This window comes from Tachypleus tridentatus, chromosome 11 (assembly GCF_004210375.1).
Source record: "Tachypleus tridentatus isolate NWPU-2018 chromosome 11, ASM421037v1, whole genome shotgun sequence".
Classification (NCBI taxonomy): Eukaryota; Metazoa; Arthropoda; class Merostomata; order Xiphosura; family Limulidae; genus Tachypleus; species Tachypleus tridentatus.
Window position 1 is genome coordinate 783,222 of NC_134835.1, and position 72,089 is coordinate 855,310.

General features: G+C 39.0%; 1 long non-coding RNA gene across 1 annotated transcript; it reads left to right on the top strand.

Moving 5' to 3' along the window:
• The first annotated feature begins 5,037 nt into the window (after positions 1–5,037).
• On the top strand, positions 5,038–43,684 carry LOC143231571 (uncharacterized). The gene is made up of 4 exons (XR_013016985.1): positions 5,038–5,503; positions 7,204–7,327; positions 27,052–27,252; positions 43,437–43,684. It is a non-coding gene; the product is annotated as an uncharacterized LOC143231571 (long non-coding RNA).
• The last annotated feature ends 28,405 nt before the right edge of the window (positions 43,685–72,089 follow it).

A 72,089-nucleotide genomic window follows, 5' to 3' on the forward strand; every position in this document is an offset into this window, starting at 1 on the left:
CATATAAAGATCCGGCTACATTCTGGAAAAAGTTCAAAAGCATATGTAATGATAACTCAACCAACAGAATTCCCAATTTAAAACACAATGATAGCTTAGCAACTAATGACCTCGAGAAAGCCAACTTATTAGCCGATTACTATAAACAGGTTTTCACCACTCCCAACTCGCAGCACTTTAATGACAATCATCTGTGCACAGTTCAAAATTTTGTTAAAGATAATATAACATTATTCAGTTTGCATTTCCCGTGCTATCTACCCCACAATAGTAATGTCTACACTACCGACCTCCAAAAACTAAGTAGACCAATAACTCCGGTTGAAATAAAACTAATAACCAAAACACTAAAAAACAGTGCCCCAGGTGAGGATAGTATACGTAATATTATTCTCAGAAAAGCATCTACCTCATTCTTAAGACATCTGACAGCCTTATTCAACCTCTCTTTTTATTCAGGCTACTACCCGCCTCCGTGCAAGTCAGCCATAATCAAAGTAATACCTAAAACGAACCCTGCATCCAACAATCCCAAAAACTATAGACCCATCAGCCTAATTAATAATATTGGTAAATTACTGGAAAAAATACTAGCCACTCGCATTACATGGTATTTGTAAAGTAATATGCTACTTTGTGAAATACAAAATTCCTCCCGAAGAAACAGACAGATGGCTGATCATTTAGTCCGATTAATCTATCATACCACTGTTGGATTATTTTTAGACGTTAAACAAGCCTTTGATTCTGTCTGGATGGATAGATCGATAGATAGCTTTCTTGATAATAGAACAGCTGAAGTAAGAATCAACAACGCTACATCCCACACTGTTCGCCTCTCAGCAGGAGTTCCCCAAAGTTCAGTACTTAGTCCTCTATTGTACATACTGTATGTTAACGATATCCCCCTTTCCTAAGTTCAAATATACTTATGCGTCGCAATATGCCGACGACATCGTTGTATGGAGTATGTCACGTGAATCCCTCCTCGCCGCCGCTAAAGTCCAATCCACACTAAATAGCATTACCACCTCGTGTAATACCTGGCGGGTAGCGCTTAATGCCACTAAAACACAGTCCATAATATTCAAACGTAGAATTACGAGGAAAAACAAATCTATCTCCAAAGTTAAACTTAAAATGATGGACACTGAACTCAAATTTTCGTCGACTGTTAAATTCCTTGGTATTACGTTTAACAGGCAGCTAACCTGGACAAATCACTTTCAAACCATTCTCTCTAAAGTCTATAAACGAATCTACTACCTCAGAAGAATTAGTAATATAGTCCGAGAATGTAGATCTAAAACGATTCTTGCCATTCACAGAACTTACATTAAACCGATCATTGAATACGGCAATATGATCACGGCAAACGCACTCCCCTCCCATCTTAAGAAATTACATCAGGCCCAGAATCTTGCCATTCGCCTTGCACTTCGACTCCCAAGGCACACCCCGATAGAATACATCGATAAAGCAAGCTCCATCCCGTCTCTCAAGAAGAGACTCGTCTATCTTGCAAACAACCGTACACAATTAACAAGGCAAATTCCACAAATAGCAGCTACCCCACGATTTTGGCAGCGATACCTCTCGCCATATAATTACATTCAAGCCCTGAATGTAAACTCAAGTGACTAACCATCCATGTTCTTTTTTATTTCCAGCATTGGGCACTGGTGGGGTTGGTTTCTTACGGCGCCTCACCAGTGAAAGTGGGTTTTTCGGGGTACTCCCGTTTCCACCCACATCAAAATTCTTTTACTTAGGATTTATAGATCCCAGCCTTGAAAAAGGCCAGTCAGAACACATCTTAGTCATTTCAAAATTTTAATATGTTAATATAAAAATCATAAGTTGTAACCAAGCTGACGCACTGCTTGCATCTCTCTGCTCACTCCAAGTCAACGTCGACCACATCTTCTTTCCCGACACGATTCTTCGAACACTTGTGAGTTGGTGCTGAACCTTCCTCGTCTTTCTTCGTGGTCTCTCCGACCAGCTGAACCGCTTATCAGCTTTTCCCAACGCTCCTCAATTAAATTCAACACACTATCAACTTCCAAGTCATTCGTGACCATCGCGTTGGATGAATAACTTACATGCCACTCCTGTCCACTTAACTTACTCCGTAATCAGTTAACTAATTTATTCTTGCCTTGTGTGGGGTGAAGAGAAACAATAGTTTCTGACCACCCCTGGTTATTTTTCGTTCGACTTTTGGAGAACGAACGAATAATTTAACCTAAATACCTACCAAGTTTGTCTGCTCAGCCTCATGAGACACATGGGTCACGGGACCGCTACTAGCTAACGTCTAGAGCAGTTAATTTTGTGAACGTTTTCTACATTCCTAATTACAGTATTCCCTCGCTATTCGCGGGGGTTACGTTCTTTACCCCTCGCGAATAGCGAAAAACCGCGAATATTGGATGCAGTTTTAAAACTTCTATGTATGAGATTATATACGGTACTAAATGCTTCCCAGACACTTTCTAAAGACACTCTTACTCATTAATACAGTAATAATGTAGTAATATTGCATGCAGTCATGTATTTCACTAATGTAGTAATGATAATGTAAACACATTTTAATTTTGTACTGCAACAATATTTTAATCAAAAAGAAACGTACATAGTATAGTTACCCATACTGTATTACTGTACCGTAAAGTCATTTTCTATGCGTACAACACATGTATTAGAATTGATAGAAAGTGGAACAAATTTAAAGGCAAACTTAGACAGATAAATACAGTTCAGGTAATAATAATACAGTACAGTACAATTCAGTAATAATGGTTCGATAAAGACGTCAATCGATAAAACTGCTTGAGAGAGTAAATACAGACATACCCCCGAAAAGCGCTTTTAGTCTCTATGACCTACAAAAACCCGGTTTACCGAGCATTCGTTTTTATGACGTTATGACGCTAGCCCGGTATACCGGCATACGATGCGATAGGGTTAAGAGCCTAACCCGCGAATATGCGGGGCCGCGAATGGGGAACCGCGAATAGGTGAGGGTATACTGTACTTCAGTCCTTTTCAGAGCTACAAACTGCCTTTTGGTTCATATTAGACTCTTAAGTAAAGCTATACCGCAGGTGTTATTTCCCCTACTGAGCCTTGCACTAAGCCAAACTCCCACCCTGGGAGTCTCACTGAAAAACCGAACGGTCATGAAGAAGAAGAAACCAAGGCCGACCACACGCTCGCAGGGCCCGTCCCTAACCACCACCAAGCGCCTGAAACTGCTAGCCGCCGCTAGTGTGTCACTCTCAACCGACGAGGACCTGAATACATCAAGCGATTCTCTGTCTACCCTCACTGCGACTTCAACTTGCTCGGTCAAGATCAACAAGTGCCCCGAAACACGTCCCACGGAAAACTCTAAAGCTACCAATTCTTCCACTAACTCCGCTTCCACTAAGATGCCACCTGCAATTATTGTAGAGGGTATCCCCGCGACCGTCAGACAACCCCAAATTGCTTCTGAACTTCGACAACTATTCCCAAGCGTCAGGTTCAACAACGTTCGCCAATTACCCCGTGGTGGAATTCTAATCAAGAGTGAATGTCCCAACGATTACGCCACTCTTCTTAAAACATGGCCCACGGATGCCTTCGGTGGTATCCCCTTAACTCATGGGGTACCTTCAGACACCCCTAGGAAAACCATCGTCATCCGAGGTATACTTCTTGATACCTCGGACCAAGAAATCGACGAGGAACAAAGGCTACGAGAAGTTAAATTTTCTAACTTCTCCAGAATAAGATCAGCTAAAACTCAGCAAGTCACGCCTCTAATTAAAATCAATATCTCTGACATCACCCAAGCCACTTCCTTCCTAAAGAACGGAATCATTCTCTGGTTCCGTCGTTTTCGAGTCGAAGAACCCAACTTTCCAGAAAATAACATACTGCAGTGTTTTAACTGTCAGCGTTTTGGACATACGATAAACGCTTCCACCGCTAAAACACGCTGCGTTCAATGTTCAGGCGATCACACCGTCAATAACTGCCCGAAAGATGGAAACGACACCACGTACAGTAACTGTGGAGGTCAGCGCGCGGCATGTTTCCGAGGCTGCCCCAAATTTCAATTTGTTGCTGCTATCAGGGCGAAGCTCTCCAAGACTCCACGTGTACAAACCACACCAGTACCCAACAGCCAGTTTCCTACTCTAACTCTACCTCAACAAACCCCAATTGATAATCAACTGTTAATCCGCAGCATAGAAGTCGAAGAGTACAGTAAGATTGTAGTTCTACATACGCGTGTAGTATTGTACGGAAAAACGAACTTATCGAAGGAGAGCTGTAACAAAGGAAGAAAAGTAATTTATTTTTTATAAGACAGAACTTTATCCAGTAAGACGTAGGAGTTCAACTTAAGTGCCATTTCAGCATAGGAGATTAATATTAACAGGAGGAATTCGGTTTATACTGATATTCCTGAAGGAGCTCTGCCGCACGATGTCATCAACGCGGTAGAGGAAAAGTTAGGCCTCTAAGCGGTTGAGTGCCTCCAGCCGTTAGGAGGGAAAAAGATATGTTGCACGTTTTTATCGTATAACATCACAGTTAAGGGACTAAGTATCGGGTTTTTTACCTTTTTAAAGGTAAAGATTACAAGTATGTACCGGCTAGTACTAATGTGACCGTAGTTAGAATTAGGAACCTATCACACGAAGTTCCTAATGAGTATTTAGCAAGTTCCCTAATGAGTTATGGAAAAGTGTTGAATGTGATAAGAGAAATTCACGTTAACACAAGTTTTCAACGGTGCCAGAATGATACAGATCGACATGTCGACCCCGATACCCAACTTTTTGTACATCGGCCAGTTCAGGGTAATGGCAAACTACCCAGGAATGAAAAGGCTGTGTGCAAAATGTAAAGAAAACCACTTAGCGGCCAAGTGTAAAGAAATTGTGTGTCCTAAGTGCGACGGAGTCATCCACCCAGTGAATGTGAAAAAGGGTGTAAAAATGTGGAGGAGATCACCACCACAAAGTGTGTAAAAATAAATCTTTCGCTGCAGCCCTTAAATCGGGTGAGGAAAAAGATGAAGTAGAAAAAGTAGTTGAAGAAGTCGTGAAAGATGTGGTTGAGAAAGTTCTAGAAAACGAAGGTGGCAACATGGAGGTTGAAACAAGTGAATGAGGTGAAGAAATCGGGAAAAACAGACATGGAACAAAAACAAGTAACTACCAATGGGGAAAAGGATGGGAAAGTGAAACCAGCATCATAAGTTTATTCAGGAAAAGAATGGCTGATTCTAAAGAAGAAAAAAAGAAAAACAACAGCCAAACAAGTCAACAGATAAATATAAGCAAAGTAAACCGAGTATTGGGTATAGAGCTTCTTGCCAAAGACCTTCTACTGTCGGAGTCATCTTCGGACAGCGAGGAAGGTATGGAAGAAAAAACCAGAACGGTAAAGTTCACGGTCAGCAACATCGTCCGAAAAGAATACCAAGAAGTACAGAAGAAATGTAAGTAGGTAATTCCTTATGTAGTTGTAGGAGCCTCATTGTTTAATTGTAATTAGCCCTAATTTCCTTTTCTTTTTAATCCATTTCTCACTCCAGGTTTTATTATAAAATATATTTTTGATTGACTTTCAATGCAACTAAAAATAATAACTTTTAAATACTCAAGGTTTCCTAAAAATCTTAAAACAACAGATGGTAATTGATATGATGAAGAGAGATGGGGCTGACATTCTGGTGGTACAAGAATGTCATCTCAATAACGTTCATCAGATCAGACAATTTAATAAGAATCATAATGTTCTATCGTACTGGCCATTGGGAAAACCTAATGAAGCAGGCGCAGGCATTATAATAAGTAAAAATTACACAGGTAAAATTAAAGCTGTAAGACACGATTATTATGGTAGATTAACATATATAGATATAGAACATAATAGCTAGAAAATAAGATTAATTAATGTATATGCCCCAGCAGACCATACAATTACGGCAGTTTTCTATATAAAACAAACAACAACAAAACAACCCTATATACAATAACTATGTACAACGAATGGAATTATTCTAGTAGGGGATTTTAACTGTGTTAGGTTCTCGAATAGATAAAATAGGTGGTGATAGAGAAAAAATAGACCCCGGTACAAAATCGTTAAAATATATTGATGCTTTTCAACTCGGAGACATTTAGAAAAAAGATAACCCAGGTTTAACTTTATGGAGCCGTTATGGAGTGGGAAGTAGATTGGATAGATTTTGTCCAACGTTTTTTTACTCCTGAAGACAGACGGAATAACAGTCCGATAGGTAGCCCGAACAATTATGTTAGCGACAACAATTTTGTGACATTTAAAATGTAAAATAGGAGAAACTCAACAAAGAGGCAGTGGATGTTGAAAGCTTAACGTATCTCTGTTAAGGAAAGATCACGTCATAGAGAAAGTTAGCACTTTGCTGATGGAGCTCTGTGACACCACAGAATACGATGCTGACTGGTGGGAAGATTTAAAAACCAGAATAGCATCTCTGTAAAACGATAGCAAAAGACAATAGGAAAAAAATACATATAAAATAGAAAGACAGCTTACTAGTTTAGCAAGATTTTCAAATGGCGACCCAAATTTCTTAAAATCTATAGAAATCCTAAGACATGAATTAGACGACTTATATAGCGAAAGAATAGAAGGACTTAAAATAAGAACAGGTATAAGGGGTTTAAACAGTTAAGAAACTTTTAATAGTGAATTTTATAGACAGTTTAAGAACAGACTGAACAAATCCAACATAGCAGTACTAAAAATTTCAGAAGAACAGACTACCACCGACCAAAAAGAAATAGAGGAAATAATATTGAAATTTTATAAGGATCTATAAAACCTAAAATAGATGAAAGTAAGTGGGCGGAGGTTACAAAATTCCTCCCCTCCCTTCCACCATAAATAATCTTGTTAAACCGTTTGAGAAAGTATAGCGTCGGAGATTAATGCGAGGTTCAGGATGTCGTACGTGCAAATATAAAACGTGGAGAAGCATTAGCTTTACGAGTACTGAAACAACTTTGGTCAAGTAAAAGGTAAAATGTTTGTTACCGGCAATTTATGTAAGTAACAACAGCATATAGACACTTCAACCAGAAGTTATAGAAAAGTATGATACACTAATCGAGTGTCTTGTTGTTTTAGTTACCGATGCTTTGTTTTCAGGTTCTGTGCAAGTTGTTCTGTAATTATAGATGGAAATCTGTTCGGTTGCTGCTTTCTGTTTAGTCCTGAAGAATCCTGACCCTACTTCCTTATCCGACAAGAGACATTCAAGAACAACTTTCCAGTAAGTGAAAATGGTTTTATTTTTTCAGAAAGACTTATTCCATACGAAGTTTTGAATAGATAAAATGCAGATATAATGTCATTCAACGAAACTTTACTGAAACAAAATCATTCTTTTATCTTTCCAGGATATAATATTAAATCAATGCATCGAGTAAAAGATATTGCTTTACTTAATGAACACAATCTCAATATTAAATTTAAAATTTCGTGACATGCCTCCAGTACTCAATAATAAAATATTGTATCTGATATCATTTACAATAATTTCCCAACCTTTGCATTAATCCTACTTTACGTCAAACCTAACCATTCACCGGACACCAACCTATTACAGAATTTAATTACAAATCATCATCGTATAATCACATAAGATAATTTAAATTCAAAACTCCAGGATTTCTTCTGTAAAACGAATAATAGAAATGGTCGCATTCTGAAAGGTTTTGTACACGGAATGGGAACAATTTGATTTATATTAATAATGATCAATCTACAGACACGCATACCGACGACTCGCAGGATATTCTAGATTTAGCCTTAGTTACTCCAAACATCTCTTCATATTTCAAAATTTCAAGTTAATGAACATAGTGATGGTGATCACCTCTCTATTTCATTCAACTTGTATTAGAAAAATTTTACCAATATTTATTATAGATTACCGATTTATGATTTTACCAATTCCAGACAGGAAACATCTAAGTTATTTAAACAATATTTTTGAGATTTTCCATCTCATATCAATAACCCTGATACATTAGATGAAATAAACATATCCCTAAGCAAAGTAATCACAAATGCTAACGATGCTATTGTCTCTAATAGAAATCGATTTGCAGATACAAAATGTTTGCAACTAACACCTGAATTACATAAACGCATCACTAAAGACCTCCGTTTACGTAGACTATTTGTAACTCTCCCTTTGTCGCACCACTCGAGAATGATATTTAGAGATTTCTGTACTCTTTCTGCAGCGATTAGAGGATTTTTCAAGGTGCTCCAAACGGCAATGTCGCCTGCATACTGAGAGAAATAAGTGTTGGCTAGGGAAGGGGATATTGCTACCAAATATGATGTATAGTAGGGGAAAGAGTGAGCAGATCCCTGAGTTACACCTCCTGTAATATTTAATGTGTTAGAGAAGGTATTGATAACTTTAACCATGGCAGTTTTGTCTGTGAGAAAATAAGAGATCCATCTTAGGGTGGAGCTAATTCCCATAGTTTACAAACGATATCTGAGTGCATTATGTCCCACAGAATCAAATGCTTTTTGTATATCAAGGAAAACTGCAATATTTACTTGAATGTTGTTAAATGTTCTATGTATGAAGTCCATAAATCTTTTTAGATGGTGTATGGTTTACCTTCCCTTGTGGGAGGAGTTTTGTATCTTTTGGTAGGAGGTTGTGATTTTCGCAATATAATATTAGTTTGTTAGAAATGACTCTATGTAACACAAACTTTGTTCCTGGATAGTATGTGTTATTTCTTAATTGCTTATGTTGTAAAAGTACAGAAAATGGCCATTATTCCTTTCAAACTTTGTTTTATTCAGGCCTTATGTAATTAAAAATTTGCAAATTTGGCTGTTTTTACACAGAAAAAATAGGTTAATTTCCAACTCACAAAAGCAATGTGAAAACCTCAATATCAGGATAACTCAGCTTCTGTGGAACATGTAACTATCAATGTGAAAATAAAGATTTACATGTATTTATACTAAAGTTCATACAAAAATGAAGAATGTTTAGAAGTGAGTAGTTTTCCGAGATTTGCGACTGTAATGTAAATCACTTTTACGTATCAGCTCCCAAATAATCTCCCATCATGTTTTTTGTTATACTCTCTCAGTTCACAAAAGGAAAGTTTGAAGAGAAAAGTAGGTCTCTTTTCTTCCCTTTAGGCATAAGCAATAGGGAAATAACTTTCTGCTCAGGAACGAGTAAAAATTTTGTTACATCGTATAATTATTTCAATATCCTAAGAGACAGATAGCGACATGTTCTTAAGGATCACATTCCGTATTTTATCACGATCTGGAGCAGTTATTTTTGAGGGCTTTATCGTTTATTTTTATTCCATCTATTGGAATGTTCCTGTCGAATGGATTAATTTCGGTTAGGGTTATTTGTGCGTTTATGTTAATTGGGAAATGAGGATGGAAAAGATCTGGATTAGAGACAATATAATTATCGACTTCATGTTTAATTTGAGTATTAGTGTAAAAAGTCTGTATTAAAGAAAGAAGCTGTGAAATATTTCGCTAGGCCAGTTTTATCGATACCAGTTTTAGCTGATATGTTATTGTACTTGATATGATGGAGTAGTTTTTTTTTTTTGGACAGTTAAGAATTTACGTTTTTTCCAGAAATCTTTGGGCCTTTTCCTACTTTTATCAAAATGTGCAAAAAGATGACCATTTTTCTTTCAATATATTTTTCTTTTGATTAGTGCGTTTCTGTTATTGTGTCTTTTTGTTGTCGAACAAAAAAACACGAACGTCCCGTAACAGTTATTTACGGGGGTAAACTTCCCAGTTGGAGTTCATGGATATTAATATCATCTTTACCCGGCTTATAATAGAATTTTGATGTGATCATAGAGAAATTGGATTTAGTTTTCAGTCTGACATGTCTTTGTATTACTCGATTAAAATTGAAGTAGTTTCAGAGAAGAGCAAATGGAAGTGTGCAGTCATATTAAGGTAGCAGAGAGAAAGCAATCAAGGCCAGTGGCGTAAGGTTATCTGTCCTTGCATTACCAATGACGCGACTTAAAGGACGAACTTTACGGAAGAACAGAAAGAAGCAAGTCGACAAACTATTTATCAAACGTCCTGTGACCAGGGCAATGGAGTGGCCGGGATCTATAAATCCAAGTACCTTAGAGTTTGCTGTGGGGAGGAGAAGTAGAGTACTCTGCGAACTCAGTTTCATAAGACAGTGTTCTACCTATCCTGTGCCCAAAGCTGAAATGAGTAAAAATATTAACAGTGATTAATACAGCAACATAGCATGTTTATTGTTAATTTATTATGTCTTGGAGGCCACGTACATGTTGAATGAGGATATTGTCATCGTGTGTAATTTAGCAGTTAGGGAGTTACGTTTCAATGCCTTCTCATAATAATTGTAAGTTAACGTTGCTAAGGGTACAGGTAAGTTGCAAACTTCGTTCACGTAATTAATTGCAGTGAATTTGGGTAGTGTAAAAGTCATTCTTCAGACTGTTCTGTTGGAGTTGTTCTAGTAATGCTTTTTTGCATATCATGTGATTTGAGCACCATATTCAATGAGAAAGCTTTGTGAATTTTTATGGTAGCGTGAGGTGTGCATCCTTTCATTTCCTCTGATAAGTTTTAAGTGGTAAATGCTCTTGCTAACAAATTTATTTTTGACTTTGAAATGTTGTGCAGGAGAGTCATTTATCGAATGTAATGTCCAGGAATTTGTGTAGAATTCAACTTAATTGTTTTATTGCCTAATTTAAGATTTACTTTCTCAGGTTCTTGAAGTGTTTAAGTCTGCATCCGAATGCAATGGCAGTGGTTTTGTAGACTCTAAAGTCATTACACCAAATAAGGATAAAATTTAATGATTATTGTATTCTGCTGCTCTCATTGTTGGATTTCAGGTGTACATAGGGCATCCATGGTACATACCAAAATGGGGACTGCCACAGTTTGCATAGCATGTCTCTTCCTTTTGCTTGGGACATTTGGCAACGAGATATGGTCCACTGCATTGCACATATTTTGTATCGAACGTTATTCCTGGGAATTTTGTTTTGAAGTTAACTTTAATTATTTTATTGCCTAATTTAAGATTTACTTTTTCAGGTTATGATGTTTGGTTAGGCTGCACCTGAATGTAATGGCAGCGTGGATGTAAATGGACTCTACCTGCATTTAGGATAGCATTTAGTGATTCTTGTATTCAGCTCTATTTACAATTGTGGGATTTCGTGACACACTCTAGACAGCTATATCGTCGGCGTATTGTGAGAATTAGGTATATGTCAAATCTGGGAAAGGTATCTTACTGACAAATATTATGTATATGATTGAAAGGGCGATTATGGCTAAGCCTGTCATGCTCTGAGTTTCGTTGTGATGTGTGCGTGTTGGTGAATTATCATTAATATTAGTGAGTTTGTGTTTGAATGAAGTTGGCTACAATTCAGCTGGGAGTATTTGTTGTATATTCGTGAAGAATAGGTGTCGCGTTAAGGTAGCCGAGTATGATTTACATTATTAAATGTGTTAATGATTGAGTTCAGAAGTTTGTCAGGTGGAGTTTGGAAAAAAGGTATATCGCCAAGAGAAAGATATCGGGTAGTGACAGGGTCTTGAAGCTATAAAGCGTGTGTGTTTATGGTATGTGGGTGTGTTGTGGTCGATGAGGGTAATGTCTAAGTTGTGTTTATGTAAGAGTGTGATGCTTCTGATTTTGTGAGTCTTTGGCTTGTAAATGGTTTTGTAGTTAGAGAGGCGAAAGTTGGTGTTATTGGTTAGAAAAGTTTTGTTGATTTGTGATTAAGGAAGCTTTTAACTTGGTGGCTAGATCTAACAATTTTGTTTATATAATAGTGCACTTTGAATGTTAACATCATAAAAATAAGTTATTAACTAACTTGACTATTCGGAACAGTCAGGGAGTCCTTTGGTGATAAGATCACTGCGTACATCTGGTTAAATATCGCGAACCTTCAGGTGGTTGTGAGCTGCTTTGCAGACGTTCTTGAGGAACGTGAGCTTGTCGAGATTCATGTCGGCAGCAGCGAAAACGACGTCGACAATGAATGCAAAGATATAGCGTGTGCATAAAATTTGCCAGTTTTGGGGTTGTTTCTTCATGGGTGGCTGGTCTGTCCGTCTGGATTGTGACTTGGATGTAGCGTTGTAGATACGGGATTGTTGTTGGTGTGAACTTGTGGTTGGCGTTTTGTTTGGTAGGAGCTGTTGAGTTAGTGGTGGAAACTGGTCGTTATATGGTGGCCTGGGTTGTGTTTGGGGTGATTGAATACTTTTGCTCTTATTTCACTGACGAACTAAACTTGGGTCAACCATGGTACCATGCTACATGTTGGGTTTCACAATTGCCGGATTTCATGTCTTCTCTTACTTTTGGATAGTCACTAACGGTACACGCAGTCTTGGTATGGCCAAAACGCTGGCAGTTTTCACATTGCACAACGTGCGGGCCTGAAAACTTTGGCTCCATGGTTCTGACTCTGGAATCTCCTGCAGAAGGGTTGTGGCTTGTTCAGCATCCATGACTGTGATTCTTACGAGTGATGTAAATTGCTGGGACCTCTGGGTTAGAAATTACCTGCAACTGAGTTATTTTATTATTCCAAGACGGTTAAAAAATGTGGAAAGATCGTCAATCCACTGTTTGGACACAATTTCAACCTCCTACCACTTAGTCATAGAGCCCCTTCTGATCTCTCAGCTGACTTGGATATAAACAGAATTTGGAACTTTATTCAGGGAGAATTATCCCTTTCCATTTTAGTTTCTCAAACTGTACAGTGTCAACAGGATCTGCACGACTCGTGGTGTTATTTGAACTTACCTCAACAGATGGTTCGACTTGCTGGAGGTAGCAGCGCTTATCCAAGATCTGCTGAAGAGTCTTTTTTGGGTAGATATTCTGCTCAGAGAACATTGATATTCCCACAGCCTGAGTATAATACTTCCACAGCCTGAAAGGGTCGTATTTCTTCCATGGACCATATTACCCAATGATGGGTCTCTGACAACGTCCTGAGTTGTAGATTTCATTTTGCAGGTCTTGCCGCTGAAGCTGTTAGAATCTGCTGCGAATGTGAAAGTTCACCTACAGACATTTTGGAATATGACAGGCGATAGCGTGATGGTTGCTATCATCTTTTTTGCAATATTTACATTGTGCCTGGGCCAGGGAGTTATGTTTATTTGCTAGATATGTTGCAAATTCGTGCGGAAACAGGTTACATTCTATTTTTTATAAGGGAAGGGAAACAAACTCCTGTTGTGCCTATTCATTCTATACTGATGCCTGCTCTTTCTCTTTGATTGATAATTGACATCCACCAGAGCGTTATGGCTGTTACTATACTCGCAATGCGACGTAATACCACTCATGCTATACATCTAAGTGGTTGAGTGGTAGCAAGATCTGTTGCACCAGTTTCACTTTGGGTATGTGAGCTTGTGTCAGAATAGATATCATTCAATGCCTTTATTCCTGATCTTGGACAATCCTTTCCTTCATTGTCGAATAACTGCTTGTAAGCTACTATCCCCAGTTGGGGCCAAGTAGCTTTGGTTTGGCTGTTGCCTTGGCACCCCACGAATGCTGAACCATGGTTTTTATCTAACAAGTAACTTTCCATATTTTAAAAATGGTATGCTCTGTTATAGGTGTCAGCCAGGTCCCTATAAAATGCAAATACAGGGTAAAGCTGCAACTTCCTATCATATACCCATATAGCTGAGTTCTCACCATGGTTTGAAGTGTTACCATCCTTTATCTGGGGTTGATCCCCCCCTTGCCTATGGACACGTAGTGCACAGCAAATTCGCCACAGGGATTTTGGATGTTTTCCTTCACATAAGGAAGTTTATTTACAGGCTTTTCTATCTCCAGCTGTACCACTAGAAGGTACCTTCGTAGGATATTACTTTTCGGTATTGAAGCTCTAAGCTTATAGAACAGTACTATTTCAAATTAGCCAATCTTAAGTCAGTCGACGATACCGACAAATGCTGGTTGTTATTTTACATTAATGGAATCTAGATAAATGTAGAATTTTAATGGAGTCAACAGTTCCTACCAAGCGAGATGTTCTTCATTATTTGCCTTCCATAGGATCTCCAGTGCGTATAGGTTTGTATGTTTACACAATAATTATTTTCAAGTACTGAGACTTGATATCTAGGTCAAATAAAACTTCCTTGTTTTTTAGGCGCCCAGTGGGAAACCGTGAAATACAATAGAAGTTGCACTTGTTAGATCTTTTATTTGATGTGCCAGATTTTTGTATTTAAAGACTTGACTCGTATGCTTTTTAATTTATCCATACATAAGCTCGTAACGACTCGTCACATTAACGACCATTCCCTTGTTATTGGGGTGAAATATCAGATCAGGTCACTGACATTCTCTGTTTTTTGTCTCAAAGGTGGATTCTTGTAGAACCTTTCATCCCTTTATAATAAGAAACCCCTTTTATCAAATAGACATGTATTTTATTGTGACAATGTATTCTCATCGATTTCAGTTTTGGACATTGAGTGCTAAAATTACAATGTGTCTTTCGTGGCTGTGCTAAAAGATGTTTGTGACCAACTGTATCAAATACTTTACAGAGGTCCAAGAAATCCAGAATCTATGTTGCTTGGCAACCCTTATTCTTCAGACTGGATATAGAGAAATCTTTCTGCTTTAGTCTGTGCTGTCTGGAATTTATCTGCACCACCTGCTCGAGACAGTGTGCCATAATCTTGGAATGCAGCCATAACACAATGGATAAAATTGTGATAGGCCTCCAGTTTTTTAACATTGTGTAGGTTACTCCTTCATTTCGGAATGAGCATCGACTTACTATTGATTTCCATGGATTAAAACAGGACCTCAAAATTGTCGGAGATTGAACACATTAAGGAAACATCTATACCATATTTAACATGTTTTAGTAGAAATGGAAGGATGATGTTATCGGGCCCAGCAGCCTCGGTTTAATTTCATACCTTGAAGTGCTGCCGTCACTTCTTCTGATGTTATTCATTCCATAAGATTATTGATATTATTTGCCATAGGTGATAATGGACATCTGTCAAAATTGACTTGAACATTAGACTCACCATAGACCTGATTGTAGTAGTCTTTCACCTGATATTTACAGAGGATGTATTGGACAGCATCCCAGCCATCCAGTATCTCCTCTGGTAAGTGTTTACATTCGAAATTGAACATTTTTTCTAAAACCTTTTAAACGTTCAATTCTATAGAAACGTTTCTTGTAGGGTTTCCTAGCAGGTTGTGGGTTACCAATAGTTTGCTTGAAAGTTCTCCTCATTGTTTCAAGACTCTTGAGAATGGGGGAGAGGATCATCAACCCATTGTTTGGTCACGGTTTCAACCTTCTGTCACATTGATTCATTGGTTCCGTTCTGATCTCTCAGTACAAACAAAACATGGAACTTTATTGGGGAAGAACTATCCCTTCCCAAATTAGTTCCTCAACCTGTATGCTGCCAACAGGATCTCCACGACTTGTGGTGTTATTTGAACCGACCTGGACAGATGGTTTTACCTCGTGGAGGTTGAAGTGCTCAACTGAGATCTGCTTAGGAGTCTTTCAAGGTAGATGTCCCACACAGAGTATAATCGGCCCCCAAGAATATCAATATTCTACTTCCACATCTTGAAGGGTTCTTATTTCTTCCTCTGAACATATTACCTGAAAAGGGCACTCTGATGCTGTACAGACTCCTTGAGACAATATTCATTCAGCATTTCTGGTAGCATGTCGATGTTTTCTATGCTTCGATAAGCCCAACCTGGTTTTAAATTTCATTTTGCGGATCTTGCAGTCAAAGCTGTTAGAATTGGTGTGAACGTGAAAGTTCGCCAATGGAAACATTTCGGAACATTACAGACGATAGCGTGATTGCTGCTGTCATCTTTTCCACAGATGGGCTGCAAACTTGGAAAATGCCATAAACTCGTGGATTCAATGAATCAATCAATCTTGCTGCATCTCTATCTAATGGCAGAAGTTTTATGGGGTTTAGAAGGACTCCAGTCGTTACTCCATTAAAGGTTTCTTCTGTTTCTAATTGTTTGTTTAGAATGTGTAATCTCAAATTTAATATTCAACATATAAAATACTAAGTTTAGCCTTCAAGTTAAGGTACTAATAGATTCCTTGATGTCCATGTCGTTTCCTGGCATTCTGTTAATGGTTGTCAAAGCTCTATCCAAATGATGAATCGTCCTTTTCCTTTCTCCAGACAGAAGAGAAGTAAGAGACTTAGCTTTAGCAGCTATAGTTACTTTTTAAAGAATTCCACTAACTGTCGTCGTAATTATTGGCTCTCAAGAGTTTTAATAATTTTCAAGTTATCTCATTTACGATAGGTGTACGTTCCAGTATTATTAAATCTCCGACATCCTGGACCTCTTTAAATGTGAGTGACGGGAATTTGTAAAATAACCAAACAATTGTCGGTTACATAATTGTTTGAGCCTGTCGCTTGTGATGAAACATCCTTACAGTTAGTCGTTGTATTAGAAGAGTAGAAACAATCGTTTCCAGTTCCTACTCCTGAGAAACTCCAGAAGGTAAACCCATGCTCTTGCAGGTACTTATTTCTCCAAGTATCTTTAAAATGAAAGTTGTCACATACGTTTTTAAGAACATTAGCATTGCTTTTATACCTCCTAGAGCCTCCCAATTTGTCTATTACTTCCAGAATACAATTGAAATATCCTCTTAATACCACATCGTGTTGTGTGTGATAATAGGAAGTTCTTCAAAACTCTTAAAAATACCAGATCAACGATATACATGTGTAGGTGTGTAAATATCAACCAGAGTTGGCGCAAGGGTATTTGGCATCCTAGGTGAGCCCTTGGAGCCCTAGTAAGTTTTTATAAGCTAATGTAGGAACTTTGTTATTGTCCATCTGAAGTCTCGAAAAAACATTTATAATATTTATATTTTCACCTTTCGTATATTAATTCATGCAAATGACCAACTTATAATAATTCAGTGGAAAAAATGTGAATGAAATACAATTTATAAAGCTTTATTTTAAGGTAATCTCTAAATAAAGTAAGCATTTAGCTGGCTCATTTAACCTCGTAGTAGTATTATTAAATTTTTATTACATACACGGAGTGAACATGAGTCACAATATATGTATGTAGATTATATTTATTTTCAAAGAACCTTGGTAGCCTATTAGTCACCGGTAATTAAAGATCACATGGTGGAAATGTTCAGGTGCGACAACTATATAATCTTAAAGGTTCTTTAATACTACTATATTCAGTCCGTCCATGTTTGACAAATTAAATATATCAATTCTGTTTCGTACATAATTGATATTCATAGTATTTTTCTAATATTCTAGAGAATATAGTTTAAATGAATCTATATTACGTCTTATGAAGGGGAAAGTTTTATACGTGCTGTATACTGCAGATAAGCATATCTTACCCAAAAAATGGAAACATGACCGTGAGGTACTTTCACCTATATTTACTACGTGATGCAACTACAGATGTATGGTAATACAGTTCTCTCATCTCGAAAGAGAACTTGCAGACAAATAACATTATTATACATGTTACCATAACTGTACGGGATTGGCTGTACTTTAAGCCAAAGTAGATATATTGAACGAAAATTGTATTTTTTAATATTTCGAGTGAAGTCTATTTGATGCAGGTATGTGGATTTTCTGAGGCATTGTCCTTCTTGGTCATCCTTGGATGTGTCCTGCAAAACGTTATTTATAAATCTTTTACTAATTTTTATTTGTTTGCTCAGTAGCCACTTTGATCATGACATAGCACGACAATATTACTAATATTATATAATATCATTATTACTATATTATATGTAAACGCATGATTTTCCATTAAAACTTTACCTTTCGTGCTTTTGATGTGGCAAATGTGCAAACAAACTGTTTCAAGTCGAGTTTCTCAACAATTTCATGCCCTATTTCTAGAGTGAAAACCCCAACAATTCTTTCTTGTGCCATAGTTTACTGTAAATACGTTTTTATCAATTTTATTTGGGAAAAACATTGCTTACCACTAGCCACAGGGAGTGTCAAAATAATATGTAGAGCAATAAATACATTTGGAAAACTATCTGTCAGTTTTTTTACCTATAAATTTCAAAATGCCTTGTGGTGATGCACGCTTTTCGACCCGTCTTGCAATTAATTGTAATTCACTACACAAATCTGCAGTATCACTATCTTTGTCATCATCATGTTGCAAAGCTTTTTCTAGTTTTAAGCAATGTTCAGTTAGTTCCTTTGATATTGTCTACATTTTGTGGATGTCCCAAAGGAAGCCAGACAGAGAACTTGCTTGATGAATGTGTGTGAATCTTTGTTCAACTGATTGCATTGCTGCATCCAAGACTGTAAAATAAAAGTTCACTTTAAAATTTACTTGGTGTTCTGAATTGATTCATCATCTGCCTCAAACATGAACTGCTTTCTCCTTCTAATATGAAGTGGCTCTGGCTCTAATTCTAGTGATATGCCAAACTCTTCATCAAGTTCCTGTGCGTTTATTGTTTTCTCATCTTCTATATATTTCCTGCAGCTTGGAAAATACTTCGTTTCTTTCAGCTGTTCAACTGCATCATTTGTATAAAGTTCCTTCTCTTCAATTTTTTGCTAGCTATATTAATCTCGAACAGAATATTGTTCCAAACAAGCGACACAATAAACTTGAAATTGAACTTTTATTTCACGACTGCTTAAAACCGTAAAGAATTGCCAGACGATCCCGTAAGGGAGGTATCAGATTTCAGGCAAGGCACCAAGTACATTGCCTAGCTGATTACTGAAGAGATTTCAAAGCATTAATATTATTTTCCGATCTTGTATCACTTAATATTTTCACTGTCATTTTGGGTATATGGCTTTTTAAAATCTCTTGGTGACGTGTCGAAATGAAAAGTACAGAAACATGTCGTACCAGGTCAAAGAATGCTGTTGTCTCAGACAACTTTTGTTAGTATCATTAACAACCAGATTTAAAGAATGTACATTGTAGAGAGCAAATGTTACACTGGTCGTGGGTTAATATCTAATATTTTCCTTTGTACATAATTTTCTTATTTTCATGTTTTTTCTGTTATCCTAGTCTTGACTACACATCTTTGACGAGTAATAATATCTCTTGTAAATAATGTGGAATGGGATTAATCATACCAACACCTGTTGTCCTTAGTTCATACACATCCCACAAAATGTTCTTTGATTCAAGGCTCTGGCTGGCCAGTGTCTGAATGTATATCTACAGATTGAATGGTAGTTGTTCAACACAGCTTACATCACGTGTACAATCTAATATTATCAAATAATACTTAGATGCATGAGTAGCTGCTAGTATTTCATTTTTATCGCACTGGCTAAGAGCTGTACCAGTTCATTTTGTATATCTTTCCTACAGTTATGTACACATGTCTCGCTCTCTTCGACGTTGCAAAGATGTTTATAAGGGTGTGAAGCAAAACAAGTTATTCTTAGTTTAAGAAGTTTCCATTGCAAGACGTATGTAGGTTGTCAAGTATATGCTTATTTCTCAAGTAATGATGATGTGGGTCTTAATTATGTTATCAAGGCCATAAAATTTGAATTTTTAGAATAAAGGTAACTCTGGCAGTGGATGTGCAGGATTTTTAGTTTCATCCTTGTTTCTCTGCGGGAATCAATACATGATGTGGTGTGGAAGAAGACTGCTCTTGCAGTTTGTGTCCTGCAACTGTAGAAGTGCACGCACACGGAAAACATAAAAACGCTGGGTAAAGACACATGGAATACCCACACCCTTTTCTGTAAAGGTCAAGGAAAGCTGGCACGGAGCTTCGAACTTGCCACTCCACAGGAAGACGAAGACATGCCATTCGACAGCCTGTGCAGTGTGATCATAGAGAGGAAGAATAGCTCCAAAGTACCAGACCAAGTGGAGTTTTCTTCTCCTCACCTGCCCTTGGTATAGATTCTTGTATGTGGTAAGGGGACCTCCCAGGAAAGGCTCCGTTCTTTCAGTTTACCTCCTCTTGGATCTAAATATCCACCCACGTGTTTACTGTGCAGGGCGACCCGTGAAGGGAAGAGAGGAGCCTGGTGGTTGAGGGGTCCAACCCAAACACACCACTTTTGGCCTTGAATTCCTGTAGACGGGCGGCCTTGGGGTGGCCCCTTGGGACAATCGACTGGTCTATTTTGGCTAGGGTCAACTAAGTACCAGTGTTGAATATACTCGACAAGTGTTGTAGACATTGTATCAGATGCTGGTGTTTGAGTATAGTACTCTCGAAATGATCACTTCATGAAATAGTTTTGAATACTTCAAATCTCTATACTTCTTAAGATTCTCAATGTCTGAGAGGACCCACTGATCTATCAGCCTGCCTCAAAGGAAGCAAGCTATGATGCCCTGCTTGCTCTGCCAAGCTAGGCAGCAAGCTCCCGCACGCTGCATGCCAGCTTGTTGCAGGATGGAGGCACAGGCATCCTTGAAACACACCCATGAGGACTCGTCGAGAGACTCAAAAGCATGGGTAGACCCTTGACAAAGGCAATGAATTAGTCTCCAACTACATACTCGGCCAGAATGGAAACATTGGTCCTTCACACTCCAGGACCACAAGAAATGATGATCAAGTCCTGTAACTTTGAGAAATGCCTAAGGGTCAAACACGTGAAACTAAAAGTCACCAACCTGATAAGCTGCAGCCCTGCCAAAGTTCTGCTGTAGGCCACGTGTATTGTAGAATCTGTCCAGGTGACAAAAATACCCAGACTGGTCTAAGTGGCCACTAAAGCAGATCCATAGACTGCATACAAAACATCAAAAAACTCAAAACCTGAAAGCACTGCATGCAGAGCCTAGACATACCAATCACCACAAATCTTGTTAAGGTGGGGGGTACAGCAGACAGGTGAAGTCGCCACCGAGAATGATATTGGCCTGTGTTATCAAGCAACCTGTCCAAGGTCGACAAGGAAAAACCACCTCTCCACCCCTACAGGTGCATAAACATTAACAAGTCGAATCTTACGATCCCCTGTGACAACATCAACTCTTATGACCCTACCCTCAGCATTACTATGTGACGCGAGGATGGTTCCATTAAAATGCAGATGCAAGGATCCCCACACCACGCACATGCGTCGAGTTGAACGACCAGAAAGAACAGATGGGAACACAGGAAGAAAAAAAAAGTCCCTTCCAGAGGCAACATAAGTTTCCTGCAAAAAAAGGACATCAATAGCAAAGCCTTTAGAAGAAAAAAACTGGAATCTCTTTGCAAAGCTACGAGTTCCCTGGATGTTTTAAAGGGAGGGGAGAATGAATGATGCTGCTACTTCCTCTGGACAGTGTAGGGGCCAAGCAGACTCATGGCCCAACCCCACTCATCACCTCCTTTGGTGTGGATTCTTGTATGTGGTAAGAGGACCTCCCACAGAAAGTTCTGTTCTTTCAGTTTGCCTCCTGAGATCTGAACCTCAACCATGTTTTTTTTTCGTGCATGGTAACCTGGAAAGGGGAAAAGAGGATCCTGGTGGTTGAGGGGCCAAACTATAACACTACGTTGGCCTTGAATTCTTGTAGACTGGCAGTCTTGGGGTGGCAAGTAGGGTCAATTGGCTGGTCCATTCGGGCTAGGGTCAACCGAGTACCAGTGTTGAATGTTCTCAACAGGTGTTGTAGACATTTTATCTGGTGCAGGTGTTTTGGTGTAATGCTCATGAGCACCTGGAATTGCTGCAGTGTCCTTGTTTCGCATTGTGGTGCATCCTCCATGGTGGAGTGGGGTCATTGGACACCTAATTATTACTTTTTCAGTATGGATCCTCCAAATAAAAACTTAAAATAGTGAAAATCAGAATCATCTATATATGGTAGTATACCTACAGACTAAGCATCAATCTTCAATATCTGTAACATCTGTGCCTCATTTTCTCATTCTACATTCTCTTACAGACAAACCTTTAGGGCAAATGCCTTCCTTTTTCATTCAGAAGGGACTAAAGCGACTTACTGGCTCTCAAAAGTCAGTCTAAAAGCTTCATTCTGGTGACAAGGGTGGAAACATCCACATATCAACAGAGTAAACTCCCCTTGCAGGCAAAGGCGATTGAGGATATACCTATTAACGTTATGCCTGATGCTACTTTGAATTCTTAACGAGGAATTATTGTTGAGAGGGATTTAAAGAACAATACTGAGTCAGAGATTCTCGTTAGTTTCTCCACTCAAGGAGTTTATGCAGTGAGACACATCTCCACTGGCAAAGATGGAATTATGAAACCGACCACTGTCCTCATTTTCACATTTACTTCATCAAGATAATCTGCCCCCATCAAAGCTGGTTATCTTAATTGCAGGGTACGACTTTATATTCCAAACCCTCTTCAGATGTTTCCAGTGTCAGCAGTTTGGTCGCACAAAGAAGTCATTAGTGGTTCCTTGATGTATACTCGTTGAGGGTTGGCAATAATCCACGATGCAGTGATCATATTCCTATAATTTTGAGAGACTGACAGTGGTGGCAAAGACCATGATGCCTTTGAGTGTGAAACGGACTCTCAATGCGTCAATTGCAATGGTTCTTACCCATTCTACTTTTGTTCTTGCCATAAGTTGTTGGAAGAAAGAGGTGCAGCATTTCAAAACAATTCGTAACGTTACTTATCCCGAGGCTCGAAAGTTGCTATTCGCCACTTCGTCTCGAATGTATGCTGCTACACTTTGTTCTGCTACTACACTACACTCATCGTTCTAAAATCAAATGAAAGGTCTTTGGACTTCCATTGTTAAAGTTGATGAATTAACTTCACTACCCATCTTTGTCCCTTACATACATTCCAACAAATTGCAAGATCCAATTTCTTTGGTTCTGGGTACAGGCATTTCCTTAAATACATCTTCTCCCACCCAAAGATGCAAAACGATCATTTGTTCATGTCCTCAGTCACTGGAATCCCCTTCCAACGGCAAAGACCTGCCCGATCGACCCAGGGCAGGATCCGTGGAGGTCGATAGACCTACCTCAAATAAGGACAGTAAAAAAAAGATGTGGTCGTAAACAGAAGGGTTTTTCACCGAATTCACCAACACATAAATAAAAATGGCCACCTTGATGCACTGCTTCCTACCATCCTATACATCTTTCTTTGCAGGAAACATTTTTGAAACTTCTTGATACAATTACCTTTCCTCACTTTTCTTTGTACAGAAATGACAGGCTCTGTGATGGACGAGTGCATGGAGAGGTACTGTTGGTTGATCAACATATGTTTACCTGGTAGTTGACACTCTACACACCTTTTGGGGGCTATAACCATCTGCGTTTCATTGTTGGGTTATACCATATTGTTCTCTACCTGTTGCATGGAAAGACCTATGATAAAGTCGCTCTTGATGCTCTCATTGAACAGTTGCCATTTGCCTTTTTTAATCATAGGAAACTTTAATAGACATCCACTCCTTTGGGATAGTGCTAGTATTAAACGAAGGGATCTCTCTGTAGAGTGTATGCTTTCTGATGACATCGTTTTCAGTACTGGCTCTTAGTTGTATACAGCTAGTCAGTTCTTTACTGCTATTGATCTCTCAGTTTGCTCTCCTCTACTACTGCCACACCTTTTCATGGAGGGTTGGCAATAATCCACGATGCAGTGATCATTTTCCTATAATTTTGAGACTGACAGTGGTCGATGCCACCCAACCTGCATACTCAGGTGGAAGTTGGATCAAGCAAACTGGCTTTCTATCACTGAGGTTGCTCTGAATTTGATCTTGCCATTGTCTGTAAGCTGATGCATAGCATCATTTACTGACTATTGTACTGGCAGCTGCTTAATGCATTCCTGAAACCTCAACCTTTACCACAATATCATATTCCATGGTGAAATCCTGCCTGCCATATGACATGGAAAGTTCAAAAACAGGCCTGCAATACTTTTCATGGGTATCGCCCACTCTCAAACCACATTGCTTTCCAGTAGATCTGTGCACATCCTTGGTGGGTAAGATGACAAAGCCAGAATTTTGATTAAGTTCACAAGCAGCATATCTTTTACCACCAGTTCCAAAGTCATATGGGAGACGATTCGAAAGGTCTGTGGGCAATATAATTCTGTCCCTCCTCTCAATCTTGCTCTCTGATAGCCAGGAAGTAGCCGATATGTGGATCATCACCGATACTTTAGCTGAAATGTTTTGCCAGGTATTTAGCTCTTCTGCTTCTTCCTCCACCTTCTTAGCTATCAAGACTTGGGCGGAGTGATCACTTTTTTTTCCTTTCAAGTTGATTGTCTCTATGACTATAATTGTGGAACTCAAACTGGCCCTTCTTTGGTCTGGCAGTACATTGGTTGGACCTGATGACTTACGCTATGACATGCTGCACCATTTATCTCCTGCTTCTCTTGCTATTATTCTGATTGTTTTTTAACTGCATTTGACAGGGAAATGTTTTCCTGATGCCTGGCACCAGACTATTGTTCTACCTTTCTCTCAGCCTTCTCAGTATGGAATCTGATGACAGTGCTACACCATGGACAACGTGATTCGATGTAACGCCAGAGAAGCCTTTCTCAAACATTGCATCAATATTCTTTGACATTGAGAAGGCTTAGAATACAACAAGGAGTTACGGCATTTTGCGAGACCTCTATTTATATGGGTTACATAGTTACTTGCCAATTTTAAAAATATTTTAATGGACTAGTGATTCCAACTTCGTGTGGGTTCGACACTTTCCCGTTCTTTTCTTAGGAACTTTGAGTCCCTCAGGGCTGTGTTTCCAGTATAAAGATTAATGCAATCACTGAACAACTCCTTCTAACTGTTGCAAATGGGCTTTATGTCGTTAACTTTCACATCTCATGTCAGTCGTTGAACATGAGGTATATTGAGCAGCAGCTACAGACTGCTCTCAATCGTTTACTAAAGTGGACCACAGAAATGGTTTTATCTTCTCCCTCTCTGTAATCATTTACGTATATTTTTCTGCCAATGGGGTATTCACCTGAACTCTGTATTGGTAAAGTTATGCAACCTGTGGTCCCTGTAACAAAGTACTTGGGTCTTATCTTTGACCATAAGCTGACCTTTATATCACACATCCAATGTATAAGAGCACTGAACTTCTTCCTTGTCATTTCTTCCACCAGTTGAATTGTGGATCGATGTTCTGTACTGAAGATGTATCGTGCTCTTATTTGATCGAAACTAGGCCATATGTCACTGGTCTCGCTCTGCCAGAACATCTGACTTGATAATGCTGGACCCCATCATCAGGGACTTTGGATCTGCATCTAGGACTTTCAGATCGTATACACAGTCTCATGAATCTCCTCTGCCATTTGCAACTGTATTTATTGTATGCATCAAAACTTCAAGGACTACCACAGTATCCAACCTGGGATTGTGTTTTCCCTCCTTAGTGGGCCATGATTTTTCAGAACATACGATCTGCCATTGTACCTTTTGACCTTTGTCTCCAGGTTCATTTGTATGAATTGTGTCTGTCCTTGTATGACATTGCTGTATCTACTGGTCAGCCCATTCCACCATGACTTATTAGTTCCCAAATGTGACCTTTCTTTAAGTTATCTGAGAAATACCGTCTGTTATTAGCTGAACATCTTCTGAACCATCCTTCCATTCCTATTTATATGGATGGTTTGAAATCGGGGGACTGTGTGCATAATACCCTTCACAGTTTCTGTGTTCACTGCTGAACTGTATGCATTTTCTCTTGCCTTGAATCACATAAAATCTGAGCAGTACTCAAACTGTACTATTTATACTAGCTCGCTTCGTTCTTTACTGGCAATGGAATCTCTTCACGTTAGTTCCCACCCTATTCTCGCTGATATTCAAAACCAACTGGCCCATTTCTCTTTAACATCTTCTTCTATACAGTTTTTCTGGATACTGGGCCACGTTGGTATTTGTGGGAACGAGCTCACCGACACTGCAGCTAAGTCTATCTGCTTTGGCACTATCACCACTGTGCCTGTCCCATAAATGGACTAGATCCTGTATTCAAGGCTTTGTTCCGTGCCAGTTGGCAGTGGACTTCGAGTAAGCAACGTGAAAACAAGCTTTTCCAAATAGAACCTTCTTTTGGACTTTGACAGTTTTGTTTCCTAAAGGATTGGAAAGAGGAAGTTTTAAAGTCCATCGTTTACCTTTATCTGGGATTGATGCACTAGTGTGTTGTCTGTTTAACACTCAGGTCACAATAAGCTACATTTTACTTTCTTGTAATCGTTACGACTCTCAATTATGGCACTATTTTAAAAGTTCTGTCCAAATGTTTGTCTAGGACGTTAGACAGTGTTGTTGGCGATGGTTACACTGCCCATCTTAGAAATGTTTTTGGTTTTTTAAAGGACATTAATCTTTTTAATGCTACTTAAAAAAAGAAATGCATTAAAAAGGTCTAATGTATAAAATACAAAGTACATCTAGTTCGATTTAAAATTAGAAAATGGCCGTAATGTCAAATAACTCAAAACTAGAACTGGAAAGGCCAGCTTCAGGTGACTAACTTTCATGTTTGAACTACCCATTTTAGGCGTCCTGACGCGTTATTATAATTACAATTTTACTAAAGTCCTTTTAAAACTTGAATTGCTATACTTTCTGAAAACTGCCATAACATCAAATAACTCTAAACTAGGCCTGGAAAGGCAAACGTCTGGTGATCTAATGCTGATTTTTGAACTTGCCTATCAGTCATCCTGGCAAGTTATGGTAATTACAATTATGTTACAGAAAGTTCTTTACAACTTGTATTACTGTAGTTTTCTCTTACCATTGTAGACTAGATATAAAAATTGGATGTAATTCTATTCATGCTTTAATGGAAAAATTTATCTTGGTTTTGTTTTACCTTAATTTCGTCTTATGATATTTAATAATTTTATTTTAATTTTAACTTTTTCCAGATATTTGATGCAGATAACCTAGTTGCTTGGTGCCATAAGACACCAAACCAACTAACCCATATCACCATAGTGGCTTCCAGAATCTGATGACCTCTGCCATACCATAATATCTGTCACATTTAACAGAGCTGCAGGCTTCCCATTCCCAGTCATTCGCCGCAATGATCCTCAAAGGATAAGGAGACTGGGGAAGCCGACGAGGTAATCAAACATTATAGGAGACACGTTGGGTGGGGTTACCACCACGAACATTATCACCCACAACACTAGAAGTCAGAGGAATGGGCTCCTTCAAGCCCAAACATCAGCCTCACTAGCTAAGGAGGCATGGTCCACCCCAGTAGCACCATCACTCGCAGCCATTCCCACCAGGACAGAAGGAGGCTGATACTCCAAAGAGGATTCCACCCCAACAACAACACAAGTAGCGGAAATCGGGGCACTGTTGTAGTCCCCCAACCCTCTCACCACCAGAAACTGAATCTAACCCCAAATCTGCCAAACTAGCCAAAGTCCCATCAGAGTTCTCAACCACATCAGTGCTAGCAGGGTGGGCCTGGGCATTTACTGTGCCCCACCCTCCAGACAATGTCGCCAAATAACACCCATTACCAAATGTTGCAAAACGTTGACAGGGCTACCTGCCAAATTGATATTTTAAGGTGTCTTTAACCTCTAAGGGTAGCACAAAATGGGTGGATCCCAGTAGAATGGAATATGGTCAGAGGCCAATAACCAACATGAAAAAGATGGGCCATCTTCTCCCAGATCACTACCAAAGTCGAACAAAGGACCAACACGTGCAAAACAGACTCCAACTGAAAGGGACACAAAGGACACATCTCAGTTGTACAATAATTCTATAGGAATGTATGCTCCCTCACTGGTATGATGCTATGTACTATGCACCAGTTGAAAAGTTGAAAGCCTGGAGGTAGCCATTAACATGGTGCAGCACAGCACAGCTCCAAATAACATCCCATGGCAGAGCAGGGAGTTTTCCTCAATCCTGTGGGTACATTCAGGGATCAGCAAGCAGGAAGAAATGGGAGTCCATCGGAACGTCTTCAGGCGTGGTACGACATAGCCAAATCGCCACAGCAGCATCCACATACCAGGAAGGAGGGTCAAAACACGTTGGTGTTTGCAGGCTCACTGGAACAGCACAGAGTCTGCACCTCATGCCAACCAGGAATATAGTGAGGTGGCAACAAGGATGACTTCCGAAATACAAGCAGCAAAAGGGGTTCGCCAGAAAGAGAAAGACACTGGATTTGGACACATGAAATGTCCAAACCTCCTGTGAGGTGGCAGGATCAAAGAAAGCTGACACAGCCTCAGGCTTGCCACTACCCAGGAAGGGAATGACATGACATTTGATAGCCCATGCAGTGAAGTCATCCAGAGAAAGAATAACCCCAAGGTACCAGACCAAGGGGAGTATCCTCCTTTTAACCACCTCTGCCCTGCCAAACAAACAAATCAGCAGGGCAGAAACAGTAATCATGCAATGTCTAACTGACACACATCAACTCACCCCAGGCAACCTCGGGGCTTGTAAGAAACTGAACCCCAAAGCAACTGACTGGGGAACATAGCCAAACCAGTCCAAACAGGGAGTCGGCAGACGAGGCTCATTTGCCCAACCACTGAGCCTGATACTTGGCATAGTTGAGGCAGGCAGCATTTGCATGAGTAACGATGGAAAATGGCCACTACAGAACCTAGGGATGTTGTATTCTCAAGGAACAGGTTCATATCATCTGTATGGGAAAGATACTTGATACCCACACCACTTGGCAACTGGAGGCCATGCACCAAAACTGACTAACACAAATAAAAGAGCAGGCCTAAATCACTGATGTATAAAGCGAAGGGGACAATAGACAGCCCTGATGAACACCCTGGAGAATGGGAAACTGAGCTGTCAGACATCCATTAATTAAAAGCCTGCTAAAAGTGGCTGCATACAGGGATTGCAGACGCTGGACAAAACAGGAGGAAGACCACAATTCTACAGAACAAACCACAAAAATTTCCAGAAATATCCCTGTCTGTAATGTAATGAAACAGGTCCCTGAATAGCATCAAGTCTGAGTTTGAACTAAATAAGGTATAACTGCACACAAATGGGCACACAGGACTAGAATGTGGATGCAAAGATTATTTTTTAAAGAGAGACATGGGATGCCAGAAAGATCAGACTGGTTGGGATCCTTACAGATAAGTGAAATGAGCTCATCCAATATTCCTGGTGGTATAAAGTCACTAGTCAGACAGCTGTTAAGAAGTCTGACAATGAAGAATCTGACAACATGGCACACGTGGCGATAAATTTCCACTGGCAAACCATCCAACCCAGGACACTTATCAGGTGGCATGCACCAAATGGCCAACCAACATTCACCCAAGCTGATGGGTTTCACCAGCTGATCGTGAAAAGAAGGAACGAGTGAGGGCAAAAAACTGAATGATGTCCTCACCAACTTTACTTCCCCTTACCCAAAATTAAGCTACACCAGGAATTAAACAAAAAATCTTTGCACTTTATCTTCCAAGATGCCCTTCATTCTAAAACATGAAATTTTACGACCTCAACAACAAAATTAAGCCCGACATAATTATTTCTGAAACTACCGTTCAATAAAACAAACATCAACTTAACAAATTACAAATTCTTCACACACGTTAAAATCAATTAATTTGCTTAAACATAAATAAAAATGGACAGGTTGATACAATGGAACTGGCGAGGATTACATTCTAATCTGGGTGACAAAGTACTGATTAATTCTTACCATCCTGTGTGTTTTTCTTTACACGAAACCTTTCTGAAACTGCTGATCCAATCACCTTTCAGCAGTTTTCTTTGTACAGGAATAACATGCTGTGTGATGGACAAGTGCATGGAGCCTGTCATTTCTGTACAAAGAAAACTGCTGAAAGGTGACTGTATTCACAGGGTGGACACATGCTGATAAACCAACAGTACCACCCTGTCTTTGCCACTTGAAACACCTGTTGTACCATCACTGTTTGTTATCTCTACCTGTTGCTTGGAGATACCTGTGATAAATCAGACAATGATGCCCTCATTAAACAGTTGCTCTCTCCCTTTTTAATCCTGGGAACATTAATGGACGTCATCCCTCCAGGAAGTGCTATTGATTTCTCAAATTGCTCTCATTCGCTATTTTCCCATTTTTGTTGAAAGGTTGCCAATAATCGATGAGACAGTGATCATTTTCCTATAATTTTGAGAGACACTGGCCGTGGTCAATGCCACTCGACCCACATGCCATGGTGGAAGCTTGATCAAGCAAAATGTCCCTTTTCAGTACTCGTGAAGAGCTTGATTCTGTCATCGTCTGTAAGCCCTCAATATGCAACTGTGTGGCAGCAGTAACTGACTGTATTGTACAGGCAGCTGTTCAATACATTTCGAAAAGCTCCAAAACGTTTTCCATGATATCCTCATCCGTGATGATATCCTACCTGCCACATGGCAGGGAAGGCTCAAAAAGGGGCCTGGGATACCTTTCACAAGTATCCCACACTCAAACAACATAGTTTTCCAGTAGATCCATACACATACTCAGCAAGTAAGACATCAAAGCCAGAAGGCATCTTGGATTAAGTTCACAACCCACATATTTTCTACCAACGGTTCAAGTCATATGGGACAACATTTCAAAGGTCAGTAGGCAATATAATTCTGAACCCTATTGATCTTGCTCTATGAAGCCCAGGAAGTAGCTTATACCTGAAGCATCACTGATATTCTACATAAAAGCTTTTGCCATGTATTTAGCACTTCTGCTTCTTCCTTCACCTTTTTAGCTATCGAGACTTGGGCAGAGCAGTCGCCTCTTTCCTTTCAAGCTGATTGTCTCAATGACTTTAATCGTTCCTTTACACTGGTGGAATTCAAACTGGCCCTTCATTGGTCTGACAGTACATTGCCATCTATCTTCTGCTTCTCTTGCTATTCTTCTGATTATTTTTAACTGGATCTGGAAGGAGAATGTTTTTCCTGATGCTGGACTATTGTTCTATCTTTCTCTAAGCCGTGGAAGGGTCCCAAGATTCCTTTTAACTATTGTCCAATTGCTTTGGAAAACTGTCTCTGCAAGACCTCAGAGGATGGTTAATGCTCGTCTCGTTTAGTTTCTCGAATCAAACATCCTCCTCTCGCCCACCCAGTGTGGGTTCTGACAATAGCACTCTACCACATCAGAAAAGCCTTTTTTTCAAATGACAACATCTTGTATCAATATTCTTTGACATTGAGAAGGCTCATGATACAACATTGACGTATGGCATTTTACAAGACCTCCACTTGTATGGGTTATATAGCTATTTGCCCATTCTTATTAAAAACTGTAATGGACAGGTGATTCGAAGTTTGTATTAATTTTTAAACTGAAAAGTGTAATACTCAAAACACAGCCCGAAGGGAACCCAAGTTCCTGTAGAAAAAACAGCAATCGCTGAACTGTTTTAGTGTAGTTGTAAATCGGTGGGAGGTTGTAAGATATTTCCTGTTTACTTGAATTGGGAAAGAGATGAGGAAAATGATCGCTTGGCACAGCAGGATGCAGTGAAAAGTTTGGAGAAAGCTGAAGTAATGTATTTGGAATAATAACTGAGTCGAGGATATCATACGTGTCCGTGCCCACATAAGTGTGGGGTGGTTAGTGTTGATGACAGTCTCCATCCACAATGGTGGTTCGGTTCGTGTGAAAGTGTGTATGTGTGACAATAAAATCACCAACTAAAATAGGCTTGGTTTGTATGTGTAAACAAGAATGAATGAAATTTGTGTATAATAGTTTACTAGGGGAACAATACACGGGTAAAAGTGCAATAGAATGTCTACTGTTAAACCGGATGTAAACTAGACTATACTTAGAGGTAGGTATCTGTTTCAATACCAGTGCAATGAGTTAAATAATTTTTAAAATAAATGGCGTGACTTCTGTTTTCATCTGTTTTAGGACGTGTAAAGAATTTGTAATATTAGTATTATCTTGTAGTTTCAGAGATAATGATTATATCAACATTAAAAGTGTTGTGTTGATATCACGAAATTCTAATTTTTGTGAAGGATTTTTGGTTTGATTTTTTATTTACATTTTCGTGAGTGTATACGTAAAGTGATATGGTGCGAGGTGTAGGAGTGGTAAATAATGTCTGGGAGTTTCGCACACTTGATTAATTAATATTTTGTTGTTTTGATAGGTTGACTATTGCAGTGTACTTCTGTGAGAATGGCTAGTAAATTGAGTGTAATCCCAAAGGTTGGGGGAAGTTTGTGTTTTGTTGATGTGAAGACAAGGTAATGGTGTGTTGCTCTTTTGTTTATTTGTTCTGAATGTATGTGTTGTTGGTAAGTTGGTGTTGGGTGTAGCTGTGGCAATGGTGCAAAAGAATTGAGATGTAAAATCTTTAGAAAACGTGTAATTAGTTGTTGGTACTTGTGGTGTTAGAAGTAATGAGGTTTTATTTAGGGTAACAGGGGGAGTGTATGCAGGGTTAAACGTGTTCGTGATATTTACTGGTTGAGTACTTTTAGCAATACTAGGGTTTACTCTGTTTCTAATGACCTGAAATTTTGAACAGGCTCTATAGCTAGCAGCGTAGGGGTCTTAGCAGTTTGCACATTTTACCTGTTAGCGTGTGTTGGGGCACTGGTTAAACTCTTCTGGGTCTGAGCACCTAACGCATCTTGAGTTAGCAGTGCATTAGGTTGGGAATCCCCAAATCTTTGGCAATTGAAGCACTATAGTACTGCTTGGTGGAGAGGTTTGGCTGGTTCAATTTTAAATTTTGTGTAAAATAGGGTACACCCATCACGGAGTAACGTGTCTTGGTGTTGCTTGTTTTCAGAGGTTACTCTGATTAATGATGTTTTCTCCTTAGCCTTATAGGAAACAATTCTTTCGATTCGTTTGAATGGTATATTCTTTGTTAGGAACACCTTCAATAACTCTTGAAGCAGGTATGTGCGTGAGTTTTGCGGGTTCTGTGTTTGTAACTTGGTTGTTCACAAAAAATCTTTGCATCCACGTTCAGGAGAGAAATGGGATGCCACGAGGAAAGATCTTCCGACCAGCTGGGATCCTTACAGATAAGTGTAATTAGCCCATCCAGCGTTCCCGGTGGCAGACACCCCGCAGCCAGACAGGCGTTAAAAAGTCTGATGAAAGAGGATCAAATGAAATGTCACATGCGGCTGTGAAATTTCACTGGCAGCCCATTTGGCCCAGGACACTTACCAAGCGGCATGGACTGAATGGCCGACCAACACTCACCCAAGCTGATGGGCTTCACCAGCTAGCTGTTCATGAAAGGAAGGGTCGAGGGAGGCCAATAATCGAGTAATGTCATCCCACAACCCCTCGTCTACGTGTGAAGCCAAAAACAAATGGCGGTAATAGCCGAGGCAAACGTTCAGAATGTCGGAGATGTCAGATGACAATTGACCATTCTACAACACCAGACTGGAGATGTATCTGGTCTTAGCCATCTCCCATGCCTTGCACAGTGGAACCCTGGTGGCAGTTCTGGGATCGAGCCTGCAAGGCCAGGCGGCTGGCCCGCGAATGCCAGCTTGCCACAGCAAGGAGGCACAGGCTTACTTGAGACCCGCCAACAAAGACGTGGTGAAGATTTGACAGAACAGAGCTCCCGAACGAGGACGAGCAAAGCGTCCCCATCCTCATCCTTGGCAAGGTGGGAGATGTTGAGCCTCCACACACTGGGGCCCCGTAAAACGGGGACAAAATCCCGGAATGTGGCGAGAAACGCCTGATGGTCAGGCACGTAAAACGAGACATCTCCAACCCGATGAACAGCAGCCCTGCCGAGCCTCTGTCGAAGGCCAGGTGTCACATAGAACCTGTAAAAGCGACAAGAAACGCCCTCACCGTTCCAGGTACCCACAAAGGCACACCCATGCAGCGCATGCCAGACATCGGAAAAGTCGAAATCCGACAGCACTGCGTGCAGAGATCGCGTATACTAATCAACAGAAAGAGGATCACCCCAATCTTGTCGAGGTGAGGTTCCAAAATGCAGTTGAAGTCGTCACCAAGGACGATATTGGACTATAAACATGTCCAAGCCCGAGAAGAAGGCCTCCTGCTTCTCAGGCCAGGCAGGCACATAGACATTGACAAGACAAATCTTACGATCCCCAGTGACAACATCAACGTACACCACCTGCCCCTCAGCATCACTATGGGATGCGAAGTTGGTCCCATTAAAATGCAAGTGGAAAAGGATCCTCACCCCCGCGAACGTGTGGTGCCAAACGACCAGAAGGCACGGACAGGGTAACGGGAGGAAAAGGAAAAATGGTCCCTCCGAGAGGCAAAATGGGCCTCCTGCAAAAATATAGCATCAACTGCAAAGTGGTTAAACAGAGAGAATGCCTAGAATTGCTTAGCAATACTACGTATCCCCTGGCGATTAAGTGTAAAGCAGGAAAAACCCATCAACCAGTCAGAGGGGAGAAATCAGTGACGCTGCTGCTTTGACAAAGTTGACGGAGCCAGGGGGGCGTACAGCCTCTTGAGGCTAACCGACCCCACCCCTCTTCACAACAGCGGCCGGCGACATCTAACCATTGCCGCTGCACTACAGGAATATCCAAACCAAAGTCCGGCACCTCCCCACTGTCCTCATTCAGTCCAGACAGACAGGGAAGACTGGGGAAATCTAGAAAACTTGCGAATGAGCTGGGAGACAGCAGCTCGTCCAGAGTAGGGGTCGGCGCCCGCACGGCCTCGGGTGATGGGGACTTTGCACTGCAGTGTCTGACACGGCTGCAGCAGATAGTCTTCATGGCCACAGCAGCGACACAGTCGTCACATGCCTGGGTAATTACACATCACCTGGAATCCGTTCACAGATATGAAGTTCGGAAATGGTGTCTTCATGTTCATACATACACGACGGTTCCCAGTGCACACATGTGGCCGCTTCTGGTGCGCCTTGTGTTCTAACTTTCGTACTATCCCATACGCCGACAACACGTCCTTGACTACGTCATGGGACAGTTCCTAGGTAACTGACCGGAGGGTGATCCACTTAACGTTTAGCCCGGCCGGCTCCACAGGCACAGGCTGGTCTCCCAAGGGAAAGTCTCTTTGGTCGAGCAGGCGACAGGCGTGAGCGGCCGACGCCAGCGTCGCCACATAACACCCGTTGCCAGAATGTTATAAGCAATCTACATGGCTGCTCCCGACAGCGGCGTTCAAAGCGTCTATAACTGCAGAGGGCAGCGAGGCCGTGGGCACCACGAGACGGATGGACCGCGGCCGAACAGAGTACACGGTACGTACACGAGCACACACACAATGACCCCCACACAAACACTCCTACACCGCAATGAGGCTACACACGATCAAAGGACATGAACGAGGCAGAACTCGGCACGGCACATGGTACAGGACACGGTACAATCAACATGCCGAAAAACAAACTGGAACAAACCCAATGCTAAGTACAGAATGAACCACACCATACTCGACTGCCAGCAGTGGTACTCACTCGCACTTCAACAGGCAGGAGGAGCACACCAAACAAAATGTTTGAGGTTTAAATAGGGCAAGCCTCATTCACAATGCTGAGTAACGATCTTCTAATCATGTGCACTTGGTGTGATACACCTGTGTGTGAGTTGAGCCATTTTATGTGGGAATAAATGTGGTGTCCTAACTTTTTCCTCAGTTCGAATATGCATTTTTGTAGCACAGCATTTACAGAAGTTCTTAAAGTCTTTTCTTCACTTTTAATTGTTTAGTTATATTTTTATAATCTCTCAGTATTGTTAAAATTGAGATTAAATATCTATATAACCAAAAAATGTTACGTAAATACACAGGCTTTCATAGGGTGTCCTAACTTCACATGACTGTACAAATATAATATCATTGTGTAATGTTATCTGAAACGTAAGAATATATATTAATAATGTTTGATGTTTCAATTAGAAATTATATTCTACTTTTGGATTACTATTTTCTAGGTTTTATCTAGAACTCGGGTATTTTTCGTTTATATAAAACACAAATTTAGATACATAGCCTAACTTTTCGAAGGTGTAATAATTTAGACGTCTATAAATATCAGTGTCGTCCATCTTGCAATTTGAACAATTTTTACCTGAGGGTCAAATTCACCTGAGAGTATAATAACCTTTGATATTTATAAATAACACAATGCTTGTGGACTACCAAGATTAAATAAGCTTTCATACAAGTGAGTATATAACTTCTATAGGGAATTTGAAAGGGGCTTCGTAAAAATTCCGTTTTTCGCTACATTTTAGTAAAAATAGGTGAAAAGGTCTGTCTTAATAAAGTAACTTAATTCTACAAAAAAGGTTACTCCACAGTTACACTTCCCCAGAGTATGTAGTGGATGTATCTAATCGCCCATTCACACTGGTTGTGGTATTTATCTCAAATACATTGCTTCAAAATAATGGATATATAACTTAAACTAATGCTGTGCATTTCTCCGCAGGTAAATTGAGATGGTGATTTCCATGTGTAAAAAGTCGAGATGTTCTCTTATTTTCATCACTTTCACTCATAATATCGTCAAACATAAAATGATTTGGCATTGCCAGTTGTAAATGATCCAAAAAATACTCTGGTAAGCATCAGTCAAAATGAATATTAGGTATGGCTTTCATTAAGTTAATATACAGCTGTTGAAATTTATTATAGAACCATAAAATGTTTTCTGAAGTAAGTAAAATAACATCACAAGAATGTGATAACATATTGCTAACAAACTGAGTTTTACTGCTTTCAGTTGGACCAGACCTGTGGAAGGAAATCTGTTGTAAAAGATACATTCCCAACAAAAACTCAACGTATTAAAAAATCAAATAAACACAGCCACAGAACTGATAAAATTAACGATGAAATCAACAAAATAAGACATTTCATCAACAACAACAAATTTCCTTGAAAAACTGTTGAAAAATTATACACACACACACACACCTGGACCAACAACAACAAACCAATAATAAATTCAAAGATACAACAAACTAAGTTTAGAGATATACATACACATGTATATGTGTTCTTTATATTTTACATACAGTCAGGGCAACAAGATATCATTAGTTTGTCAGATTTAAGTAGCGTTTTTAGTACTATAAGTAATAATGATACTAATATGTTGATTCAATGTAAACATAGGGATGAATTATGATAGAAGCAATTAGTATTGTTAAGAGTAATAATAATACCAAGCTGGTATGACTGCGTTAGGCTAATTTGGTTCATTTATATAATTGTTGGCTTTAATTTACGGATTAATTTTTAACTTAAATTAGTACAGAATTATGAATAATTTTAACAGTTCTTAGCTAAGATATCAATAATATTATATCATTATAAGAAGCTCGTTTTTGTAAATTAGTTTTTCTAATTGTGATGTTTTAGAAATGCTTTTCCAGACGTGTAATAACAATGTATCTTCTATAGACCTTTTAATATAAATGCGAAAGAACACAAAAAGCACAATCTCTATCGGTTCAAAGTGTGAAGACTAATTCATTTGCAAAACTCTTGCATTCGACACATCGGTAAAGAGTAATCCTACAATTCGTGTATCTACTTTCTTCCTAAAAACAGATTCATATTTATTTTGAGTTAATACTGCTATATAATAATCATCACAAATAAATGAAGGATATAGGTCGATATTAGATGCTAAAGAAATGTATGTTCACGTGGGTGCCATGCAGTTCTTTTCGGGAGTTATTAAACATGATAAAGCAATACGACTCTGAATTGAGTGTACCCACAAAATATTATTTTTATAATAACCAATCCAATACAGTCTTTACAGGTAATTAGGATTACAAGCATCAAAATTAATAGACTGAAGCCTAAAAAACAATTTGAGGCGCTGAGAAACGGTAATATGTTTTCTTTATTCCGGATTTATGAAACTTTCTTAATTAATAGAAAAAAGAAGAATATTACTTTTCGATATGTGCACAAAAAGATTATGGAAAATTCCTTATTAAAATCTAAACAATTTTTTATGAAGTGAAAATTCGCAAACCTGTGAAACCAATTATTTCAGACCTGCAGGAAACTAAGAAGCGTAACAAAGGTGAATTTTTACCTGATATATTAGTATGTAAGACGTCAGAGCAAAGCTAAAAACGAGGAAGAGAGAGTGTCCGCACATGTTGATGTATTGACACGTGGAAGTATGGAATTGTAGACATCCAGAGGAGTTCGGTCGGTCGATGACGTAACTGGGAAGACATAGGAGGGCAAGAAGAACATCGATTATGAGTTAGTGATGTGATACTCACATATAGACATTACAACATTACACGAGTGTGTGCGTGTATTTTAATGTGTTTTGACTTAAAAAAAAGTATGGTTATAATATACATGTATATATTTATAAATCCACACACACACGTATATCGATTACTTGAATAAATGCACACTGAAAAAATTACTATGTAAAACAAATCGGAGTATACCCAGAGAAAACCTACTATCTCGAATATGGAGGCCTACAGAAATATTCCAAAGAGAAAAACATGTACATAGAGGCTCAGCTTTGACACTGTAAGTCAATTGGCTAAAACAATGTGTTTTCTGTATGCGTAATTGCGAGCACAGATTGACAGTTTTATTGTATATACTAAGTTCATCTAGTTTAACTACAATGATAAGTTTACATCATAATACGAGCATCTTTTTGTGAAATACAAATGTTCAACTGCCCGCTCTTATCCTTCCTGCGGACATTCCTGTACATGGATCAGGTGCCGAACAATATAGTTTACCCGTGTTGTAACCGTTTCATAATAAGCTACACCCACTTTCCAGTTTTAAAATAAAGTCCATTATGTATCAGCACGTGCTTTGCTTATCACTCTATGATCTGCCAAACGTGAATACAGTGTATTGCTTAAGAAAATGCCGGCATTGACATCTTAAGACTACGAGTTATTAACAAATCTTAAAATCGAGGCTTAATGCGCCCTGACGATATTTCTTAAATATTAAACAAAATTAAAAAAGGGGTTTATATATCGAGCATAAATAGTAGAACAAAGACAAATTTTGAAAGAAATGTTTTCCTTATTTACAGTATACAGTTAGGTACTTATATACAAAAATATGAAAAACTATTATAAAAATATATAAACAGACAATTTAACTCATTTAAAAGAGAAAGCTCTTAATGCTACATATCAAATCATAAGGCCTGACATGGCCAGGGGTTAGTGTGCCCGACCCGCACTCCGAGGGTCGTTGGTTCGAGTCCAAGTCACACCAAAAATGCTCGCCCTCCCAGCCGTAAAGGCGTTATAATGTAATGGTCAATCCCACTATTTGTTGGTAAAAGTGTAGCCCAAAAGTTGGTAGTAATTACTAGGTTGCCTTCCGTCTAGTCTTACACTGCTAAATTAAGGAGGGTTAGCGCAGGCAGCCCTCGTATAGCTTTGGCGAAATTCATATAAAATATCATAAGGAATAAACAAGCATATAAAAAAATCTTTAAAAATAAGTTTTGTTTGAATATTTAAATTTTTTTTAAAGGGGAAAACATAATAATGAAAAACTGATCAAGGGTTATTTGAGCTAGTTATCTATAGTTTAGAACTGACAGGCTAGAGGAAAAGAATCCAGAATGTAGGGAAGAAGGTGATAAAGTACGATAACATATTTGACCATAAGAAGCTCACTGTTCATATTAATTGAAGACCATATGATTGTAAAATACATAATTACAAAACTTATAACTGTCACGACATAAAATATTGTTTATCTAATTGAATGTGTAACATGTAGTATCCAGTATGTGTGATACACTAGCACATCTGTAATAAAGCATTGCTTTTGGTTATCTTTATCACAGAATTTATCTATAAAGAGCATAAACTTGGAGGTTTAGCAACACTTGCAATTGAAAGTATTACTAACACGTGGTTGGAATTTAAGTTAAATTTAGCACAGACGAATGGAGATTTTAAATTAGGATGGTCAACTGATTAATAAATTGGCGAATTCTTAATTTTGGAGGTATTGAGGATGGTAATATATATAATATAGTTTGTTAGCTCCAGGTGATTTAGGTATTTAGTGACTGCAAATATATCTTTCAAAAGTAACTTTTGTATATATGACCTGTGTCACTTCCAAATGGAGTTTGTTTTCCATTATTATACATTCTTATCGGAGAGGCAGTGGGTGACTTTTGCCACTGAAGTGTATTGGTTTAAATTTGTTTGTGTCTGATAGGATGTTCTTCATTTCGTGAATGTATTCATTTGTGTTCATTATGACTATAGTATTTCGTTTACCTGTTTTTAGACTTTTAATGTTTTTTGTCTTGTTTTAGGTTTTTAATCGAATTAGTGTGTCTTTTCCTAAGGTTGTTTTTTATTTTTCTGTTTTGGTCAAAAGTTTAAGACCATACCAAAAAGCAGTTCTAAACAAAGTAGGAAATGCCCAACAAGAGGTCTCAGCAGTGAGTTGCACGGCAATCATTGCTAATAACTGCAAACATTCGCTTTGACATGGTCAATATAAGTGTTTTCCGAAGGCTGGCTTGAATGTTATTCCAAGTGGTGAAGGTGGTTTTACGATAATCATGCATTGTTTGGAATTGACATCCATTTCTATAGACTTACCTTGTAATCTACCCACAAACATTTTCAATGTGGTTCAGATTGGGTGAACACGCTGGATGGTCCAAAAGAATCAGGGTTATTCGCCATGGAAAAGTCCTATGTTCTGCAGGCATTGTGGATTGCAGTGTTGTCCTGCTGAAATATTCATCCATTTCTAGTCAATATGGATGCTCTCTCCAACACGCCAATGTAGCCAGCTGCTGTTTGAGGCCCCTCTATAACCTGAAGCTCCATTGTTCCATGGAAAGAGAAAGCGCCATAGATCATGATGGTGCCTTCTCCACTGTGTCGTGTAGAAAATGTCTCCGGTGAGATATCCTTATCGTGCCAGTAATGTTGGAAGCCATCTGGACCATCCAGATTAAATTTTTTCCACTTTTCTACGTCCCATGTTTGGTGCTTCTCAGAAACGTTTAACCGAGCTGTTTCGTGGTGTGGAAGGAGGCGTGGCCTTTGAAGATGTTTACGGATTTTAAAGCCTTTCTCTCGCAGATGCTGTCTTATTGTTCTTGAATTGCATTCTGCGTCCGTAAGGGCCTTAATCTGATTCAACAATCGACAACCCGTTGAATCTTCCTCCTCAACGCCGGCGAAATTTTCTTGGGCTGGCCACTTGTAATTCTTGTTCCATATCCCTCAGGGTCTTTTTAAGAAATTTGCAATAGCAGTTTTACTACGCCCAATCTCACCAGTGATGGCACGTTGAGAAATACCTTGCTTTTGCAGCTCGACATTTCTGCCACGTTCAAACTCTGTCACCTTTTTAGCCTTTGCCATGTTTTTACCCAACGTAACACAGGAAATGTCAGCGGGAGATGTTGACAACGCTAATGCTTGAATACAAATGACTAAATTTCGTGATGTGTTTACCAAAATACGCTTCGTTTCAGTATGGTCTTAAACTTTCGACCAGCTAGTAGTTAGGCTAATTTCATAGTGTTCACATTTTCTTTACTAAATGCTAAAAAAGTTGTTTATTTTTATTTTCCCTCTTCTCACTGCCATCTTTCGAAGCTCTACTCAAATAAGTGGTTGAGTATAACAACGCAAAATGCAAATTTTTTCTTTATGTTTATTGGCCTTAAAGTTTTGGCCAGCAGCGTATCTTCATATATTGTAAGGACTTCGTAGATGATATATATTGAATGATTTTATCTGACGGTTGGTCCATAAATTACTGAATAACTTCAAATGTTTATCTAATCATTATATAGGTGTTGTTGTTTTTTCTCTAAACAACCATTTTTGAAGCAATTTATTTGAGATAAAGACCACAACCAGTGTGAATGGGCGATAAGATACATCCACTACATACTCTGGGGAAGTGTAACTGTGCAGTAACTTTTTTTTGTAGAATTAAGTTACTTTGTTAAGACAGACCTTTTCACCTATTTTTACTAAAATGTAGCGAAAAACGGAATTTTTTTACGAAGCCCCTTCCAAATTCCCTATATAACTTTATACACTAACTTGTATGACAGCTAATTTAATCTTGGTAATCCACACGCATTGTGTTATTTATAAATATCAAAGGTTATTATACTCTCAGGTGAATTTGACCCTCAGGTAAAAATTGTTCAAATTGCAAGATGGACGACACTGATATATATATGCGTCTAAATTATTACACCTTCAAGAAGTTAGACTATGTATATAAATATGTGTTATATATAAACGAAACATACTTGAGTTCTAGATCAAAACTAGACAATAGTAACCCAAAAGTAGAAAATAATTTCTAATTGAAACATCAAACATTATTAATATATATTCTTACGTTTCAGATAACATTACACAAAGCTAAATGTATAAAGTTATCTTGATATAAAACCATTGTCAGAGTTAATGTGTAGTAGACATAAAGTTTGTTTTAGTTGCAAAGTATATTGTGTAATAATATACAATATATATATGTTTGTGTGATACTTCACAAACTTTTACTCACATCTGTTTGAAGATGTATAAGACTGGTATATCAAGGTCAAAATGATGTTGGGATAAGCAGGTTAGTTTTCAAAGGTTTTATATAGTTTCTAAAATAAAGGAGCTTAGATTACTTGCCTATTATGCTTGATTTATGATAACCTACTCGAACATCTATATATGGCAGGTACTATTATATCGAAGTGTGTGTCGGTATTTTTTAACTTAAGTTTTCTTAAACAGCATATTAGTATATCTTGAAGTTTCATTCACAAATGTTCCATTAAGCTTGTTAAATATGTGATTTTACACCAGGTTATGACAAAACACGAGTTTTTCCATAGAAGATAAAAGTGTGTTAGAAACTAATACTCATGGGATGTAATTTAACCATAAAACAATAAGTCTGGTATTTTTTTTTTTACACATTAACAAAATTTCGTAAATAGTATGATAGCGTATTTTGGAGCTTTCTGAACAAATATTTCAAACAGTTACGAAGTTTGTGACGTATGCATGTGAAATTGTTTTTGCAAAGAGTGATGCCAACATGGTGTTCCCAAATGAAATGTTTATGCAAACAAAATCTTTCTTTTGTCTTTGATTAACAATAAAGTTATTGATACTGAGAAATCACAATTAGTCATTGTAAATTATTTGACATATTTATGTAATATATAACAATAATTTTTCTAAACGTAGGATAATTAAGATAATCATGTTATCTCACATATTCCAATAGAATCGATCTTTCATTTTGTTCTAGTTTCTGCAACGCGTCCCTGATGGTGCGTCCTCTGTTGACAACAATTAGAAGTACGACCTCGCCATCTTTGATGTTTCTCCTTCAATTCTCATCCCCTGTGGCAGCCTATTAACGTTAGGCGATATCCTATTGCCACGATAATTCCGGGTTTACTACTAGTAACGTATTGTAAAACACATTGATAGAAATGTAGAAATATATTGTAATGAACGTTATTGAAGAAGACATGTAAAAGTGTGAGAGGCGTTTTTTAAAATTAAAATCATAACAAAAGAAAATAGTTGTACTATATTTGACAACCTTTTCATTCTAATCAATCTTCTTTTAGCAACATTGTGTCTAGCCACTGTACATTTAGTGTTTGGTGAATATCATTGTAAAAACTAAAATTATTGGTCCAGAGTTTATATACGATATTTCCTAATTTACATACCTTGTTTATACGGCGTAAGTTTAACCAGATACTTCTATGAATTGATCATTGAACGAATGTTTAGTTTTACTTTCTTAAGAGGCACACTGGAGTTAATTTTAAATGTTTTATTGTAACTGATTGTGGAGTAGTAGGTTGGTGACCGATTTTATACTTTTCACATAAACAAATCTGCTTTCACAACACTTCAATGTATATTTAACTGAGTATTCTTAGAAGTAATACATAGGTAATGTTCAACAAAACAAATATACTGATTTGTAAAGCATATTATTACAAATCTTGTTGTGTAAGTAGTGTATGTGTGACAAGATTGTTTTAATCTTGTTGTGTACGTAGTATATGTGTGTAGGTGCATCGAGATTATTATTGTTTTCGTGTTGTTTGTGTAAGTCTTATTCATAAAGGTAGTATTTGCATCACAATTTCATAATATGGTGTAGTTTCAGTTTGGTTAGAAGTAAGGAAACCCCAATAGTGGTATCATATCTTTCTTATCCATAATACCATTTTCCAGCCCATAAGGTATTTCATTATGTATCTTATCAGCCTTAATTGAACCCACACAATAAGGTTGTTTTCACAGAAGCATCACTTATATCTACATTTAGAACAACAATGTTGATTTGATTAGGAAGATCTGGAAATTTACATTCAATAACCCAACAAGTTGATTTTTCTCTACAGGAGGAAAGTGATCGAGGTTTTGCATTAAGATTGCCCAGAGTATCAGAATTACGGAATTTGATTTTGTGTTCATCTACAATATTTTCAAATTTACGAGAGCCAGAGTCAAAGAGAATGTCTTTCAGTAGAATACTCAATGGTTAAGATGCTTTAGATGCATCTCAGATGTAATAGGGCTTGAACGTATTAACATGACACAGCTGGGTAGCCTTCTTATGCCTCACTGAGTTTGCAAACAACCTCACAGCAAACATGGTACCTATCTTTGAATGAATGTCCCATGGTGGATAACGTAACTAAGACCATGTCACCATGACAGAACTTATACTCTTTAGTTTTATGGTTGTAAATGTTTTTCATTTTAGCTTCTGATTACTTCAATTTCTTCCGAGCCAATTCAGAACACCTAACAGACTGAAAACACATTCCAGTAGGTATATTTCCTTTGAGTCATCCTCCCACCATTGTTCCTTCAGGACCTTCAAAGCACCATGCACTTAACGGCTAAATACCAACTCAAATAAGCTAAACCATAATTATTACCGAAATGGATCAAAAGCAAATAATAAATTAGCTCCTTCATTCAAATCTGTCTCATTATCGAGACTGCATCGCAGGTTGTCATGGTAGAATGAAATTTCTCAAGAGCACCCCTGTAATCCGGGATGGTATTCACTAGATTTGATCTGTTTAGCATCAAGCAGGTAAACAACCTGTTGAAACAACCCAAAGTTTAATATCTGATCAGACTTAATTTCTTTAGGCGAGACATAAAAGTAAAGAAATTAATCAAAGCAGTAGAAATGTTTGTCTTAAATATTTATAAGGATAGCTTCAGAAAATTGTGTGGATGCACACATGATAGTCAACAAATGCTTGTTCCATCACGAAGTTTCTTAAATATTCAACACAATCAATAACACATCTGTAGGGTGCTTTGAAAGTTTGAATAGGTTTCACATGAGCAATAGCAACCTTTTAGTCAGAAAACGTAACTACTTGACGGGTATGACAAGTTTTAAAAAACAGAGAAACAACTTGCCTAACTTGTGGCCAAAAGAAATCTCATAATTTTGTCTTGTTAAAACCTAAATAACCTTCCATGGTGAGTTCACAAGCAGCTTTAAATATTTCAGAATGACTTGCTTTAAAAACAACGATTTCACAAATTACAGACCAGTCGTCTCTATGTGGCACATTTGGTGGTCTCCATTTTCTCTTGGACACACCATTTAAAACTATCTTGAGCATATCTTTTCTAAATCAACAATATTGGATGATTTGGTGAAACAACGCCCATTTGTAGATGCAAAAGCACTCTGTGTTGCCTCCCTGTCTTTTTGGACATAACATGAAGAGGTTGTTTTACACAAATGGCAGACAGACCTTGATGAATTTCATGGAATTTTATTCTAATTGTCATAAGGTGAGCTGGATTGTTAGAAGACTCTCCAACTTTAGTTTGTTGAACAGATATAGGTTTTTTTGCTGCAATGTCGGGAACACTTATTTATAAAACAATGATTTTATGTGTTCATGTAATAATCAAAATGAGCACCTGCTTCTTGTAGTGTTTCAACTTTATTTTCATACACGAAAGGTTTGTATAGCATTTAAGTTCCTGCATTAGAAATAACTTGGTTTGTCGAAACTGTTGCTAATGTGTATAGCATTACATCATCAACCAAAATAAACCTCATTTTCTTGGGCACATTCCATATAATTCATATGGGTTGAGAATAGTTGCTTTAACATTATTATATGTACAACCTGCCAAAGACAATGCATCATAACCTTTTTGTGCTTCACCACTTAAAATACTTTTCAATAATATTGACCATTTTTCAGAGGGCCATTCCATGTATTGGGCACTTTTTTTCAAAATGTTGGATATATCTATAGAAATCATTTTCATCAATTGGTGATATTTTGTACTAAATAGATATATTAAGGTTGTCATTTTGCCTTGGTTGATGGTAGTGAGTACAATTTCCATTTCTTTCTTGACATCCATATGGGCTTCTTTGACCTCGAGACATTGATTGTCTTTTTCAGCTTTGAGGTTTAGCTTGATTTCTATCCTATATTAAATATCGAGCTTAGGCAAAGTTATCTTTACTCACTCTATTGTGTCTCCACAAGCCAATCAGAGTATCAAAGATACACAGTGGAGAAGGCAAAAAACACTAACATTTTAGTAACACAATGCTTCAATTGTGAGAGACGCAAACACGTGTCGGATGCTTATAAGTAAAAGCCATGATGTGTACACTGTGGTGAGAATTATCTGGCATTTCAGTGCATAGAAGAAAATATTTATATCCAATGTTTTCCACATGTCCTTGGGTTGGGAGCACATTTATAAATATTCAATTTTAATCATTATTTATATAATTGCACAAGATCCAAAAATGTATATTTTTGAATTATTTGACCTCAGATACTCTAGATCATTAGAACAGCATAAACAGCTATATAAACGTATTGAACAATGTTATAGTACTTCCAATTCTAACGTGAATTTGCTAACAAGTGAAGGAATGGTGGTTGTTTGAAGTGTTTGTAAGAATGTATTATCAGAAGGAAGAGATTAGTAGTTTGTTTAATGTAGAAAGTAGATGTGTCCGAAAATCAAGTCGGACAGAGCTTCTGCTAGAAAACACCAAACTCTCACACCTATCTCTTGGCTTACTTTCCCTACTACTTCCCTCATGGAACGTCTAACGACAACAGCAGACTACCCTCAAAAGCAACTCACCATTGGAACCCACTGAATCTACCCACTTACAGTACCAACCACATTTCATGCACAACTAGAACAGTGACCATTGTAATTCCAATACTTGAATCAAAGTTGACTCTCCCTAATGAGAGCATCATCTACCACAAGATGAACAACATACAAGACAGACAGTCTGGGTAGGCTAGCTGTTGCATTTTGGCTAATTCTTCCACTCCACAATTTATCCATATTAACTGAGAAATGCAGTGGCCAATAGAGCACACAAGCACTAACTCGATATACTTATATTTAAAGAACCTGATTCAGACACTAAGTTTTGCAAAATAAAGCACTTTTAATATACTTTCGAAAAGCTATATTACAATGCATTTTGACTACTTTGATTAAACTAAACACAATCAAAGCTCTTTTAGTATAACCAACAAAACAAAGTCTTTACAATGTATCAACTCCACTGTCTTCGACTATGTTATCCAATGCCATGAGTAATTGTAGTAAGTTACTTAGAGAGTTTAGGTGAGAAACGTTTGGTAAACTCATCACTGGAGTGGTCACGACCATTATTCAGATTCAGAGGTTCACCTGGTGATGGCTGCAATGGTTTGAAACACCCAATTTCTTCTCGCTCTTTGGCCTCCAAACACAAGTTTTGCAGAACCTACTTTGAATTCATAAGAACTAACGTTTGAGCTTCAAACATCAGTTTTAATACAAACTCTTTCCAATATTACAATATTCCAAATAGTGTACACAACTGCCCTCAAGTAGATCTGACACTTAATTGGTTATTTTCCTTGATTGTTTCACAATCAAAAATCACTTGCTCGTTGTTTACAGATGAAGTCAGTTAGTTGGCAGCCTGCTTACTTGTATCCATACATATACTTCTGAAATGGATACTGCATCAAATTCGCGACTTTCCATTGTGATGCCAAGGAAGGATTTAGCATTTGCAGCAGTTTCTCCCATGCTGCAATGACGACAGTCTCTGTATAACAACCTTAGTTTCATCTTATGAATGAGACTTTCGTTACCCTTCTCAAGACCTTAAGAGCGTCACTTGCATAAATAGACGAGTAGAAACGTTTCTCAACATATCTCTCTTTTAAGGTAATTGCCATTTTATAATACTTTATACTTTTGTTAATATACATCACACTTCTCCTTACTGCATATAACTGCTCAATACACGAAGCATTTGAAATGCACAAATTTTTTCCTCCTTAAGATAATTTTATTCTTGGTAAATATTTACTGAGTAAACTTCTCCATTTCTATCATTCTGTTTAGACATCTTGGGACATTTTCAATACTTTCCCTAATATTCTGCATTTTTAGTCAGTCAATCTTCAACTGGGTAACAAGTTACTGCTTTTACTCCTTTATTCTTTAACTATCCTCATAATTAAATTGAACTTTAAAATATATGACACACACATCAATCATTTCTAATAAACTTTAAACATGAATCATATGTACTTTGCTCGTGTTTGTATCTAATAAACATTAACACACTACAATAACAATTACAGACCACAATTATATGCTTGATTCTCATTAAACTATATAATTATATAAACACTTGATATGACAAGCAAAAACTTAACATTATCTCATAATTATGTTAATATCATCTAGCTATTACATCAAATTGAAGACAATCATTTACAGTCAAGTGATTCCTTTCTTCCTGTCTTCTAGACACTGTTCTTTTGTTATGTTCTCATCTTCAGAATTCGTGTTGAAAGAACAAAACACCGACTCACTGTTTCTGATCCATTTGTATAATGCACAAGCCTTTATCTTATCACAATGTTCAAGTGGTTGAATACGATAATCACATCACATGATTATTGCAGGTCAATTGTCTCTATACTAAATAACTGAAGTTTAACGTCTACACATGCAAAATCAGTCAAGTGATGAGCCTCACCTCCAAACTCTTCGACAGATTTTGGTGTATGTCTCACTCGTATCCCTACAGATGACAACTAACCCGGAAAGTCCTACTGTCTTGTTACTCATTCCAAATTCCTGCTCTCTTAGCGTTTGTTTCTTAAATCTATGGTCATCTTCAATTAACTAATTCTCATTCTAATCGTCTTTGAATTCTCGAACAACTTTTACATCTTGCTTCTCGAACATTTTTGTTGGTGGTGTTAGTGACAGTGATTTTTAATCCTATTAATTTTCCCTCATAATTTTGATTTGTAATATTCACTTTATAATTAGCTGACCTCATCAATTGGTTAAATAACTTCAAATTTTGTCAGTCTCTAACAAATCAATCTTCGTCCTAATTAGATGGGTCACCGTCAAGTAAAGCAACCACTTCAGTGGCCTCTGAATAAGACAACCTTCTATTATTGCCTAGCCCTGTTTTGGTTTTCATTTTGAATTTACATAACCCATCTAACTTCCAAAATTGCATTAAAGCCAATTCCTCATGTACTGTGTATAACACTATACTTACTAGTATTCCTACCAAGCATAATGTTATATTCACTGAACCAGTCCGTTTCCACTCATCTATCCTAATTTATTCTGTAGATAAACAGTTTACACACTGTTGAAGTTCTTTCATACAAGGTAAATCTCGAATATTCTCTGATATGCCTGTTAGTTCTTTAATGTCTGAGCCTACATTTATAATCCGAATGAGATAGCATAATTCCTTTACCATGAATGCAACGACTTTTAGCCAATCTAAATATCCACTAATCCTTAATTTAACTTCTTCAATCTGGTAGTCAAATTTGTGTATGTTGACTTACGGCATACCACTGATAAGGTTAATTCATCCTTTACATTAAACAAAGTTCCTGGGATAAATGGCTTAAAGATAAATACCCCATTTATTTACACAGCTCTGTTATTCTATCCTGCAAACATTACATAGTTACACAAAGGGTACTGAAAAGATTCCTGAATTAAGTTCACTTACTCTAATAGGATTTTCTATACATCAGTTGTAAGACTTGTAATAAATTACAATATTTTATTAGTAATGTTAAAATACTGATATAAAAATTAAGTTAATGGGTTTAATAAAAAATTTGTATATCAAATTATAAAACTATTCTGAAATAAATACAAAAATGTAATAAAGAAAAACTATTAGTAAATTTTTCCTGCTATTTATTCTGAAAACTTTAATTAAAAATAAAAGTAGTTTAAGAACTTGGCACTACTTTATACAGATGAACACTTTGAGCCTCATATGAAAGCATGACAGTTACAGTAAACTTAGTATACATGCCATTCACCAATGAAGAAAGACTAAGAATACATCATCAGTTGTCTAGAAAATCCGCTAATAATTCAGAAGACTCGTCTGAAACTGCACTGAATTCTTTGCAATCTTCCACTAAAGCCTGCACCATCCAATATTAAGCCTGATAATACTATCCCATGGAAGTCTCCACCACTTGTAGGAATGCTGAAAACCCCCCAGCTATCATTACTGAAGGCATTCCAGCCACTTGTCAGCCTGATATTGCACGAAAAATACTTAAAAACTTCCAGAATATTGAATAATCTGAAGTCGGAAGAATCCCGAAAGGGGAATAGTAGTTAAGTCCTCTCAGTGATGTCGAGGAAACCCACTTGTAGAGAAATATATATGAAAAACGCCTCATTTGGGTTGAGATTTTTTTTTTACGTAGAGAGGAGTGAACAACGTTTCGACCTTCTTCGGTCATGACAATGACCCAAACGAGCCGTTTTTACCTATATAGTTAAGTGCTTTCATTCAAGGCATTCTGCTAAACTACTATGGATGAAATCAAACTCAAACTTGCTGCTTCCAACATCTGCCCTCTCTATACTGACAGAATCAAATCTTTCAAGACTGGACTACCAGTCCCACTCGTGAAACTTGCTCTTCAAGACCAAACCATAGCCAACAACCTTGTTGCCAATGGAATAACCCTATGGTTAGCCAAATATTCCATCTTCGCAGAATAATGCCATTTTTTAGGCGTTTTAATTGTCGATGCTTTGGCCATACTCACGCTGCCCGTAAAGCCTCTCCATGATGTGTTCATTACGGAGGTCTACACCATGTCAGTAACTGCCAGAGGCCATGTCAAGAAACCACATGCAGCAACTACAATGGTGAACATGCAGCATCCTACGCTGGTTATCCAAAATATCAAAAAATGCTTAGACATAAAAATCTGAAGCTTGGCAAACCAATCCCCTCTGTTGGACATCTGTTAAAGTCCAATCCACATTAAATAGCATTATCATCTGGTGCAACACCTGGAGGGTCGCGCTTAATGCCATTGAAACACAAGCTATAATATTCAAATGCAAAATCTCGAGGAAAAACAAAATCTATCTCTAAGGTTAAACTTAATATGATGGACACTAAACTTAAATTTTCTTCAACTATAAAATTCCTTGGCATTACGTTCAACAAGAAGCTAACTTGGACTGATCACTTTAAAACCATTCTCTCAAAAGTCTATAAACGAATCTACTACCTCAGAAGAATCAGTAGTATCGTCAAAGGATGTAGAACAAAAACGATTCTCACCATATACAGAATTTACATTCGGCCGATCATTGAATACGGCAACATGATCACTGCAAAAGCACCCCTCTTCCATCTTTAGAAATTACAACAGGCCCAGAATCTTGACATATAACTAGCATATCGACTCCCCAGGTACACACCGATTGATTAATTTGATAAAGCAAGTACCACCCTACCTCTCAAGAAAAGACTTACCGTATTTTCTGGTTAATAAGCCGAGGCCAATTTTCAGCTCTGAAAATGAGGGTTCTTGGTTATTACCGCCCAATAAGCCAAAGCCATTTTTAAGAAGTGACAAGTTTCTTCAAAATGATTTCTTAGTCTCGTTTCAGCGTCAGCATGCATGTTGCGTGTGATCATTGTCGTTCTGTAGTAAAGCAGAACGTGTCGTATTGAGACAGAGATGGAATCAATATGTCATTCGTTATTGGCTCCACTCACTGTAATTAGGTAACCAATGAAATTCTAGAAACAACGTTTCACTGTAGTCTTAACGTGCTTTGCTGATGGGACAAAATTACCGCCTATGGTAATTTTCAAAAGAAAAACATTTCCTAAGAAGAAGAAATTTCCGAAAGGAGTGATCGGCCAATAAGCCGATCCCCAAAAATCAGGTCCAAAATTTAGGGCCAGAAATTCGGCTTATTAGGCGAAAAATACGGTACCTATCTAGCAGCTAGATACTACAGAAAAGCAAACAACCAAACACAATTAACAAGACAATTTCCACAACAAGCAGCCACCCCACGATCTTGACAGTGATACCTCTCACCATACAATTACATACAAGCCCTGAATGTAAACTCGAATGACTAATCATGTATGCCTTCTTACTTCCAGCGTTGGGGACTAGTGGGGTTGTTTTCTTTCGTCTTGTGAAAGTGGTTTTCTCGGGTACTCCCGTTCCCCACATCAAAATACTTTGATTTATAGGTCCATGCCCTGAAATGAGCTAGTTAGGATGCATCTTAAATCATCAAATTCTAGTATCAAAATTTCGGTTAATTTAGATTATGAGTTTTAACCAGGCTGACGTACTGTTTGCATCTCTCTACTCGTCTCATTTCATCTTTTACGACTACATTTACGTCTAAGAAACCTTCAAGCAGATGAATGAGTTGCTGAGTCTCTCGTCTCAGTCTTTGATCTCTTACAGACTCGGGAGGCCTCCTCCGCAGCTCTTTCCGACGCTCCTTAAACAGTCACACAAGTATGTTAATTTCGGGGTCATCTGTAATCACCATTTCAGATAAACAAATATCTTGCCACTCAAGTTCACTTCACTAATCACGTACTTCGTAAAATTTATCTCGTCGCTTGTGGGGTGAAGAGAAACAGTAGCTTCTGACCACCCCTGGTTATTTTTCGTTCCCTTTGGTGAACAACATTATAAATTAACCTAAATTCCTATCCAGTGTTTCCTTCCTACTAATGTCAAAAGAATGGTGAGTGAACAGCGTGTTAGATGGTCACACAGACGAGCTCAGTCGACGAGTCACAGACGAGACCGCTACTAGCTAACGTCTATAGTAGTCGATTTAGTAAACGCTCTTTATATTCCAAAGTACTTCAGTCCTTTTCAGGGCTACTTACTGCTTTCTTGATTTATACAAGCCTCTTATTAAAAGCTATACCGCAGGTGCTTTTTCCCCCCTTACTGAGTCTACCACTAAGCTGAACTCCCACCCTGGGAGTCTCACTGAAAAACCGTACAGCCATGAAAAAGAAGAAAGTAACACTGACTACACGCTCACAGGGCCCGTCCCTAACCAACACCGAGCGCTTGAAATTGTTAGCCGCCGCTAGCGTGGCACTCTCAACCAACGAGGGCCCTAACACATGAAGTGATTCTATTTCTACTCTCACTGCCACTTCATCTTGCTCTGCCAAGACCAACAAGAGCCCCAAAACATGTCCCACGGAAAATTCTAAGTCTACCAATACTTTCACTAACTCCACTACCATCAAGATTCCACCTGCAATTATCATAGAGGGTATCCCCGCGACCGTTAGACAACCCCAAATTGCCTCAACTTCGACGACTCTTCCCAAGCGTCAAGTTCAACAACATGCGCCACCTACCTCGCGGTGGAATCTTAGACACGAGTCACGACGACGTTGTCAACGAGTGATAGTGAACGCTACTAGCTTTCGTTAGTGCAGTTAATTTTGTGAAGGTTCTATACAATCCGAATTTCCTCAGTCCTTTTCAGGGCTACATATTGCTTTTTCGATCCTACTAGACTCTCAATTAAAGCTCTACCACAGGTGTTATTTTTCCTACCAAGTCTTCCACCAAGCTAAACTCCCACTCTGGGGGTCTCACAGGAAAAACGAACGGCCATGAAGAAGAAGATACCCAGGCCGACCACCCGCTCGCAGGGCCCGTCCCTTACCAACGCCGAGCGCCTGAAATTACAAGCTACCGCAAGCACGGCTCTTTCTACCGATGATGACCCGAACACTTCTAGCGATTCTCTGTCCACCCTCACTGCGACTTCAACTAGCTCGGTCAAAACCAGCAAGTGCCCAGAATCACGCCCCATGGTTAACTCAAAAGCTACCAACTCTTCCTCTAACTCCGCTACTACTAAAATGCCATCTGCAATTATTGCAGAGGGTATCCCCGCGACAGTAAGACAACTACAAATAGCTGCTGAACTTAAACGACTATTCCCAAGCGTCAAGTTCAACAACGTTCGCCGATTACCCCGTGGTGGAATACTTATCAAAACCGAATGTCCTAAAGACTACGCCATTCTTCTCAAAGCATGGCCAACGGATGCTTTCGGTGGTATCCCCTTAACTCAACGGGTACCTTCAGACTCCCCCAGAAAAACCATCGTCATCCGAGGTATACCTCTCGATACCTTGGACCAAGAAATTGACGAGGAATTAATACTACGTGAAGTTAAATTTTCTAACTTCTCTAGAATAAGATCAGCGAAACGCAGCAAGTCACGCCTCTTATCAAAATCAATGTCACTGACAACACCCAGGCCACCTCCTTCCTGAAAAACGGAGTCATTCTGTGGTTCCGTCGTTTTCGATTCGAGGAGCCTAACTTCCCTGATAATAATATCTTGCAGTGTTTTAACTGTCAGCGTTTTGGACACACGAAAAACGCTTGTACCGCCAAAACACGCTGCGTTCGATGCTCAGGCGATCATACCATCAGCAACTGCCCAAAAGAAAGGAACAACACCACGTGTAGTAACTGTGGAGGTCCACACGCGGCATGTTTCCGAGGCTGCCCCAAATTCCAGTTTGTTGCCGCTATCAAGGCAAAATTCTCGAAGACTCCACGTGTGCAAACCGCACCAGTACCTATCGGCAAGTTCCCAACTCTACCTCAACAAACCACCTTTGTCAATCAACCATCTACTAGCAAACAACAACAAACCCGCAGTTATGCTGACACAGTAAAACAAACACCACAACCACGATACAGGGAACAAGAGCCAACTGAAGTACAACTTGCCATTCAGCCAGTCATTAAGCCTTCACAAGTCATCGCATTCATCGTTAAAGTTCTGGTTGCTGCTGCTAACGAAAATCTCGATCGTGACCAGTTCCTCTTAGCGGCATGTAAAGCAGCTCAAGACTATTTGATGATCCGAGGTTTATCACCCGATATCCCCGACCAACACATCACCGATGGACTCTCCGAAGCCTCCGAATAGGTAAGCCCAAAAATTTCCTCACCTTCTTACATATTAATATTCAAGGTGGACTTAATTACAAAAAATACGAACTTTTAGATTTAGCTATTAACTTAGATGCTTCTATTATTGCAATTAATGAAACTTTACTCACCAATAACAACTATTTCCGACTCCCCCATTACAAGGTTATTTCTAAACCTAAAACCACTCACACCAGAGGTATTGCACTTTTACACAAACAGAACTTAAACATCACCTTGATCGACCACAACAAACCAACTTCCCATGAATATATACTTTGTAACATCAAATCACCATCACTACCCGACATAACCCTTTTGGCTATACAGGGTGAGCCAAAAGTAGGTGGACAGCATTTGGAATAGGTTTATGTATCGGTTATATTAATGCAATTGTATATTATAACTATGTTGCAACTATATTAGTTGTGTTATATAATTACAATTTTATAATTACATTTGTTTTAATTTAATCTGTTTTCTTTTTTTTTTAGATTGTTAATAGAACCCATAATGTCAAATACTTTAAATACAGATAAAAGAATATGGGTGTTAAAAGAATATTGGAAATCTCAAAATACTGAAACCGTAAGGAGAAAGTGGGTTGAAACATTTGATACTCCAGCTCCAAAAAGACAAACCATTTACCGTATCCGTGACAAATTCAACGCCACTGGCTCAATCCTTAATGCTGCTAAAACTGGTCGACCAAAAACAGCCTGTACAGAGAATAATAAGCAACGTATTGCCGATGCATTTGTTCAAAGTCCAAACAAGTCCACCAGAAGAGCTTCTATGGAATTGAACATACCACAAACCTCTATTAGGCGAATTATAACACAAATTGGGTTGAAACCCTATCGACCGCAACTAATTCATGGCTTATTGGAGGATGATCCAGACAGGCGACTGCAATTTAGTGAAATTATGCTGAACAAGATTGAAGAAAACCCAGGAATTTTAGATAACATTGTGTGGAGTGATGAAGCTTCTTTTCAATTATCCGGTCATGTCAATAGACATAATTGTGTTTACTGGTATAGTGAGAACATGCATTTAACATTAGAACAACAGCTAAATCAGCCTGGTGTCAATGTTTGGGGTGGTATTTCAAGTTCTGGTGTTTATGGACCTTTTTTTTTTGGACGGAACAATTACAGGAAATAAGTATCTCGAAATTCTAAGGAATCAAGTTGTTCCCCAGTTACAGCAACAGCCTAATTTACATGACTTTTATTTTCAACAAGATGGGGCCCCTCCACATTATTCCAAAGGAGTTCGTGAGTATCTTGATGAAACATTTCCATTGAAATAGATTGGTCAAAGAGGTCCAATCGATTGGCCGGCACGTTCACCGGACTTGACCCCCTATGGATTTTTTCTTTTGGGGAGTACTCAAGGAAAAAGTTTATAGTCAAAAACCACGTGTCGGTGACTTAAAAAATTACATAAGAGATGCATTTCAAGAAATTAATGCCCAGAGTGACTTGTGCAAAAATGGTTGTCGAAGCGTAAGAGAGACTTCAAAGCTGTGTAAATCAAGAAGGAAAACAATTTGAGCATTTGCGTTAATAAATAACATTTTATTTTCATTAATATAATTGTCTTATTACATATAGTTGTACGTATACGTGATCTCTAAATAAATGTTTTTTTACTGTCCACCTACTTTTGGCTCACCCTGTATATATCCCCAGTTCACCCCTTACATTACATTTCTGTTCTCCATTATTAACACATTTAATAATGTAGTTATACTCGGCGACCTTAACGCGTCGCATCCTACACTCCGCGGATACACTGTAAACACTTCTGGCAGAATTCTAGCCTACTTCATGCACACACACAACTTAAATGTAATCAATAACAACTCAACGACAGATACACATAATGGAACACAAAGTCTAATTGATCTGGCGATCGCTACCCCATCAATCACACACCTAGTACATAACTTCAAGGTACACGATAACATCGGAGGAGATCATAACCCCTTATCCTTCCAATTAAGTAACCCCATCTGGAATAATTCCATCAGAACTACATTCACTAAAACCCCTAATAACTCCTTTAACTTTTCTAAGATTAACTGGCTGTCCTTTAACCACATCTTAGACACTCCTCCCCGAACACTTAAAACTTGCAAACACTATAGACGACATAGAACGCTATTATCAAAAAATTTCCACTTCCATATCAAAAACTATTCAGCAAGTAGTCCCAACCAAACCTACACAGAACACACCTAATACCTGGAAACTAACCCCCAAAATTCACTCTCTGATCATTACAAGAAGAAAGCTTCGCCGCGAATTATCGCTACACACAATCCATTACTTAAACCACAAATTAACCAAGACAAAAACAATATAGAACGTCTCATAAGATTACAACAAAAAGAAAACTGGAACAACTTTTGTATTAAACTTGCTAGCCTCAAACCTAACCCAGCCTCCTTTTGGAAAACTTTTAACAAACACTAGTCTAAAGTAAACTATTATCACAGACAATAGCAAACTTTTTTCTCAGTCAACTTCCCAATTGACCTTACTCATATTCGCACCACTAATAATATTACAACCCCAATCTCTACAGTAGAGATCAAGAAACACATAAGTAAACTTAAAAACAAAACCCCAGGAGAAGATTACATACCAAATATAATACTTAAAAATTCATTTAACGAACTTCTTTTACACCTCACTAACCTTTTTAACCTCTCCTTTCTTTCTGGTTATTTACCAAATGCATAGAAATCAGCTGTTATTATCCTAATCCCCAAGAAAGGTTCTCACTCGCAACACCCTAGTGACTTCAGACCAATTTGTTTATTAAATTGTATCGGCAAACTACTGGAGAAAATTATCACAAACAAATTGCTTTGGAAATTAGAAAACGACAACATTCTGTCTAATATTCAGAACGCAGGCTGTAAAAAACAGACAAACTACAGATCACCTTGTGCGACTAATAGAAACAACTTTTACAGGGTTCAATAAACTCCAAGCTACACTAGCGGTATTCTTAAATATACAAAAAGCTTTTGACACAGTCAGGCGGTTTTAGGAAGTTTATCGGATGGATTGATAGATGACGGAGCTTTCATCGACTTCTTTCCTTTTCCATAACAAGCATCTCAAGTTACGTAAGTCCCAGTCTAAGTATTTTTTGGTCAAACTATTCTCGTCTCGTGTGTCTGTATTTTAACTCTTAAACCAAGAGTATTTTCTCAGAATAGATTTAAGCCCTTTTCAGGGCTTGTCTTAACGTCTCAACATCTCGGCAATGAGAACACGAGCCTCCGGACCGCCGCTTTCAGACAGTAGCCAACTAGAACTCCTCGAGTCTACAGTGGTAGACATGCCTTCCTCCGAAGGCGAATCGCCCAGTGTGTCATCTGACCTTGACACAAGCAGCTCTTCGGTCACTGGCCGGAATTCCCCCCGGAGCTCTCCAGCCAAGTCTGACGGCAATGAACGCGGACAAAAGTTGAAAGGGTCTGACCTTGAAGCCTCCCAAACCGCTCACGCACAATCGAAGAAAACAGTTTTGCCACCGGCAATCATAGTGGAGGGAATCCCTGCGACTACCCGCCAGCCAGATATCGCGAAACACCTCCAAGCTCTTTTTCCCTCCGTGACGTTTATTGAGGTTCGCCGCCTTCCCCGAGGTGGCTTAGTCATCAAAAGTAAAGAACCGAAGGATTACGCGAAACTCCTGAAACCACGGCCTCCAGAAGCTTTCAATGGAGTCAAGTTAAATTTATATGCAAAAACGGCTCGATAGTGACATCAGCCAACAAGAAATTCAAGAGGAATTAGCCAGTCAAGGCATCAAAGTATCCAAAATTGAACGAATAAAATCGGCCAAGAACGGCCTCCCCACGCCGCTCGTTCGAATTACCATAAACGACATAGCTCTAGCCGATCAACTAATTGCTAAGGGCATAACCATGTGGTTTTTAAAACTCCGAGTTGAAAAGTCCAGGCAACCTGCTGTAGCTACAGTGCTACAGTGTTTCAATTGCCAGAAATTTGGTCATGCCAAAAACGCCTGCAAAGCTACTCCCAGATGCGTCAGATGCAGTGGATTACATACAGTAAAAGATTGCCAAAGAAACAGGGAAAACACATGCTGCGCTAACTGCTAAGGCCCTCACGCGGCTTCCTATCGTGGTTGCCCCAAATATTTCCAAGTCCTTGCTCTAAAACGAGGAAAATTCCTCAATTCCAGCTTGTCGGCAAATCTTAAGACGACTAACCCAACGACTAACATGGACCGTTTAAACACTGACCAGCAATACCGTCAAGCCAACAACCCAGAAGCAAGTCCAGCAGCCCCAGCCAGCTGCTACCTCAGCCCCTTCATCTCGCAAGCGGACCTACGCCGAGGCTACAGTCCGTAGTCGTGAAACTTCCAAGTCTAAGGAGATGCATAAACGACTCATTATAAGTATAGTAGGGTTTGTTGCTGAGACTATACGTAAAGCCTGGGGAGGTCAATACGAATCCGAGAAAGAAATGTTTAGAGGAATTGCAAATTCTATGCCCCACTATTTTGAGTTTCAACCGTTCAGCCCTGAGGAATTTGAAGAGATCATGCTTCATAATATCACAACGGACCAAATTGAGGTAAGTTCCTAAACATTTTGGCGGTTAACATTCAGGGCGACTTCAGACACAAAAAATATGAATTACTTAAATTATGCAAAAAAGAAAGCATCCATTTAATAATCATTAGTGAAACACTCCTAAATGAGAATAGTAATTTCAGCCTACCAGGCTATCAATGTATCAATAAACCTAAAAGTCCAGGTCGCAGAGGTATCGCCATACTCCACTTGACACAACTTAATGTATCATTTCCCGACTTCTGTATCGACACAACTAATGAGTACATTCTTGCCTCTATCTATCCTAATCAAAATAGCAATCCTTGGTATCTATATTTCCCCCTTCTTCCACCCCTAACACGAATTTACTCCTCCATGTAGTTAATAGCTTCCGGTACTCAATTATTATTGGCGACCTCAATTCCAAACATAGCAATTTTAACTGTAGGTCAATCAACCAAAATGGTCTAATTCTTAATAATTTTATTTCTCAGCATGATCTCATATTAGGCAACAATATCCCAACCCATACTCACCATGATGGGACCCAAGACATTCTGGACCTTGCATTATACACGACAAAAATATCCCCCTACATTCAAGATTTCACAGTCCACCATGATATCTGAAGTGATCACTACCCCATATCTGTTACTTTAAATGGTGCCTATCCTCAAACCCCAAACACTCAACCAAATCTTTTTTATTACTCGGCCGCGAATTGGAACTCTTTCTGGGAATTTCTTGACCGAAATTTACCTCCAGTCATTACTCAGGCAAACGACACAGAATCTATTGATGACTATCTACTTCACATCACTAACGCAACAACTGATGCTATACACAAAATAATTCCCAAACGTCGTATTATTAGTCATCCAAATTCTTGGAAACTAACTAGTGAAGTACATTTACTGATCACCAAAAGGCGCAAACTGAGACGTCAATTTATAACTTCCCGAAACCCTATGATTAAAACCCAAATTAACCGGGTGACCAACCTCATCAAGCGCCGCATTAACGAACAAAGAGATCAAAACTGGTCCGAGTTTTGTGCATCTCTAGATAATTCTTATAAAGATCTGGCCACATTCTGGAGGAAGTTTAAAAGTAGTTGTAACGACACTTCAACCAATAGGATTCCCAATTTAAAACATAATAACAGCTCAGCAACCAATGACCTCGAGAAAGCCAACTTATTAGCTGATTACTATAAGCAGGTTTTCGCCACTCCTAACTTGCCGCACTTTAATCATACTCATCTGGGTAACATTCAAAATTTTATTCAAAATAATATAACAGCATTCAGTTCGCATTTCCCGTGCTGTCTTCCCCACAATAGCAATGTCTACTCTACTGCTCTTCAAAAACTAATCAAACCAATAACACCGGTTGAGATAAAATTAATAATTAAAACATTAAAAAACAGTGCCCCAGGTGAGGATGGTATACGAAATATCATTCTCAAAAAAAGCATCACCTTCATTCTTAAGACATCTAACAGCCTTATTTAACCTCTCTTTTTATTCAGGCTACTATCTGCCTTCATGCAAATCAGCCATAATTAAAGTAATACCTAAAACAAACCCTGCATCCAGTAACCCCAAAGACTATAGACCCATCAGCTTAATTAACAACATTGGCAAATTGCTTGAAAAAATATTAGCCATTCGAATTACATGGTATTTGGAAAGTGAGGAGCTACTTTCTGAAATACAAAATGCTTCCCGGAAAAACAGACAGACAGCTGATCATTTGGTTCGGTTAACCGAATCAGTTACACAAGGATTTAATAGAAATCACACCACGGTCGGCTTATTTTTAGACGTGAAACAAGCCTTTGATTCAGTCTGGCACCAGGGGCTTAAATTCAAACTCCTCAAATTTGTCCTTCCGCCCACCCTAACGAGATGGACCAGCTTTCTCGACAATAGAACAGTTAAAGTTAGAATCAATAACACTATATCTCACACTGTTCGCCTCTCGGCAGGTGTTCCCCAAGGGTCAGTACCCAGCCCTCTGTTGTATATTCTCTATGTTAATGATATCCCCTTTCCTCAGCTCAAATATACTCATGCGTCGCAATATGCCGACGATATCGCGGTATGGAGCATGTCACGCGATCCCCTCCTCGCCGCCGCGAAAGTCCAATCCACAGTAGATAGCATTACCGCCTGGTGTAATACCTGGCGGGTTGCACTAAATGCCACTAAACACAGGCCATAATATTTAAACGCAAAATTGGGAGAAAAAACAAATCTATTTCCAAAGTTAAACTTAAAATTATGGACACCGAAATTAAATTTTCGTCTATTGTAAAATTCTTGGGCATTACATTTAATAGATGACTTACATGGACAAATCACTTTCAAACCATACTTTCTAAAGTCTATAAACGAATCAACTACCTCAGACGTATTGGTAGTATAGTCCAAGGATGTAGATCCAACACGATCCTCGCCATTTACAGAACATACATTCGACCGATAATTGAAGATGGTAGCATGATCACGGTAAACGCTCCCTCTTCCCATCGTAAGAAATTACAATGGGCCCAAAATCTTGCCATTCGTCTTGCGCTTCGCCTGCCCAGATACACCCCGTTAGCATACGTCAGTAAAGCGAGCTCCATCCCGCCTCTTAAGAAGAGACTCATTTATCTTGCAGCCAACTACTATAAAAAAGCAAATAACCGTACATCATTAACAAAACAAATTCCACGATTAGCAGCCACCCTACGCTCTTGGCAGCGATATCTCTCGCCTTATAATTACATATACGCCCTGAATGTAAACTCAAGTGTCTAACCATTCATGTTCTCTTTTCATTTCCAGCATCAGGCACTGGTGAGGTTGAGTTTTTTGGCGCCTCACCAGTGAAAGTGGGTTTTCTCGGGTACTCCCGTTTCCCCACATCAAAATTCCTCTTACTTTGGGTTTATAGATCCCAGCCCTGAAAAGAGGCCTCCCAGAACACATTTTAGTCAATTTAAAAGTTCAAGATGTATATTATAAAATCAGAAGATAAAACTAAGCTGACGCACTGCTTGCATCTCTCTGCTCGCTCACTCTGTGTTAACGCAAACCACTTCTTCTTTCACGATGTGATTATGCGAACTTTGGTGGATGTGATGCTGGACCTTCCTCGTCATTCTTCGTTGTCTCCCTGGCCGGCAACTCTTTCTCAGTTTCTCCTGACGCTCCTCAATCAAATTCAATAAACTATCGACTTCCAGGTAATTTGTGACCATCGTGCGAGTCGAACAACTTACACGCCACTTCAGCCCAATCATCTTTTCCGTGATCAGTTCGTTAATTTATTCTTGCCTTGTGTGGGGTGAAGAGAAACTGTAGTTTCTGACTGCTCCTGGTTATTTTTCGTTCGACCAGAACGAAATAATAATTTAACCAAAATTCCTACCTAGATCTGTCTGTCTGACACAGTCAGGCACCAATACTACAAGTGGAGACTACCTGAAAAATCAACGACAGCAGAGCGCGAAACCGCGGCGCAGATCTCATCAGGAGACCGGAATCAGACTAAGGCTTGCACCCGGTTAAAAATAACCGATTAATTAGGAAGAAGTACGAACCCTCCGAGAGATGGTAGTAGTATACTCGGGCCAAAAGAACATCAATGTTCTTTGTGCAGAACATCTACCCGGCAAAACTCCAAAACAGATCTCTGACAAACGACGATATCTTAATAAACAAAAACCAACCGTGTGCACTGCTTCACACACCATCAAGAGTCGTGGAGATCCTGCTGACGTCGTTCAGTACGAGGAGCTCGACTGGAAAGGGATTAATATCCCCGACCGGAGTTCTAAGTTCTGTCCGTACATATGTCAGCTGAGAGATCAGAAGGGACTCGACGAAGCAACCTGGCAGGAGGTCGAAGTTGTGACCAAAACATGGGTTGACGAGATCGCCCATTCTCAGACAACATGGAGAAACGAGAGAACTTCGACGCAGGATCTTAAAGTCATTAATCATGCTTGAAGGCCATACAAGAGGTGGTTCCACAGGGTAGAACGCTTTAAAATGTTCCAGAGAATGTTCGATTTTGAACGAAAACGCCTACTTGAGGAGATATTAAACGGCCAGGATGCTGTCAGATGTCCCCTCAGTAAAGATCAGGTGAAAGACCATTACGATCAGGTCTACGGTGTTGCGAATAATAACGTCAATTTTGACGGCTGTCCATTTCCACCCAGGACAGGCAACACCAGTATTCTGGAACCAATAACATCATCCGAAGTGAGTCAGGCACTTCAAGGCATGAAGAGAGGGGCCCCCGGTCCCGATAAGATCACTCTTCCTTTCTTACTCTACCGCCTTAAGTATGGTATCGACGCCTCCTTGGCAAGTCTGTATAACATCTGGTTATTCACGGGCCGCATTCCTGAATGCATGAAGGTCAATAAGTCGGTGCTCCTTCCGAAAGGATCGAGTAATCTGCACGAGGTCAAAAACTGGAGACCTATCACGATATCCTCCATCGTGCTTAGGTTATATTCCAGGATTATGGCCCGTCGCCTCGAGCAGGCCGTGCAGATAAATCCCAGACAGCGTGGTTTTATTCCTCAAACTGATTGCAGAGACAACATCTTCCTGCTCCGTTTCATCATGAGGAAAGCCAAGCAAAATGGGACTCTGGCTATGGCCTTTTTAGACCTGTGTAAAGCCTTTGATATGGTTGGCCACGAACATCTTCTAGCCAGCCTTGCCAGATTTCATGTCCACCCACATTTCGTCCGACTTGTAGGGGACATGTATCAAGATGGTGTAACGTCATTTAGGGTTGGTATCGAGAATACCAAACCTATTCGCCTCTACAGAGGCGTTAAACAAGGGGACCCCATGTCTCCTATTTTGTTCAACATTGCCCTGGATTCTCTCATCCGTAAGATCGAAGAGGTTGGCCGAGGCATATCGCTAAACAAGAAGCTGGATCCAGTTTCTACTTTGGCGTATGCTGATGATATGGCAGTGCTGGCAAAAGACCATGCTAGCTTACATGAAATGTTGAACACCGTGAACGATTACTGTTTGGGTAACGGCCTCTCACTGAACATCTCGAAGAGTGCCGGAATGCTGATTAGGGGGTCCAGTAAGACCTTTACCGTCAATAATTGTTCACCATGGACAGTTAATGGCGAAGGACTCCCGATGATTGGACCCGAACAATCTTACCGTTACCTAGGGGCCAATGTCTGTCCATGGACCGGGGTGTACAGCGAGCCTGTACTTCCTCTCCTCGAGAAGTGGATAGATAACATCTCGAGGGTACCACTAAAACCACACCAACGTGTTGAGATTCTCAACCGTTTTGCGGTACCCCGGCTCCTTTACCAACTCGAATTGGGAGCATCGAGTGGTAAATTATTGAGAGAAATGGACAATCTAATTAAAAAGGCCGTGAAGAGCTGGTGTCATCTTCCGCCTTGCATGACCGACGGGTTACTCTATTCCAGTTATCGAGACAGTGGCCTAGCACTTGTCAAGTTGGAATCTCCGATTCCTACTCTTAAGATCAAGACATGATTAAGGCATGTCCATTCAACGGACAAAACTATTACATATTTAGCCAAAACTGATAACGTACTCGATAACATCCAATGAATTGCCTTAAAGGCGGGACTTCCGATCCCTAAGCCCGAACAGACTTTTGGGACATATCATTCTAATTGGAGGGATATGGAAAGGAAGCGCTGGGAAGGTCTTGCCCTGCAAGGGCACGGTGTAAGTCTCTTCAAAGGTTCAAGATCTGCCAACCACTGGTTACCTAAACCAGTGGGAATGAAGGACCACCACTGGGTGAAGTGTCTTGCTTTGAGGGCAAATGTATATCCCACACGGGAAGCCCTCAGTCGAGGGAATTTGAGTACGAACAAAGAAGTTGCGAAATGCCGGAGTTGTTCTGCCCCGAGAGAGACCATATGTCATCTTAGTGGTCAATGTCTTAAATTAAAATCTATGAGGACACGGCGTCACAACAAGATCTGTGACCATTTAGTTAAAGAATGTGTAAGTAAAGGGTGGAAAGTACTCGTAGAACCCACCATTGAGACAGACAATGGTGAGCGTCGGAGACCGGATCTGATCTTCCATCGTGAGGATAAAGCGGTGGTTGTTGATGTGACGGTCCGATACGAACTCATGTATAGCTCCCTCGAGGAAGCATACAATTCCAAGGTCGCCCGCTATGAAGAGCTCGCACCACAAATTAAAGATCTAACTGGTGCAACTTCTATTGTTTTCCACGGTTTACCAATTGGTGCCCGCGGTGCCTGGTATCCGAGAAACACGGAAGTACTGGCGGACCTGGACATAAGATCTAAATATTTTGAAGAGTTCTTGTGCCGACGTGCGATGCTTTACACCCTAGATGTGTTGTGGAAGGCGAACAATGAAAAACACCTCGCCTGGTAAGGCAATTACCGCCCACAACACATGACGAAATTTAAACAGCCTCTTGTTGTTAGACCAATGTAGGTATAATGTGCAAATGAATTGATCTTTATGCGTCTTCACTATCGGCATCTGTCGATATCGTCGACCCTGACGTAAAATTGGGTAATCGTATAATATCGATAGCCAAATGCCTCGTCATCCCTCAGACCGATGATGACGACCAAGATACTCACCTAGTTTCTATCCCCAGTTTAAGTATAATAAGATCTCCGTTTGGAATACACCGTCGCGATCCAGAGTGCCTAAATTCCGCTATGCTCCGAATAAAGCTGCATCGCCTATGTGTCAAAGAACAATACCTATCCCCTCATTAAACCTTTGTTACAAATTTCCCTGCTATTTAAGGCACGATTAGGATAGACTATTCGGCGCCCTGACCGTGAAAGTGGGTTTTCTCGGGGCACTCCCGCTTCCCCCCACAGCAAAATTTTTGGGTATGCCTATACCCAGGCCCTGAAAACAGGTACGTCTTCCTATCCCGAACTTCTCCTGTATCTTTCTACACTCCTCCACTTTATGTACCGCCCCTCCCGTTCTCCTCCGACTTCGTTTGTCTCCTGCTCGACCATATCCAACTAATCTCAAAACACGCTCTAGAAATTACCCAATGATCCAGTTTGCTCATCGAGAGATCTTGAACCCTCAATCATGCGCGGGGTTGAAGAGAAACAAAAGTTTCTGAGCGCCCCTGGTTTGCCTTAGGGGTCCCCTAAGGTCTTTAAAACCAAAATTACTGTCAAGTGTAAATGAAATGAAATATACAGTTTCTGGAGTTTCAAGGCCGCCGTCAAGCAGAGTAGACGTGTAAGTCGAGAGCTGCGAGACACGTACTTTAAAGACAAGGTATACTTTGTTGAAGTGCATAATTCCCAAATTTTACTCTAAAAGGTTTACCCTTAGTCCTGATCAGGACTAGTAAAACAAACAGGATGAAGAGGAGGAAGATCGCAACGCGATCTAACGGAAAAGCCCTATCAAACGAAGAAATCATTGAAATGCTAAACAAGGCGATCGAAGGACCAGCCTCAGAATCCTTGAGCAGTTCGACAGAGAGTTTTGAAAGCGAATACTCAGAAGCAGAAGAATTATCGAGACAAGAATCTCAAGAAGCAAATGCGACCTCAAACAAGAGGAGGCTGAAGAAGAAAAAGGACAAGGTAAGTATGGTTTCGGACAATACTATTAACCTTAACCTTAATGACACTACTAACAATACTAAAAATTCAAGTGTTAATAACGTAACCAATGTTAATAATGACAAAGCCACTAGTTCTAAAAAAAATAACGCAACTAACCTGAATACTAACAACACCGCTAACACCACTACTTCTAAAAACACCACCACTGTCACACAAACACACGATTCTCCTCATTACAGAATCCCAACTCTGTTCATTGAAGGAATTAACAACACAACACGCATCCCACAGATAGTCAAACAACTGAGGGCCTATTACCCGGGCATCCAGTTTAAGGACATCAAACGTCTTCCTAATGGAAGAATCATGTTAAAATGCTCTGAACCACAAGAATTTGCACATATTTTGGCCCACTGGCCCATTCGGGGTCCAAGCCACCATTAGTACACCAAAAAACAACACGCCAAAATTTACTGTCATTATCAGAGGTGTCGATTTCGACATCGAAGATAATGAAATCACAGATGAATTAAAAACTCAAGGCTAAGACATTGTATCATCAAACCGAATCATATCCTTTAGAACGAAACAAAAAACGCCACTGATCAAGGTAACCGTCAACAATAAAGACGATCAAGACAAATTATTAAAAAACGGTTGCTTCCTATTTTTCAAGAGACACACGACCGAACAGGAAAAAACACACCAAAAGCCCATTATTCAATGCTACAAATGTCAACGGTTCGGACACACGAAAACCAATTGTATGGCCAAGGACAGATGTGTGAGTTGTGGCGGACCTCACGAGGTTGCTTAGTGTCCAAACGAGCGTAACCAAGTGAGATGCGCAAACTGTCAAGGCCCTCACGCAGCCAGCTACAAAGGCTGCCCTAAATACACTCAAATACGTAATAGATTTATTTTCAAAACCACGAACAATAACAATCAAACCCAAGGCACCCTTTACATCACCAAACAACCTTTACTACAAACTCCAGCAGACTCACAAATCAAACACTCTCAACCTCAACCAACACGTACTTTCGCAGACGTCACACGCCCGAAAACAACACAAGCATTCAACCCCACAGAATTCACCACAAACTTACTCGCAATGCTAATAGAATTGAGTGATCTCCCCACATTCGAATCGAGGCACGAGTCACTCAAATCTGTTTGTAGCCTTGCAAGTTATTATTTTAACCTTCCTCACCTCAAACCACACCATCTTTCACTCAAAATTCATGCAAGGGAAATAAAACAACACAATGATACAACACATTAAAATCTTACACATCAACTGCCAAGGAAATCTCAAAGACAAAAGGATAGAAATATACAACATAAACAAACATATAAATGCCAACATAATCATCGTTTCAGAAACACTTTGCACAGAGAAACAAAACACCACAATCCCCGGATTCATCACGCACAGCATACCTCACTCAGAAAACAACAGAGGTATAATAGCTTACTTTAGTACGAAAATATCGCATTTAATCTCGATAGAAGATTCCTTTAGATCTAACATAAATGAAACAATTTTTTGTAATATACACTTTAACAACCGGCTAACTATTCCGATTCTAGCCATATATTGCTCACCAACTAAAGATATTGACATTAACTTCCTTCAAAAAATGTGGTAATCGCAAACCCAAACCAATTATTATTGAGGATTTTAATTCTCTGCATACAGAACTAAGGGGAAACAGAAACACACGCAGAAGGTTGTGTATAAAACATTTCTTTCTAGTAACAAAATGCACCTAATAAACGACCATACACCTACACACTTTTCAGCCGCCAACGGCTCATATGACGTACTTGATTTCATCATAGCACCCAAGGACATGGTAAACAGAATCTCTAACTTTAAAGTGCATGATGAAATCACTAGTGACCACTTCCCAATTTCATGTATGATTCACCCGCGCCACCCTGCTGTGGCGTACGTGACTCCCTCTGCATACACCTATACCAAAACTGACTGGCTCACTTTCAATGCTACACTGGACTCATATCTACCCTACCCAATTGAACATGCTAACAACAAAACAGAACTAGACAATTATGTAAATCAAGTTACACAAGCCATACATAAAGCCATAAAAAACACAATCCCTAAAACAAGGAGAAAGCACTCACATAATCAATGGACTTTAATACCGGAAATTCATGCACTGATAATCGAACGAACACACTATATTACACGTGATCCATCTATTAAAACACAACACATCAACAGAACAAATACAAAAATTAAACAAGAAATTAAAATAGCAAAAGAAACTAATTGGCAAAACTTTTGTACAAATTTAGAAAAAATAAAGAATTTTGGAAAAAATTCAAGAGCATTTCTTCAGACAAAAAACCCAAATCACATGCTTCAACATATCGCACACAACAATATAATCGCAAGGACGGACGTAGAGAAAGCCGACTACTGCGAATGCTCCTTCAGCAACCTAAATTTAGTCGATTTTGACACACACAACACCAACATCACGTCAACAACTTCATAAATACAAACCAAGCTTCATTCTCACCACAATTCCCTGGCGAGACACTGTAAGCATACTCAAGTTCAATCAACAGGAAAATTACCATCACTGAACTAAAAATAAATATTAAAAACGTGAAAAACACTTCTCCCCCGGACATGACCAAATTCCAAACATTCTGAAAAAAGCTCTACTCTCTTATTACAACACCTCACAAACATCATGAACATTTCACTAACAACTGGATATTACCCTGACACTTGGAAAAAAGCCATCATAACCATGATTCTAAAGAAACAAACTAACAGGACCAATCCAGATAATTTCCGTCCTGTCAGTCTGTTAAACTGTCTTGGCAAACTGATGGAGAGGGTTATCTCCAACCGTCTTCTTCACTTTCGTGAAATAAATAATATCCTTCCAGAATCCTAAAATGCCTCCAGAAAAAACAGGCAAACACCAGATCACCTCACACGACTCACCGAATCAGTCTACAAAGCTTTTAGTAACAACCAAGTAACCATTGGTGTATTTCTAGACGTTAAAAAAGCATTTGACAGTGTATAGTACAATGCCATTAAGTACAAACTAACTCATCTAAAAATAAACCCTACTATAGTTAAATGGATATCAAACTTCCTAACAGATAGAACAGCACAAATCAATAAAACTATATCTAAATATTTCAAAATAACTGCAGAAGTGCCCCAAGGATCAGTCCTTTCTCCACTACTGTACATTATTTTTGTCAGCGATATACCTTTCCCCAGTTTAATACATACTCATAATTCGCAGACGACAACGCTATCTGGAATACCTCCAGAAACTCAGTAATGGCCATGTCTAGTGTGAAAGAATCACTTAACAACGTCTCGACCTGGAGTAACAAGTGGAGAGTAGTTTTAAATCCAACCAAAACACAAGCAATCACCTTCTACAGGAAACTAAAAAGACAGAAAAAATCTAGAAAAAGTAAAATTATCACTCTGAAATACGCCCATTAACAGGAGCAAACGTGTCACATTCCTTGGTGTCACTTTCGACACAAAAAGCATGCTGACAACATACACTCATAAATTAGAAAACGCATTTCACACTTAATGATACTTACCAGCAAACACTCAAAATGCTCACCAAAAACCATTATCCAAATATACAAGGCTTACATACGTCCCCTAATAGAGTATGGATGTCAAGTCACATATAATATTCAAATAACACGCTCCAGAAAATCCAAGTTCAACAAAGCAAAATACTAAGATCTGCATTCAGACTACAATCACACACTCCAGTAAATTATATACATCAAATCAGTAGCTTACCAACGCTAAAAAACAGACTAACAGAAATGTCACACAAATACTATTTAAAAGCAGAACACAGAAACAAACTAACTGCATCACTCTGTAAATTAACCAGTGCACCAATCAAATTTATTTCACCATACAACATACTTCAGGAATCACAAATCACACAACAAAGTACTTAAAGGACAAAACTCGCGTAAATATTATGCATTTTCTTTTTCAGGTCTCGGGCACAGGACAGGTAAATCTTTCGGCACCTGTCCTGTGACAGTGGGGTTTTCTCGGGGCACTCCCGTTTTCCCCACAGCCAAGGCAACATTATTGCCATGCCCCGAACCGGGTCGTTTCGCGTTTATGTTGATGTTCGTATTTAGTTTGACATCTGCTTTTCGGGATCTGGTCTGGCTGGTCTCTCCGGTGCTACCTTTGTCTCACTCATCAGTATTATGACCAACGTCACTCCTTCACCTAAAGAGTCAAAGTAAAAGAATATAATAAGAACATAATTATATCAGAAACATTGG